The sequence below is a fragment of the Beta vulgaris genome, chromosome 8, assembly GCF_026745355.1.
Source record: "Beta vulgaris subsp. vulgaris cultivar EL10 chromosome 8, EL10.2, whole genome shotgun sequence".
Classification (NCBI taxonomy): Eukaryota; Viridiplantae; Streptophyta; class Magnoliopsida; order Caryophyllales; family Amaranthaceae; genus Beta; species Beta vulgaris.
The window spans coordinates 61,475,063-61,546,148 of NC_079209.1; the positions used below are offsets into that span (position 1 = coordinate 61,475,063).

The window sequence follows — 71,086 nt, forward strand, 5'->3', positions numbered from 1 at the left end:
ATTTGAAGCCGTGACATCTTGCTATTATAACATGACAAATTACCATCTCAACCAACTTTTAATCATGCTTTAAGTGTCCGCAATAAAAATTTAAATTACCATCTAGGAAAAGACGTAATACAATAAGAAGCCACCACAGAATCAACCCTCTTGGTAAAAATAAACCCGGAGCCATGAGCCATCACTTTGCATTACGAAAAAAGAAAACCTCACTTACAAAAATACAGAAGTGGAAGTAAGGAAGTGTAAATTAATAACATTAAAAAAATCTAAAAATCTATTTAGCATGAAAACTCTCATGAAGATGATGTTTCCCATTTCCAAAACTGGAGAGGATAAAATTTCTTTGAAAGACCAACGAGTTCCCGACCTCAATGATCTTTAGTCACAAAATGATATTTTCCCAAATAAACATCTCTTAGCTAACTCTATAGTCTATGCCGTATTATATACATCTTTTGTTCGTAATAAACAATACTACAACTGATTTCTATCCAACAATAGTTATTTAATCTTAAATTTTGGGTTTCACGAGAAACGAACAAATGGGGTGTTCAAAGGTTTTTTCGAGAAAACACAAATGTGCCAAGCACCCGTGCAATATTACAAGTCACATCGGCTTTCCTAGGAATGTTTCGGGAGAAAATATGATCAGGCCCGAAGAAGTCCAAAAATGTCCCAAAAACAGCCAAAATTGAAGGTTATAATACACGCTTTGGACTTTTCCGGGGCCCGAACTCCGAACGCCAAGGGATACCTCCTATGGCCATGGGAGATCATTGGAAAGGAGTCATCTGGCTCGGAACGAATATATGGATGCCTTTCCATTCATTTCGAGGCAATTTTAGGTTTCGCGAGAAATGAACAAATGTTGTTTTTAAAGGCTTTTCGAGGCAACACAAATGGTGCCAAGCACCCGCACAACAATACAAGTCACGTCGGCTTTCCTAGGAATGTTTCGGGAGAAAAAATGACTAGGCACGAAGAAGTCCAAAAATGTCCAAAAAATTGCCAAAATTGAAGGTTATAATACAAGCTTTCGGACTTTCCTGGGGCCCGAGCTCCGAATGTCACGAGATGTCTCCTAAGGTAATGGGATGACATTGGAAAGGAGTCATGTGGCTCGGAACGAATATATGGATGCCTTTACGTTCATTTCGAGGCAATTTTGGGTTTCGCGAGAAATAAACAAATGTGGTGTTCAAAGACTTTTCAAGGCTATGCAAATAATGCCAAGCACCTGCGCAACAATACAAGTCACGTCGGCTTTCCTAGGAATGTTTCGGGAGAAAATATGACCAGGCCCGAAGATGTCCAAAAATGTCCCAAAAAGAACCAAAATTGAAGGTAATAATACACGCTTTCGGACTTTTCCGGGGCCCGAGCTCCGAACGCCACGGGATGCCTCCTAGGGCCATGGGATGTCATTGGAAAGGAGTCATGTGGTTCGGAACGAATATATGGATGCCTTTACGTTCATTTCGAGGCAATTTTGGGTTTCGCGAGAAATGAACAAATGTTGTTTTTAAAGGCTTTTCGAGGCAACACAAATGGTATCAAGCACCCGCGCAATAATACAATTCACATCGACTTTCCTAGGAATGTGTCAGGAGAAAATATGACCAGGCCCGGAGAAGTCCAAAAATGTCCCAAAAATTGCCAAAATTGAAGGTTATAATACACGCTTTCGGCCTTTCCTGGGGCCCGAGCTCTTAATGCCACGAGATGCCTCCTAGGGTCATGGGATGTCATTAGACAGGATTCATGTGGCTCGGAATGAATATGTGGATGCCTTTACGTTCATTCCGAGACAGTTTTAGGTTTCACGAGAAACGAACAAATATTGTTTTCAGAGGCTTTTCAAGGCAACACAAATGGTGTTAAGCACCCGTGCAATAATACAAGTCACGTCAACTTTCCTAAGAATGTTTTGGGAGAAAATATGGCCAGGCCCGGAGAAGACCAAAAATGTCGCAAAAATTGTCAAAATTGAAGGTTATAATACACGCTTTCGGACTTTTTCCGGGCCCGAGCTCCGAACGCCACGGGATGCCTCCTAAGGTCATGGGATGTCATTGGAAATGAGTCATGTGGCTCAGAAGGAATATGTGGATGCCTTTACGTTCATTTCAAGAATTTGGTCCCTGTGGAAGGAACGAAACACAAGAATTTCAATAATTCTTCTTCCTCCCCTCGTGAATTGCATGATATGATTTTACTTAGATTGTGCTGGTGGCTAAAGGCTAGGGATGATGATTTCCCGATTTCCCCTATTCATCATCCGAAGTTCTCCAAAACCCATTGTGTCTAAGATGGATGAAAGTTGCGCCCCTCCTCTCGCCATCTCATCTTGCAGCCCCACAGGTTTGGTCTCCCCTTCCATGTGATCATCTCAAGTGGAACGTTGATCCAAAATGTGATCATGCTGCGGTTGGTGGAGTACTGCGCAATGCCCTAGGCAATTTTGTTTGCTTCTTCTGTAGTCCCATCCCGCTTCTTAAAATCAACTCTGCCGAGGTTTATGCTATCTTTAGGGCCATTCAGATCTCTATTAGCTCGTAAGTAATCAAGGGTCATTCTCTCACTATTGTTTCGGACTCATCTAATGGTGCAATATGGATTGGGGTGGTCCATGGAATCTCAATTTCTTGCTCAACTATATCCGTAATGCTCGCAAGTCTTGGCTACCCCTCTCAATAATTCACAAAGGAAGAAGCACTAATGGGGTGGCAGATTCCTTAGCTAAACAAGGCTAATCAAAGAAGGATGAATTTCTTGCGTGGTGCTAACTCACGCTAGTTGGGTTTAGTTTGTTTTTATGACCAGTTACTTTGTCAAGATTGTATGATTGGCTTGATCTTGTATTTTGATTTTATGCTACTATGGTCTTTGGAGCCTTAATAAAACTGAACCAAAATTTATCAAAAAACAAAAGGTGGAGATTAATACAGCAATAACATCACCATGTCAGATAATTGTTCACAAAATTATTACCAGTACTATATATTTCATACATACATAAAACTAGATGTCATAAAATGGAGTAATTTATAGGAGTATCCATTTATACATAACCTGAAATAAGCTAAAAGTGAATCCAATAACAGGAGCTAGGAAAAAGCCAAGATACTGAATCATGTGTCCTAGTTACAAAAAAACAGACAAAACACAAAAATGTCAGCAATTATAATTCATCAGCTTCCAGTCAAAGTTGATATTGTCAGTCTTACCAAATTATAATTCAAACTTTGAAAGCAAAATTTAACCTCATTCACCTGTTCTTATCCTCACATGAACAAAAACTAAACCAATCTGCAACTGTCTCAGTTTTTACTTCCTTCCAATTTCTGCACTGATTCCCTCACATCTCTACTAATTTCATTCTATGCCAAAAATTGGTGTCTGTAAAACTGTAACATTTTGTTTGGGGCTTTGCAATGAATGCAAATTTGGTGTAACAATCCAACTATTACTAACAGTAACACCCCTATCATTGCTATTGTTTTCATTGTTACCACTTACTTCATACCCATTATAGCCTTCGCTCGTGTCGTTATTACCATTACCATTACCATTACTATTACTATAAGGTTGTTGTTGGACATACCCAAAACTCGCATACCCAAGTGCCTCATTGTTGTCACCTGGCTCGAGGGCGGGCCAGTTGTAATTTTGTGATGACGAGTCTGATTTTATGGGTATCCCCATGAAGTCGTGGTTCATGGTGGTTGATGACTGATGAGGGGAAACGATTAGTGGCAACTCCGGCTTAATGTGTTCTATTGTTTTGATTTCTTCGTGATCTGATATTGATTTTGATTTATTCGACATTCCACCCACCGGAAGGTTGCTCGAAATTATGCTCTTTACGTCGTAACGACTAATGTCGAAATTTGTCACGGCATTTAGACCACGGAATTTTATTGCTGCTATGTCATAGGCTTCTGCAGCTTCTTCTTGAGTACCTATGAATGATAAATCTTAAAATTAATTACATTGATAACATGTGTTATGTATATCAGTTTTTAATTATGCATGTACACACTATAGTTTAGTGGTACTATAAACTCTTTGATTTTCCTGTAGGAAGTACAACAAAAAGGGGCTAGAGAAAGGGAGATCAAAAGAATATAGGGTCATTTCAAGATTGGAAAGAGTTAGATAGATACAATGTGTAATCTACCACCTAAAGATAAACATCAACAAGAAGCGAAATCCAACCCAACAATATAAAATTTTCTTCAATCTACTTCTAATAAATTACTTATTACTAGTTTCGGAATGCATAGAGGCGTGAAAAGCACTGATGTAAAGAGGATTTGATCTTAGCTCTTAACATTATATAAACGTATATATTTCCTTTTAGGAGCGACCAATAAGTTAGATAAAAGCTTGACCCACACCAAGGTTATCGTGAATTGATGCATACTTTTGAGTAAGTTGTTTTTATTCGTAAAGTTCGTACTTTAATGCTTTGAGCTACCCGTTTTTCAAATGGTAACCCTAAACTCTAAGTCGTTTCTAAGTAATATGGTCAATACGGTTATTTAATAACATAAAAAGGTAATTTAAACCTTGTTTACAACAAACATGCATTTTGTGAACCAGATATTATACTCCTTCCGCTTCAAAATATAAAGCACGCGTAATGTTCAAGATCAAACTTTGACCTTTAATTGCTCTCAATATATGTTGATAGAAAATTTTAAAAAATAATGTTATTATAATACTTTTCAAGACGAATCCAATGATATAATTTTTATTTATCATATCATGAGAAATATTTATGGTCAAAGTGAATTTTCGTAAAGCGTGAATGCTTTATATTTTGAAACGGAGAGCGTATTTCTTAATTAAATAACCAATAAGAAACTAGGTATTCCAAAAGAGGTTTTAAAGAAGTGTGATCTTACTGAAAGTTCCAAGGTACAAGTCTTTGTTTCCGGCTACCCTTCCGATCCTTGCTTGCCATCTTCCATGCTGATGATGCCTAATCATGTTACATGGAAGTAAATATAAATAATCTAATGCAACAACTTGTTGTTTATGTAACTGCCTTATTTTATTTTTCAACAATATGTTCACATATAAACCATATTATAATCCATGTATAGTAACGTAAAATAGCCTAATAGTCAACCAAAAAATGCGGTAAAAGTCTTACCTTGTGACACCTCTGTACATTGATGCTCCTCTAGAGAACCCACTACTTTTCCTGTAGAACACACCATCATCAAGTCAATTTTAAAATAATATTTATCAGTTTTCAAATGATAGAGCTGGTCACGAGCCGGGTCGGACTATACAAACCTAAGAAAAACCAATTATGGTCCGACGCTTTGACCGGGCCACAATTGGACCAAAATTTTGCTCGAAACCGATCAAAGACAGGTCGGGCTCACTTGATCAGCTCTATCGGATAACTGAATTAGTAGTAAAGTGTAAAATAAAAATGACTTAAAAGTAAAACCTTCTAAGTGAAGCCACAAATTCCTGCCTGCTCATATTCTGCATTTCTTCAAGCTCTTTCTCATAGTCAGATATCTAATTTTAATATTTTGTTAAAAAAAGTAACAAAAACAATAAATAATTATTAATGTAAAATTGATATATCACAAGAAAAATATATGAGAACAATGAAATATAGTATAGTTGTAGCCTAATACAACCAAAAAAGGTGCATACTGAAAAATTTGTGGTAGTAGTTGGACCCCAATATTTAAGAGCAGCTAAATCATAAGCTCTTGCAGCTTTTTCTTCCTTATCATATCCACCTAAATTATTAAGATAAGAGATAATGCAAAATAAGTTGTTAGGATCATATATATATATATCCATTAAAATATGGGAGCTCATAAAGTTCTTCTGCCACCTCTTTTGCAGGAAGAACACGTAAAGATTGGATCCATGCAAAAATAGAAACAATATAATTAATTATTTGTGACATTATGAAAAATGATTAATGAATTATTCTCAAACCAAATAATTGAGATATATGAAATATATACAACATGTGTGGCTTGACATGAAAGTTTAAGCCATTAAGGAAGAGAATACTAAATTACCAAGTACTACTATACAAGAATACAAAAGAAAAAAAAAGCAAACCCTAAATTAATTTTTGTTTATTTTTAAGAAAAAAACTAAACTCGAACAAACCAATTAATTCATATTAATTCTCTCTCGGACAATCCATAGCGAGATTATTTGTACATAGGTAAGTGCGTGTAGTTTATGATTCTCATGATTTAGGCTTGTTTGGTAAAATTAGCGATTGTAGACTGTAATAGTTATATCTAGGTGTAGTAGTTGTAGTATCTGTTAGCGATTTGAGTAGTTGTGTTAGCTACCAACGAGTAATAATTAGTGATTAGCGTTAAAAGTAGTAGTTGAAATTGAAAAAGATAAATATATTAACCGATATTATATGCTACTTTTAATTTTTTTTATATAGATATTCAATAATTATAGTCATAGATGACACATTCTTTGTATGTAAGGTAAGTAAAATAAAAAAGATTCCAACCAACATGCATGCTAGCTACCTCATTATTTTGTATATGTAATCAAAACCACCATAATATACCTAATAATTAATTTGAGGGTGACAAAAAAACATACGAAAAATGAGAACTCGATCTACCATTAAGTTCTCAGTGCTGATCGATTAGTCATTTATACAAACTAATGTAATCTATAAATCTATCAGCTAATAAACAATTCCTCAACGTTTACCTCTTAGAATAATTTCATGTCAAGTAAACTATCTCCAAATAGTTAAAACTTTATTATGCATCATAATTTAGAGACAAAACATTTAACAAATCTCAAAGTTGGAAACTCACCCAAGTACACTGTAGTAGGAAGAAATGAAGAAACATGTTCGCCCATATCAGCAATCATTTGGCACGTAAACCACGGCCCCCAATAAAGAAGCAACCAACAAGAAAAGCATATCAGAAACACAAATCTAAAGATCTTTAAAGACATTTAATTCACATTTATACTGATGCATGTATAGCAATATAGCATAGCCACTTGCTAGTCATTAGGTACCACAAGCCTGAAATAGCAAAAAGATGAAGATTCCTCTAAAGTTTCATACCAAAAAAAAAAAAAACTATGTGCACAAAATTAGATATCAAGAAAAAAAATAGTAATAATATTGTTAAAGGTGAATCGACAACAAGTTCAGATAGCACGTGATATAGCAAAATCTGTACTCAAACTTGTTCCTCCCAGCTAGTCTAGACAATATTACTCGTATGTCACCTATATATGATCGATCGCATTGTCAAAAAAATAAAATAACCTATGATCGACGTCAGTTTACTAAGAGAATTACTTCTTTTGTTTTACTCATAAGTCCTAGATTGGCACACAAAATTTAAAAGTGGAAAGAGAAGTATGCGGAGAGAAAAAATTTGTATGAATGGCTTTGTTGCAAGTATTGTAACGCTTTTTATTTAAAGTGAGTATTGCGAATATTTGGAAACTAATAAAGTGGTTTATAAATCATCATGGTAATAGAGACGTATATTAATTAGACTATGTAAACTATATGTGTAAACAAAAGAGTATATCTATTTAGTATTCTCCTTGATGACTTAAGGAAGAAAATGTATGGCTATTAGCTAGTTTCAGTGTTACTCCGACACCAATATTTACCTCAAAAACGGGGTGTCGGTCATGTCCGACATGACACTTTACTTGAATACTTCATTTTAAACTAAAAACTTGACTTTTTTCTACGAAATAGCCGAGTCGAACACTTGAATAACACTCGTTTCCGAGTAGACACTCAATCCGTGTCTGAGTAACATAGGCTAGCTTGATAGCTTTCCTAACTTGATTGAATATCTAAATATAGTAAATGGATAGTCAAGACTAACATAGCCTTAAAACAACATGGTCAAAAAAGTACATGTAGAAGCAAAAACCGCTTTATGTAACACAAGTTTCCGACACATGGACATAGATTCGGGTTGATTGAGAACCTGGAAACTACATGCTCCTCGTTTTGATTTCTTTTCCGTTCTTGTTAATGTGTTGGACACCTTATCTTATCATTTTCTAAAGATAAGAGTAAAATTATGATAGTTCCATTATTTCATAATTGATGCAATACTTGAATTTTGAGGTTAAACTTCACAAATTTTAACCATCAATTATCACCATTATATAGGAGAAAAGGCAACCGTGTAATATTTGCATAAACTCACCCCGACGCGTACTTTTGAAATGTCAAATTGTCGTAAATTTTATTGAATACCGTGAAAAATGCAAGTGTTGTATTAATTTTGCAATGAAAGAAGTATCTCTAATCCTTTGATTTTTAGTTGCAACATTTTAATTTTTAACATTATTTATATATCATTATTACGAATGCTACAAAGTGTATAATTATGACATGTTGAAGGTGTAAAAGTGATGAAATTAGGTACCTTGACGGCCTTTCCTGCTCTGGCCTTCCCTTCGGCAGCTATTGTCCCACAAATGTGCTTCATATCTCCCTGTCCATCTATGCCTATTACAAAAAATTCCAAGAATTATCCCAATTCAATAAAACATTAATCAGAAAAAAAAATCCATAAGTTACCATTTTGTTTAGTATGTTGGTATTGTAAATTACTCATTTTAAATTCTAACATCATTATCATATTGAGCACAAGCATAAAGCTAAGCAAACATTTGTGCACAAAGACTAACTTGTTTTCAACAAAGAAAAAAAAAAGGCTAACTTGACCAAAGACCAACAAAAAAAACCACCCATTTTATTTTTTTGTGTAATCTCATCAAGTAAGAACAAATATATACTATTAAAGGCAAAATTCCCATGTACCAATTTTACCCACTTAGAGAAATAGTTTTGCAGGAAAACATTTTTTAACATAAACTTTAAAATACTCTTCTTTTTGTTCTTTCTACTTTGACTTTTATGATCAAATTTTAAATATGAGCTTTAACATCTAATAATTTAAAACAGTTATTAATGAAGTTTTTATTTTTAGAGACCGCGAGGAAAAAAAAAATAGGAACAACAAACGAAAACGGAAGTAATCTACCTAGTAACACCACGGTAAATTGATGTTCTTTGGCCAAAACCCTCAACAACTTTCCTATTGTTGGAAGAAGCAGCAACCACCGCAAGTTGTTTGTTGTTAACATCAACTACAGCTTCTTGCACTTGCTGGTGTTGATGTTCACCATTATTTGTGATAAACCCTTCTAACAAGTTTCCTGTCGCCGCCGCTTTCGGCTCATACACTCCTCCACCACCACCACCACCACTGCTTGCCACAGTTACCGCTTCCGGTGTCGGAAACAAGCCCACCTGTAGCAACTCGCCACCAGCGCCGAGGAAGGATAATTCATGGTGATGATGATTTGTAGTACAATTATTGCTTGCACCATCATCATCAACTTAAGTTGAAAGAAAATTAATTAGTCAAATGTATTGGAAATGTACAAGGAACAACATCTTACGTGCTAGTATTAGCATATTAGAGTAACATCACGTGAATATTGTAAATTTGTAACAAACTAACAATTGGTATCACGTTCAAAACAACAATATAACCCCCGTGGGGTAAAGAGTTGCATCAAGCCTGAACTTCGGATTGCTCAACTTAGCTCGTAACACTCTTACTCGAACTTAAATTTTCAAGTTAAATTTACCTTTAAACAACTTTGAAGAAAAATTACTATACGATAAAATTGTTATACTGGTACATCTTATGAGCTTCTCACTAAAATTATTCTCATTTTACCTATTACTAAACTACTCTAGTTAAATTCTATGATACGTATACTAGAATATTTATATAAAGTTCTCAAATTTTTAATCTAGTTAGACTCAAGTTGTGCTCTATAACTCATGAAAATCTTAAGACGAGCTTGAAAATTTCATTCTAGTTAGGCTTATTAGTATTATTTAGTACCCCTACCTTACACCATGCTTCCCCTATATTTTGTTTGTTGCACCATTTTATTTTGGACACTATGCTATTGATCAACAAACTTACAAGTATTCTCTCGCCATTATATAAGAAAACACATAGTCAACTAATATCTTATTAAATTTACCTCAACGCAAGAATTCCAAATAGCAACATTATTTTATAATTTTTACTTGCACGCAATTTTAAAGATATTAGTGTTCAAAGGAGCGTATTGGTACGTGAAAAAGCAAATGGCGCAACTAAAAAACACAGAGATGGTAGACAACACTTATGAGAAGTACTGACCAGGTGGTGGATGAGGAGAGGGAATAAACAGATGAGGATGTTGTTGGAAAAGGGAAAAATGATGTTGTTGTTGTTGTTGTTGTTGAGATGGTGTTGTTGTAGTTGTTGGAGGAGGAGGATAATATTGGTTGGAAAGAGAGAAAGCAAGCCAGCTATGATCTGGGGATGGGGAGGCAGAAGAATCCATTTCAATTGTTTTTATGATTTTTTGGTGGATTTAGAAGCGTGTGCACTTCTAAATCTAAATAAAATTTCTAGTACTTGAGGGATTTTATTTATAAGTAAAAGAGTTGTTTTTTATTTTTGGATTTTGAACAACAAAAAAAAGGTTTCTTGGGAAATGGAAGTTGAAAATGAAGAGAGATAAAAGGGGTGAGTTAAGACTAAAGATGGATGAGAACACAGATATTGAGGCGGTGGACTGGGAAGAGAAGAAGACTGGAAGAGCCAAGAGTAGAAGACTAAAGACTAAAGGCTAAAGAGGGTTTTGTAATGTAAACACTAAACAGCCTTTGCTATCTTAGCTCTACCTTCGAGGTTTTATCTGCCCTTCTTTTGTTTTCTTGCTAGTGCCATATGTTAGTTGCTAATAGGCTATCAAATACCAATGAGAGAGTTGGTTCAAAGGGTAAGTAGTTTGATGTCGCTTAATAGAGGTCTCGAGTTCGAACCTTACTGTATGCAGAAACTCTTGTTGGGAGACTCATCCATAGGGGTGTAAGTTATTTGGTTAAAAATCGAAAACCAAACCAAACCAAACCGAATTAGTAATTTGGTTTGGTTTTTTTTGAAATTCGTTTTGGTTTGGATTCAAAAAAATTATTTTTTCGGTTTGGATTGGTTTTGGTTTTGGAAAACCGAAAAAAAACCGAATTATTGTCACTTAACATACGAATTTTGTCTATTATTTTTTTGTTTTTTTTTTAATATTAATTACAAAAATACAAAAATATTGTCACTTGAAATACAAATTATCAAAAAATTTGGTTTAAATTCGGTTTGGTTTTTATCTTGGTTTGATTTAATTTCATTTCGGTTTGGTTTGGATTTTGGAATATGAAAAAAAATTAGTTTGTTTTGGTTTGGATTTTGAAAGATAAAAAAAATCCGGTTTGGTTTGGTTTAGTTTGGTTTTTGATTTCATATTTTGGTTTGGTTTGGTTTGGATTGAGTCGAATTTCGGTTTGGATTTGGTTTGGAAATTTCAAAACCGAATTTATTTTGGTTTGGTTTGGTTTTGACCTTAAACCAAACCAAAAACCGAACTTACACCCCTACAGTCATCCACCAAAGTCATGTGTGCGACCCGAGTCGGATTCGGATGTAGTCGAAGCAAAGCTCTGGTGAACCGGATGGGCAACCAAAGAAAAAAAAAAGGCTATCAAATAACAATGCACAAACATATTTTGAAGTAATAGAACAAATAGTAGAGCAATGCTATTATGAAGTACTCATTTCTATCTCATCCATGGTGTCAAAACAAGGTTGTGTTGCACCGTGTCGTAAAGATTTTTCTAATCTATCAAAACTATACTACCTGCACCTTAAAGGTGTAAAAAAAAGTCGTATTTTAGGCAAGTACAAGGGATACCTCATGGTGTGAGTCGGTATTTGACAGTTATATCATGGGCTGAGTCGGTATTTGGCGGTTATCTCATCGTATGAGTCTGCAATTCGCGGTACAACAATCGCATCATCCCCATTCCTATTCCTACATCGCCATGACCGTTATCACAATTGTGACCTAAATAACATTTTCGAACTATGACCTCATCTCAAATATTTGCTTAGTATTCATTATATCTTTTGATTAACAAAATTGGCTTGAGTTGTTTGAAGTATTATGGTGGGTATAGTTGTAAATTGAGTGGCTCTCATGTGGAGGTTTATTTGTTAATGATATCACAAGTCATCGGTTTATCTAAAATAGTCTTGTTTAGCAGTACAGTTCCTACAAATGATGAGAAAGTATAAGAAGATTGTTCATGATTGATTTCGAGTTCAAATTCTATAATGATGATAGTGCATTGTTCATTATTGATCTCGTGTCAAAATCCTTAAAATAATAATTTATAATAGTATGAGAGCTTTTCCCCTATTTGAGTTTGGAATCTAAGGGTGCATTTTCTTATATTATGATCTGAAAAGCTCATAAGCTATAAACAACTAATTCCAATGACAAAATAGTGTAGGAAAGTGTTAAGGTATTGAAATCTTGTTAAAGAGTACTAAACCCTATTGATGAGACAAGAAAATTTATTACAAACAGTTGTAATTTCTCCCATTGAAACCTCAATTGGAAAAACGTGATGTCCATTTCTATCATAACATAATTCAAAATATTTCTAAGGAGATCTAGGTGGTTACAACATTTCTTCATGAACTTGAGGTTTCGAATTTGAAATAAACTAGATATTCTACTTTAGATTATGGCTATACTTCACCACAGATAATATAATAACAAAATGAAATTTATTTAATATTTCAACACTCATTCTAGATAATCATTTGGTGTCACATGCTTCAGTTTTAAAGCTAGATTGCTAGCTAAGATTAAATTATTTTCATATCATAACTTAATTTATTATATATTTGACTGATTTTATGGTATATTATTTTACTGTACATCTGACATTTTTGGTCATTATTATTTTACTAAATGCACTTTTTCAATATTCATAACAAAATATGACAAGAAGTTTTATTTCCTAGTTATCCAAAGTTGTATAAATAAGTAGACACTTTCTGGTCAAATGCTCAAAAGAAACATACACCACTTGAAAGTTGAAACCTTTGCGCTCTTTGGGTGTATTATTATTCGTGTGCACATGAATTATGTTACAACCATGCGATTTAGCGGCTAAAATTTTCGACGGGTGTATAACTTATTTGATAATATTGATAAGAACTGATGGAGGACCGACTAATCATCGTGTTCCTTCGTCACTTATTATGCCCCTATAATCTTAAAAGTTAGTAACTCGCCCGCGTTATCTAATCAATTGGGATTGATATGAGTGGTTAATGACCTCTCGTTTCTTAATCAAGATTTCGAATACGAGCTTTGGGTAAGGAAAAAATTCCAGCCAGAAGAAATGTTGTCCTTTGAGGTACCCATGCAAACTCTCGCGAAACATTAATCCACTCACCAAAGGCGTGGGAAGTTCTTTGTAGTAGGACAAAAAAAAAAGTTACATAACCCATATTATGTGTGAGTGGTAACAATTATTGTGATAAAGTTATGTGTTCATAACTTAGTGGAAGTATATCATCACAATTACTTCTTCACATTTGTTTTTTTAATTAACATTATTCTTAGTTAGCAAGAACATAATTGTCTTTTTCTTTACATCTCAAGAGAGGCTTTTGTGTAATCAGTGCTCAAAGATAGGGTCAGAATACTTCTTTTAAGAAACTGATATCACGGCTAGAAAATTCATTGAACATCGTATTCATCTTTGTAACCCTTATTCTACTGTAATTTCCTAACAATACATACGTCAATCAGTATTATTAATGCTTAGTTTTTGCTTTTTATAAATAATTTACCTATTTTGTTGCCAAGTTGCAACTCCTAATTCCATAAACCAAACTTTTGAATCAACTGTTCAAAAAAAAAAAATTAAGAAAGGAAAACCAAGGATGTCTTGGCCTAGTGATTAAAGAATTAAGTGTCGTAAATGATAAATCACAGGTTCAAATCTCCCCTCCCTTTCTTTGTACTTTATACTGCCTTCGTAATTCATATGGATAAAAAAAGTTATAAGCACTCTCTTGGTCAAAAAAACAGAATGGAATTAAAGATAAAGGGTGAGGAATTAAGGGGGAAGAATTGGAATTGCATGTGGGTGTAGTTACTTCCAAATTCCAACAACTCGTACTAATAATGAAGATGCTCCCATGCATATAACACCTACGATAGTGGTCGAATACAGCGGTGGCATGCTTCATTGCACGTGACGCCCACAATGCATTCATATCACACGTGTGCTTTCTGCAATTTTCTCTAACTATAATTCTTTCAAACATACTACACTCAAAATCCACCATCCTTAAGCTAAGCAGCTGAATTCTTCTAGGTTTATTTGCCACATCAGGCTATGTAAATGTAACTGAATCAATGAACATTTCCTTGACCTCTCATAACTAAGAACATGACATACCCATTTTTTATAAAACAAAATATTTATAAATATGTAACTAAATTATAGAAAATATTATATATAGACACTATTCTATTTAACTTATTTTCAATCCTTATAAGAAAACATAAGTACGAATCAATTTTCAAAGTTCAATTAAGTTCTAAACGTTCAGATAAGTTCATACAAGTTCAAATTAGTATGTGACAACTAATAACTGATAAGTGATCTCAAGCAGAGGGTGATTCAAAAATAATTTCAAGCAATATATAACTTTATGTTTCTAACAGCAAGGCACAACCTTGACTATTGATGGCTACATTTGGTTAATAGATTTTTTTTGATTCATATGAGCCATGAAGGCAATACAAAGTACAAAGTAGGGGAGGGAAGATCCGAACATATGACCTATCGTTCACAACACTCAACACCTCAAATCTTAACTAATAGGCCAAGACATACTTGATTAGCATTTGGTTAATAGATGATTTGGAACAAAACCTAGATTTTGACACACTTTATAGGATTGACTAGAGGCTTTTGTTTTGGTGGAAAAAGAAACTACAATGTCAATTTTGCACATCCATCACCAAGTAAACTACACAAGGTATCAACATTCAGGAAACATCCTTGTTAAAGCGGTCAATAATTGCAATAATATACGCAAATGAGTAAATTAACAAACTATCTCATCATAATAAAAAGCTCAACCAAGTCCTCTTTTCCTATTTCCATTTTAGTAACCTTGAACTAGCTTCTGTTAAAAGATTTCACTAACCAACCATAAAGACAGAAATTTACAAGACATGCAGAGGATCGAAAGTAAAGCCTTAATACTGCTTTAAAACCTATCAGTCTGGACATACTGAAATCAACCGTTGCCAGTTGATTTGTAGTGATCGTCATCAATTGTTGAGTAGGCGTAACCTTCAACCTCAAGAGTCTTAATTGAAGCCCTGACAGTTTCCCATGAAGCAAGACATAGATGTTAGAAAATTGTAAGGGAGCAATCTTATGAGGGCGCAAACCACAAATGCTGTATGTCACAAGCAACAAAATTATAAAGGCAAAGGAAAAGAGAAAATTATACATGATCTTATCACGTGGAATACCAAGTCGCTGCACAATCTCGTTAACATGCACCCCCGTGTCGCTTGCCCTGAAAAGAGAAAGTAATAATCGGTCAGACGTAGAAGAATGCTCATAAAAATTCGACATGGCAGTATACAAGAAAGATGAATCATATGTTGCCATAGCCAGCTAAAAGGGGGGAGAAAAGACCCTACATACTCCACTGCCAGAAGACAAAACCAAAAACCTGCAGTTCGGACAAGAGTCCGGCTATTTGGAGAAAAGCCGCAAAAGAACAAGCTCATATATTGTCAAATGTATGATGTACTCTTGCTTAGAAATTGAAAAGTTAGGTTTGCCCTTTAACGGACATTGCTTAGTCAAGTTAAGTGAGTAAGGGTAGAACATATATTGCATTATCTTATTCTCCAAGTATCAAATAGCAAGATGTTCTTACACCATCTAAGAATGTTACCAATCAAAGACTAATTTAAACAAGTTCAATTCCTCTCTAAAAAAGGGCAACTTCAACTCAGCCAAACCTTTCAGAAGAAAAGACGACCTTGAAAGTCACTTTTAATACCACATTCAAGCTTCTGCCATGCCAATGATTTTCAAACAGGCCATATTGTGCAGAAGGACCACATTCTGTGAATGAGAAAGTGTTCCTTCTGAATTGCTTCCCCTGTATGGGTCCACATTACAGATTAAGCACTGCTAAATATTCTGTGAGCATTCAGTACCTAGTAGGCTAGTAGCTGCTTAAAACCAAGACCTTTTAAAGATCTATTTGTAGCCATCTTGCACCTATACAATAGAATGTTTGGTTGGTATCCAGAACACCTCCTTGATGGCATAAATCACGATGAAATTAATGATCTAGTTCAGTAGCTGAGAAGTTACGGAGGTACAGCATTGTTGCTAGAATCATGCCTTGAAAGTGTTAATAGTGAAGTGTGGCTGGAAACGAAGAAAATGGTCTTCAGGGCAGTGTATGTATGCAGAGTAAATGGTCAAAGCAACATTTTCTGTGCAGCAACTTTCAGCAAAGGCTTCAGGAAATTACACTGATGCAGTTCTTGCTGTAAGAGACCTATATTCTGTCATACATCCACCTAGGCCACCAATACTGTTTACTTATTCTAGAAGGAATCTGAAGAATAGGGGTAATTCCGGGGTTTTACCAACAGGAGAAGAGGAGAGGAATGATGAGGTGGAAAAAGAATGAGGAGAAGGCTGACGTGGAGAATAACGTTGGGGACTAGAGGATTTTCTGTTAGGGGAACCAGAGAATGGCAGAAGGGCAGGAGAGGTGGCAGTACTTTTGGGCAGGAAGAATAGTACTATTGGGCAGTAGAAAGATCTAGTGATTCTATAAATAAGAGGGAGGGAAATCTCATTAGTTTTATCCAGAAATTCAGTAATTATCTTGTAGCCCTAAGGAGTTCATCCAGTGACTGGAATACTGTGATTTTCCATAGTTCTAAGTAATAGAAAAGTTGGTGTTTTTATCTGTTATCTCTCTCTCTATAGTCTATACTTGTTGTTTACCTTGTGTTAGCAATGGGTTAACAGTAACCAGTGAGTCTATAACATATTCTTAGCTTGACTGTCACTGAAATGGGTGTGTTTGGGTTATTGGTTGATCAGTGAAGGATTGTTCATAGATTTGTACTCAAGACCTCCTTCCTGGGCTGGAAAGTCAGTCTCCCCAACATTATAAACCTATTTCACTGGGCATGCAAAAGAATACTTTTAACTGTATACGGCTCATTATAATAGATGCTCTCTGTCCAGACTGCATTCATAAATTCATTACTATTACCATTTACCATACACATAACACTTCAATTAATTACCAAAAAAATACATATCGCTTCTTTTACTAGAGAACTTTTCACATACTCCTATTTGATAATCAGATGCTGAGTCAGGCCATTCTTCCCCTTCCAGTCACCCAATGCTTACACACATTATAATTGATTTTAGCAAAAAGTGCAGCAAGTAGAAAACAGAAAGATAAATTAGGCAATGGGCAGATACAGATAGGCTAAACAAATTCCAAGAACTCACAGATAAGCAGGTTGCTGCAGAAAGTCCATCACTATTTTGTCAAGATCCTTCAAGTCAGACAACGGTCCCGCGAACTGCAGCACGACAAAGAGAAAAAAACTTAAATGTAAGCAGAAGGGGGGTTGGGGGGACACGATTATCAGATTCTCTAGAAATCCTGAAATATACTTGGTTTTGCTGGGTACCCTGGTATCCTCTGAAAGGGGTACCATTTACTGAAGACGTCATTTGAGCATCAGAAGGAACACTGGCTGCCTGCAATAAGGATACAGAATTGAGCAAAAAAAAAGTCCAACAGTGTACTCATAAAACCTTAGGAAAAGGGTAATTGTTTGTCCCATTACCTTTAATTTGGTATTGTACATGTGAACATACATGCACTCCAGAAAGTGGTATGAAAGTTCGTTGAAGTCAGTCAAAGGTCTGGAAATCCACAAACAACATTAATATTGGCCCAATCTAGGATTCAGAGAGCATGATGAGATCATGTATCAATCACAAAGCACTAGATGAAGGATAAAGAAGTTTATTAGCACATAACAAGTCCACAAAAACTCCACTTAAACCTGGTAGAGTTGATGCACCTCTAAACATCCAGAGTGAAGACCACAATTTACCCACTCACTCCCCAATCCCCGCCAAATAGAAAACAAAGAGGACATAGAAGAACTAAACAAAACAGTAGGCATAGAGATAAGCAACATGTTCACGCGTAAGCATATACATGGGTTGTGAACTAATTTAAAGTTAAAAAAAGTTCCAATGTTACGTTAAGTGCAAAGATATACAGCACCACCAATTCTTCACCCAACTGGGAAGGAAGGTATTTATTCAAAAATAACGAACAGCACAAAGGCTAGAGGGATAAAAAGGAAATATAGAAGGTAACTAGCTATGCAGTGCAAAAGAGGAAATGGAAAAGGGAAAAAAAAAGAGCAATCACTTGGGGGGAAAAAAGGTAAATGGAAGGTACAGATTTTCTTAATGTTTTCCAATGTGTTCATAAAACATTGGTAAATGGAAGGTACAGATTTTCAATGTTTTCCAATGTGTTCATAAAACATTCTACATTCACTTTTAGTTTTTGAAACAAAGCAAACTCTTTAATCTTCTTATAATGAAATCAAAAGTTCAGTTATATAGATAAGAATCACAGTTTTTCATCTCAAAAGAGGTGACCCAACATCCAAGTTATTTGCATTTTCTTTTCTCCTACTTTGCATTTTCTGCAGGATGGTGGCACAAGAGGATTTGGACAGTCTCCGAGTATGCTTGTGGAGCCGCCCTGTTAGCCTTCCTCTACACGGGGTTAAAGAAGTTTATGGATGGTAAGAAAATGGGGTTAGATGGAAACTTCTGGGGTTTCTTGGTGAGATAACATTTTTTTACTTTATTTTAACTTTGTTTCTGGAACCCTTTTTCACTATATTTTTTCTTGTGTTGCAGCCTTTTTTCTTTATTTGTTCCAAAATTATGCAAATGGAGCTGGTCCAGGCTCACAGACTGACGCCCCATCGTTTTTATACTAGGCTATCCATAAGCTGCAACAATTCCATGCACCACAAGGGCGCGGTGCATCATAAAGCCCCATGCAAGCATCAAGCATCAAGCAACAATAATAGAAAAGAATCAAAAGCAATCAACACACACGAATTATACGTGGAAAACCCATTCAATGTGAAGAGTAAAACCAAGGGACCGTTTGAGGAGTCTATTCAGCCCTAGGTTGCTTCAATTTGTCCTCTCCTCCTCCCATATCCCTTAAAATTCACTATATAAGGGGAAAAGAGGCTTCCCATAAGTTATATTGAAATTGACTAAGTCCCTTGACATATTTTCAGAAGTGGTTGTGTGAGTGGTGCGCTAGGTGCAACTTAATGCGCTTGGCGTCCCACATTGAAAGAATAGAAGGGAAAAGTAAGGTTTATAACTATTACTATTCCTCTAACCATTTCTCACAACCCTAACAAAATTCAATAAGAAATCCATACGAGCATACCTGACAGCAAAAGCAATCAATTGCCTTTTACCTTGGAAACCTTTTAAATTAGCATAAACACGTACATACATCCCATCCCTGTTAGCAAAAGGAAAATGGTAGCTTCAGAAACGCATTGTATCACACCAACAAATGACATTATCACATTATAGGAAAGCAAACATCTATGAGTAAGCCACATCCTCGGACAACTCTTATAAAAAAAGCTGTTCATGTCCCTCAAAATCAGTAATACATCACCTTAATCCCAAAAGGATTCCAATCAGCTTTGATAGCACTTTGACAAATGGAGATTTCTTTGTCTACCATATACCCATGGACATATATAGACACTTGTGCATCATGCATTCATGCTAGATTAAGTTTAACCATATTTCATGACAGCCAGAATTATAAAGTTCCCCCAAAATTTTAAAGGAAAGGGGGAGTACTATGCAAAGTACATTCAATACATACATGTCTACTAAACCATACATTACTTTAATTATCTAGAATTTCTAGCTAAAATCACACTGAAAGAATAAAACAACGAAGTAACTCACTTAATGGTTGCCATTTCATTGGAGTCGAAAGGCTCGTGAACCCTGTAGAGCCACAAAACAAATTTGAAACTTCAAAAACATATTTCCACACACAACACTTCTCAAATCTATAAAGCACGTAAATTCAAACTCCTCACCATCTGTGAACATCAACCCTCCCAGTTCCATCATCAAGGACGAAACCGACGTCAGTAACCCTTTCAACCTTGTTACATACCAGCCCGACAATCGTCACCTAAATCCACAAAAATCCCCACCTTCACTCTCATTCTTTAGCTCAAAAACGCAACAACATATCAAAACACTCCTAAATTATAAAACAACAATCAAAAAGTTAAAAAACATACATTATTGACATCAACACCATCAACAACAAAATTCGCATTCTCACTCGTTGCTAAAAGAGCTTCATTTATCTGTTTCACTGTTAACGGCACTAATGCTTGAGCATCACGATTCTGTAACAACGAAATTGATTGATTCAAACACCAGAAAAACATGAAAAACCCTAATCAGTTAAAATGCTCAATTTCATACTGTCTAATACCAAAATTAAAACCGAAAATTATCATCGAATTCAAATTTGATTATATAAAGAAAAAGAGATGAATTACTTTTGCATGAGAAAATGAAGGATCTGCAGACTGAGTAGCTTGAGAGGGCATAAATCCACCGCCGGAGAAGGCGGCGTTGCCGTCAAATTGGCTCGAATGCATTTCGATTGTTCTTCAAAATTGAATTCTGCAACAATAATTGATGCGAAAATTCGAAACCCTAGAAATTAATTTTGATCGAATGAGAAAAGAGCAAAAGTTATTTTTTTCAGTTGTGTGTTAGTGGCCTAGTATTTCGGAATTGTGGAGCATTTTCCCGCCCTCTTACAAGTTACAAGAGGAGGGAAGTTTTGGGCCTGTTTTTATCTTGTAAAACACGAAATGCCTAATCCAATGTCAAAATACTATACAACCAAGCTTGCGTGGTGTAGGTGGTGGCGAATTCAATTTGTGACAAAAAGTTTGAGCCCCACTATCTACTTATGTTTATGAATAGGGATTCCCTTAATCCCTTTTACTTTTAAGCGTTGACTTGTGTAGCTGGTTCAATAGGATCCTTCATTTTACAAAGGGATTCTCGGTGCGAGCCAGAAAAAAAAAATCTCAAACTACTATATGTGATTTAACTTTTCCACTATTTAGGAATGTGAAATCTCTCGAGGCTTTAATTATACTTTGTTTTGCCTTATGTTTTCACCGATCATTTTTATTAGTGTTGTGTTAGGAGACCATATGCACGAGGGGAGCTCCAATCTTATTGTTTACAAAAATAGAATGAAGAGAAGAGTGAGTACAATTATTTATATTAAACTGAGAATCAACTAAATGTCCAACATTGACGATCCAATCTACTGCTTTTTTTGTTTCTCAATCCATGAAGTCAAAGACCCAAGTAGAACTTGGATATCTTGAATGATCGTTAGTGCCTTATTAGTTTCCTATACTAAATTAACTCCATAAGAGTTTTGATTAAATACATGTGCCTTTTTTATTATAAATTTGAAACCCTCAACTATTCCAAGTCTTTGAAATATACCACGAGAAAACAAGAAAATCGATTTTCGACTTGATAGACGATATGTAAAGGTTTTCCATACATTTTGACAATATTGTGTAATTATGTAATTCTTAGTAAAATTGTAACCCGAACCATATTCTATACAGCTTACAAATTCTTTTTTCAAGAAAAAAACCTTACATATATCGATTCATAGAAACACTCCACTTATGTTGCATTACATAATCCTCCCTCATATCAATTAGCACTATAAGAGTTCTGTTTATATTTTTATTAGTGTTATGATGTAATGGCCGGTCTTCAAATCTTTTTATTAGTGCCCTATACTCAATTAACACTATAAGAATTTTAATTAAATACATGCACCTTTTCTATATTATTAATCTGATGAGTTATCCATAAATTTAAACCCTCAACTATTCCAAGTTTTTGAAAAATACCACGAGAAAACAAGAAAAACGATTCCAACTTAGTAGATGACATATGTAAAGATTTTCCGTACATTTTGACAGTATTGTGTAATTATGTTGCTCTTAGTAAAACTGTAATCAAATCCTATTTTCTAACCTTATATTTAATATTTTTTAGGAAAATACCTTAGATATATTGATTTATGGAAACACCTCGCTCAAGGTGAATTACATAATCCTCCCTAATATCAATATTGTTTTTTTATTTATAGAAGAGCTTCCCTATATTCTCCTATCCTCAGTCATCTAATACTTAATATAGTATTCACTTCGATTTTTATTAGTTTACCCGTATTCATTTTTTGGATCTCCTTTACTAGTTTAATACTCCCTCTGTTTCAAATTATAAGGCATTTAAGCTAAAAAATTTTGTTTCACAATATAAGGCGTTTTACATTACCAATGTAAAATTAAAATCAATTTTATACTATCAAGATAAGATTATAGGTTATTTTCTATTATCAACACAATATTTAATGTCAATTCTTATTACCTATGCAAATCTAACTAAAACTAACTAAATTATTAATATGCGTAAAAGTGGTTTACATGCCTTATAATTTGAAACGGAGGGAGTAGTTTATTATGTTTTGTTTTTGAAATTGGTCCACTAACTTTTCAAGACACTCAGATTCAATGTTAATATAAATTAATTTTTTTACTTTCTTTTAGTGTCACACAACATTTTTTCTCCTAAAACTCTGTGCAAAAGAAACGGGTAAATTAATAAAAACCAAATAGAGTATACGATAAGACCATCCATATATATCACATTCAATGAGTTGAGGTATATATTATGAACATGATTGCTTGTTTACTTAACTAATGTTTTGTTAATCAAAGAAGTAGTATAGCAACATCATAGAGTATACATGATACTACTATCTCACCGGCCACTATATATTACTCTAGACTAGATTACTTATCTTAGAAAAAGAATATACTTCTCCTTAAGCATTCAAAAAAATTAACAGTTGACTTTATTAGACACGCTTCTTAGTTCTTCCTTTGGCTTGGGTAGGTGATTGAACAACACTTTTTAGTCGTTTAGTCAACCCAAAATAACATACAGTGTATGCAAAGGAAAGCTAATCTTTGTCTTAGAGCTATGGCATTGGCATAGTGGATGTTGCACATGCCCCACCATAAATTATCCTTGCATATAAGATATTAGTACATGACTAGTAATTCCTCCTTAATTAAGGATGTCTTGATCTAATGATTAAGATTGAGCTGTTGTAATTTGTGAATAATAGGTCACAACGCACAAGTTCGAATCCCCCCTCCCCTTCTTTGTACTTTATACATGTGATTGTGCGAGATTGTGTTAGGTTGTTAATAGTGTTGTGAATTTGTGATTATATTATATTGAAGACGTTGTAAAGAGCAAATGAAAGCTCATTCAAAGGGCGTTTGGTCATATACTGGTATAGGGTTGGAATCAAGAATGAAACTAATGTGGTATAGGTTTGGAACGTGATACTTGATATCATGTGTTTGGTATTTATTTGGGTATTAAGTTTTTTCTTCTATTTGATAACTAGAGGTATTGGTATCAGCCATACTCACCTCCCACCTTGGATTTCTAACCCCATACCTTATGGGTTTGAGGTATTCGTTTTAAATCTATTAATTTATTAAACAAACACTAGTTATGAGTTTCGCTCATTTTAAACTCATACCTCATACCAGAATCATATGAACCAAACACCTAAGGGATCAAGGGAGCCCCTCAAAAAAAAATCAAGGAAGTAAATCAAAATCTTAGATATATAAAGTTAAATTTCATCTATAATTCTATATTCCTATTTTCCTTGCTTCAACACACAAAAAAGTAAACACATCTTATTCATAATTAAGTAAAGAAAATCAAGAGTAAATTGCACTTTACAAGAATATTCATACCACCAATACTATAATAAAATCCATAAAATCTATTGAACGCAATCTTTGGAAAGAATGCTATAGCACCACACCACCATGTGCTCATATTTTTCAACATTTAACCTTCAATCTTAACTTTCCATATATCTTAAAGCAAACACATTTTCTCTCTTTATATACACATATACTTACACTTTACATACATCTTATATTTCCTAGTTACATATTTTTGATAAAGAAAACAAAATGGATTATGAATTTAACAAGATAAACAAACAACGTTCAATTTTGCAACAAAATAATGAGTTATTTTCTAGCAAAATTTTGACAAGGCAATCAACTTTAGGTTCATGCTCGTCGAGGTTTTTCTTTGGAGCCTCAGACGGTGTGCCCTTCCAATGGGAGACGCAGCCAGGGAAGCCTATTAAACCGCCGTCGGACGACATCCTACCGCCCCTTAGTCCACCACCAGCGGTGCTAGCAATGAACCTACCTATGCCATGTATGGACATCCTTGATGAGCCTAAGGCAAGGAAGTGGTCTAGGGCATGGCTAGCAAAAAAAATCAAGACAACATTAGCAAGTCATCATAAAATTCTAGGACATCCTAGAAAAATGTTGTTCTCTAGAGGGTTACAACAAGAAGAAGAACAACGACGACGACAACAACAACAACAAGAATTAGAGTCTGAAAGGTATGATCATAGTGTATCAGCTCGTTATTCGATATCTTCGTTTAAATCAACATCAACATCAACATCTTCATCTACTAATTCTTTTAGGGATGAGAAAACTTCAAGGAATGTTCATAGTAAAGCTTTGTTGCAAGGAAGGCCTTTTAATTGTAATCCTAGAGGGTTGAGTGACATAATTGTATATTTTGTGAAAAGGGGTTGAATGTTGATGTTGTTCTCATATGTGTTGCTTGTATGTACTCTTTTTATTAACTTATAAACTTGTGTTTTTTGAGATGTTTATTAACTTGTGATTATATGTATGTTGTTCTTTATGTGATCCTTGTGTGTTTGCTTCCTTTATTCATGTTCGTGTAATTTGGGATTATCAGATTGATTTTCTAGAATATTTGTTGGCAAATTCTTGGAGGATGGTATGAGTACTTTACATTTATGCTTTATCTACTATACTATGCTTCCGCTACGCACTCACGATCCTAACAGGTGGTATGAGTACTTTACATTGAATTTTGTCTATATTTCTATTTTCTAAGTTCCTACACGCCAACAGAAAGAATATTGATTTCGATGCGATTATAGTAACAATATATATTAGACCTATTCAGCAGCAATTTTCAATAAAAAAAACGTTTTATCTTCTTACAAATTAGCTAGTTAGATCAATTACTTACAATAATAATATACGATTATGCAACAACTTTTCAAGCAATTATTAGAGGTTTGACCAAGTCGGAATTTTACTAAAAGTGAAAAGTAATATTTAATGAAGTATCATTGATTCGTAGTTTTTATGTTGTTGAGGTAGGAAACAACCTCTCCTATATTTCCTGGCCAAACTACCTCATGACCGTTGCCATAAGATCAACAGAATTTCAAAAAATTCAAACGTACTAATCTTAACCTTGAACAAACTACGTACTCTAATATATATATTTTGAAAGGAATAACTTTTTTCAATATATATAAATTTTATACGGTCATATGTTCGAAAAAATATTTTGAACCAAAAACAGAATCAAAAATCAAAAGTTTGCAAATTAGCTAGTTAGATCAATTACAATGCAAAGCAATAAGAAGAAGCAACCAAGCTCAAAACTAAAATCCTTTTACATCTCATGTCGTAGCCATTTATCATGTTCAAATTCCTCATCAACGTCTACTAAACTAGTTGTAAGTCCATTTCCTATCTCCAAAAAAAAGCTATCAATACCTTGTACTCATCATAAAAGATCATCTGCGAAATTTCCTTCTTCTATCACAATTGATCATCGGAATGAAACTTTTGAAATGCATTGGAAACGAGTGCACGAATTGGAGACAGAATTAATGAAGGTCGAGGAATGGATTTGCTCTGAATTAGCGCGATTAAAGAGCCATTTACGTAATAATAACACCATTTATAAAGAACCATGTTGTTTTAAAGTTGATGGTGAACAAAGGGAAGTGATTAAGTTTGAAAGATTAGATGGTAATGGTGGTTATCTTTACTCTTTGAATGGTAAGAATGTTCTTCATGGGGTATGTCAAGATTTGGTTGTGCAAATTTCTTCTCCATCACTAGTGCCACCTGACATTGGATCCAATACTTCTAAGGTAACGAAGATGAACTTAAGGGCTTGTTCGACATCATTGTCTGTATTAGATCGATAGTAAACATTGTTTTAGTCTTTTAGATAGTTATCTTTAAGAGTCATGCTAATCATGTTGATTCCGGAAATGAAAACTCGAAACTAGAAATCACTATCTCTGTTTTCCAAAAAAGAAAGAAAATTTTAAATAGAAAACTTGAAAAGATACTAAAAAAACCCTGGTACAAAAATACTTATCTAGTACCATAGTAGGTAAGCTTGAAGCGGAAAGAGATATTACTTTAAGCTTTGTTGATAACTCTAGCAAATTAGATACTCTCTCGGTTCTGTTTTAATGGTTACTTAGAGTGGTTTGACTGAGTAAGATGATCAACTGATAGTTTACGCTATAATGAAGTCTTATATAATCTACGCCAAGAATATCAACCATTAATAATCCGCATGTTTTTTGAGGTGATCATGGATAAATAATATCTTGATGGATAGAATTAGTTTTCTTAAAGCAATTAGATGAACTAAATAAGGGTATGTTCTCCCCGACTTATTTTCAGTTCAGATCAATTCAGTTCAGTTCAGCTCTGGACAATATTTTTACTCTCACATATCACTATTCATTTCAGTTCAGTTCAATTCAATTCAGTTCAACTGTTTTATGCCCAACAGAACAGGCCTAAGCTTACTTGAACTTTTTTTACAGGTACTAAATCAAATGGCAGCAATGGGAAAAGAGAATCTGATCACCTGGTTGTTACAATCAATGCCAATGACCGACATTTCAACGAATAAAACACACAAATTAACCAGAAGTCCATTCAAAACTCCAAATGGTTTATTAGAAGCTATTCTCTTGAATGCAGTTAAAAGACTAGGAAAACTTGTGATTGAAGGACTCAGAATTCAAATGGGTGTTAAAGAAGTAATAAAGAAGCAGCAAGTTATGGGTCGACGAAGAAGCGAAAATGGTGAAGAAAAGATTGAGGATCATACAAATGGTGGCGCAGTGATTATTATGGCAATGCTTATTCAACCAAGAGATCCTGAAAAAGGGTATGAACCAATGAATGAGATGATGATTGGTTTTGTTGAGGCAGTAAAAAATGAAGATGATGAAGAAACTGGGTTTATAGTTAAAGGAGTTCATGTTGCTGGATTGGTTGCTAGAAAAAGAGATGGGCAAGTTATTCACAATTGTTTGTGGTATGTGTCTGCTTGATAAAAGGGTTTTTTCAACTTTTGATACTGCCTTGACAATAATGTTGAACATGATCAGAAGATCTTGATTATATAGGTTAAATTTTCTAATTATACGACAAAATATTGGTAGGATGTTAAGGGATTTCGCTATTTAGTACTACCAATATATGAGTTATTTTGCTATTTAGAGTTATTTTACAACTCTAAAGGATCCAAACATCCAATATATATGTTGCGTTCTAATGTGGTCTGTATTCATTTGGAGTTTTTCGTTCAGCCTTGAGAGATAGACAGATAGTTATCTTAATTCATGTTGTGTATCACTTCATCTCTTTTTAAAACTAAGTAAAAAATGAGTTTACATAATTGTTAGTTGAATCATATATTCATATGCAATGTGTAGTATGAAAATTGAAAAACATAAAAGATATATTACTTTTTGAAGTGGATATTAGGAGTATTCTTGTTGAAAAACATAGGTAGTATGGCATTTCAGTTGGGGGGATGTGGATGTGCACATAAACATATGTTTTAATATTAATGTCATATATGTCTGGATACAGCATAGTCAGCTGAATACTGATCATGTTACATTTAAGATCTTGATAATGAATAGAATCTAATCAACCTCAGCTGGAAGCTAATCATATTCATGCCAATAGTTGGACACAAATCATATAAACAGCATGTTAACCTACACTAAGCTAATGGCCTACTAGAATACTACGATATCGATTAGTAACAGGATATTACATACATTCTACAATAACGCCTCTTTGCCCGAGTCGGTTGCAAATATGGCCGAAGGTTGAGTTAGATGATTCTTCATACAACCAGAATTCCGATGGCAAGTACACGACCATATCATTCAATAGCTTGAACTGGATGTCCTTGATTACTGCGGGGGAAATCGGGGGAGGGGGTAACACTCTTTAATAATTAAACCATGAAACAAAGAAGTTTATACAGTATTTGAGATCAAACCTGAAGCATTTACATATGATTTACCTCTGGTGTTGAATAGAGTGAATCCCTGGAAACATACAAATGGGTTTTATTAGGACCGCTGCATCGATTTTACCAAGTGATCAAGGAATATACAAAAGTTGAGGTTGATTATAGCTTACCTACGCCTCTCCGACTTGGAAAGATGTTTGGACATTATGGAAGCCTGCCAGAAGTGCAAAGACCATACATTCAGCATTTAAAAACAAGTAAAAAGCGAGACTGTTATCATAGATATTATCTTTATATTACAGGGTAGATAATATATGTTTTTTAAGTTAATTGGGATCATATAAGAAGCTCAATCGACCAACATACAACAATAGAGAGTTCATAACTATTAGAATTAGGATTTCCAAATCCTGCCACAACAGGAGTATAATTCATAAGCAATAAGAGTCCTGCAGGACTCCTGAAGAAAAAAAACTGAGATATTCACTAAAGTACATAATTAACCCATAAAAAAGTTCTGAAAAGAAAAAGAAAAAAAAGCAGTGGTTTTGGCACCAACGCCATCTTGCACTGTGGAGAATAGCTAAATCTAGTTTCCTGAAAATGATTGGTATGAATCATTTTGTAGGAAATTACGAAACCATGCAAACTATATGTCCCACAACCCCTACCCCACCTCTTACTCGACTACTCGAGAGAACAAGAGACTACACAGAAACACGAGAGCTAATATGTATCTTTAGCAGATATCATTTTGTAAAGGGATAAAAGCTACAATACCTGCTCCTGAATTATGCTTCTTGCCTCCACAAGTTGCGCTTCAAGTTCAAGCTCCCTATCAGTAACTTCAGAGCTAACATCAGCTCCTTTTTGCTCATCTTGTAGCTGACATAAGCGCTCCTTCAAAGTCCAATTTTGGAGCCAACAATGACAAACATGTCAGACACAGCAATGTCAGAAGAATATCTCCAAAATGATGGGGGGAAAGGATAAGCGACATCAATATAACCTTTATTGAAGCCATCTTTGCACGAAGATTCTCCTCGATTTGACCCCTGCCCATGTGAAACGGTAGGTCAAAGACATCCTGCAATAAGACAACAGCAATAATTAATTTCAGTTTTTACTGTGAAAACAACCCATCCCTTCTGAATTCGTTAACTAGCAATACCGTCTTTCCGCCAAAAGGAGATTGTGAAAGGTCATTATCAAGTTTCTCGTTGGTGGTCAGAGGTTGCTTGGATGAGCCATTTAGGAAACCACGCATATCCTCCTGTCATCATGACAAGTCCATTTTTCAAAAACATTATCAATTTCAGAATTACATTTGCTATCTGAGCATACACACTGAAATGAAAAAATATAAGTTGAGCTAGATATAGCCATGCATTGCTATCTACCAATAGCAGTACACGGGAACCAAAACTTCTGATGCACAACAATAAGTCGGATCCCATGGAAATTCAGCAAACCAAGATGCTACCTCTGAAAAAAAAATTCCCCTTGTGCATATATAACCAAGGATAAGTGGATAACGATCAAGAAAAAAATAAATATCTGGGAACGTTGAGCTCCATCTATTTGAGCATGTCTCTTCCTCTCTGTTTCACGGAGAATCTTGCCTTATGAGGCATCTCTGCATTATCATTACTCGTATCACAAACAGATGTTTTTCAATAAACCACTTGATTCCTACATGATCATAGGCACAGGCTTTATTTGATGTAAATTACATAAATAGCCTTACTGATCATTTGCCGGTAAAACATGGTGGTAACGGCAATGAATTTATAGCTAAGTTGGTAAAGATAGACCTATCCCAATGCCCATGATCTATACTCCATACTCAAATACCTCTTTTTCGTCATAAATTTCATAATCATAAATTAACACTTTAGAGGTGGTATTGAGTGGATATGGAAATTTGTGAAGAAAAATAAATGTTCGGGGATACAATTCCATTACTATGGGAACTCATTACTCACATGCGACTTTTCTAATTCAAAATTACATATAAATTTATTACCATAAACATCATTGTTCAACGGCTACCAAATAGGGGAGAAATGCTTGAAGAGAAATTGAGGGTAGTAACCATCTTTTGCATAAGATAGAAACTCCATATTTGATTAATATGCACCCTTTTCTAATTGCAAAAGGTGCATATTCACCTTGGTTTAGACTCCTTTTAACCTACAAGAGATGTGTAGTTGTAAATTTGACTCACCCATATTGACTCTCTTACCAAGTTACCAGTAAGTAACAGTCTAAGATTGTAAATGGATTTTTTTAGAAATTTAGCCAACAATGTAGAACCAAGAAATTGGCATTATATGTCTGTTGAAAACTATTTGAAATTTATAAAAAGCTAATGTATCTCATCAAGCTCCCGCTAGTAGGATATATAATCAAATCAATGTATTTGCATTCTGAAATAAAGTAATAGGTAAAAAATAATGATGCCTAGAATAAGACGGCATAGATTCAGTCTAGCAGCTACCTGCGTTGATTTCAACATAGCCCTCAAATTGTTATTCTCTTGCATCAGTTCTTGATTTTTGGCCTCATAAGCATCAACCTGCAAACATACATGATTTAAGTTAGGCTTAGCCCTTTTGTTCTTCTCCCCAAAAGTCAGCATGTGAGCATTAACGAATCCTAAAATTGATCGACAAAACTAATCATTCTACATACAATCTTTTTATAGAAGTCATTGTCTGTCTTCTTTCCGTTCCACGTGCCGCGCTGCCTCCCTTCTTTCTGCTTACAATGTCATGAAAATTAGAATGAACAGAGAAATTTAAAATGAAAACAAAAATAAGTTTATCCATCATCAAACTATCTAAACTTACCTGCAACAAATTCATTATCTCCATGCCAGATCTAGATTCTTTCTTCTTCTCATTCACAACTTGGTTAAGTCTTTCCTGCAGATACCAAGAACTTAAAAATCATATCAAATATTTTTCACAAGGTCTAGTAGCCTGCAACTCCGATTCCTATGTATAAAAGTGATATAGCATATAACTTTAGACTTTCCAAAAGAAACGATACCTGCAGTTTTACGTAGTCTTTCTCTCTTTTCTTCATTTCATGCAATTGTTGAGTTCTCACTTGCTATTGGTCAGCACAAACAACAAAATCCGAAGTGTCAGTATAAGGGTCTTAATTGGCGGGGGAGAGAATCCTCCTGCGATTATTCCAGGAATTAAATTCTGACCTGATTGCCAATAACCATTTTCTGAAATTCATCTCTCTCCTGCTGCAATTTCTCAATTTGTCCTTTAAAAGCAGCTCTAGCTTTAGCTTCCTAAACATATGAAAAGCAGAAGCAAACACAATCACAAACAAACGTTGGCAGAGAGTATCTTTTCAACATGATAGTTAGATAAAATATACATGCAAGCATATGCTAGCAAGTTGAGTTAAACTGCATCCTTGAATTCGCAATCTTACAGCTTATAGTAGCATCCATGATCCTATCATACTTACAGCCTTCCCTTCAAATACAAGTACAGGAAGATTTTCTGTTCTTTTAGTAAAAGTTATCCATCCATTATTATGATACATGGATACACCATTTCAAACAGACAGGATTCCAAATGCAGGTTTATAGACTTGGAATGCTATATTGCTAAGTGCTAGCAGTTGATACTCCGACTAGTCTGGTTGACACCATACGTCCATACCCTTTAAGGCTTTAGCCCAATCTAACTTTACATACAATCCTGCCAACAATTAGGACTTTGGAAGAAGCGATGCGACTCCTAGGCATCTTTACTCCACGGAGCATCACACTTACAGAAATTCTGAGGTCTATAATTTTGTCAGCTTAACAAGAAATTCATAAAATTGAGCATCAAGAAATCAGGGCTTTTCTTTAAGAGAGTAAGGCAGGTTGATCGATGACTTGTCTATTGCCCACCAACTGTCAATACATCAATACATCAAAACCTTCTAGAACAATAATTGTGCATTGTATTCTTTGTTTCTTTTTGCTTTTGTGCTAGGGAAGAGGCTGCATTACTCATTATTTTCTTTACTAGTAAGGTTGTACGCCTGCACTGCTAGAGTCTTCCCCTTTTTCATGGGAATAGAAATTTCATAGGACTATCAATTAGTTCAGCTCTCAATATCTTGTAGTTTATATAATGTCAAGCAAAAAATTAATACATTTACATCCCAAAGTTTGTAACTCAGAGATTGAATATTCTAGAGCATACTCATATCACGTGTGTAACAAATCTGAGTCATAATGTATAAAGCATAAAACACTTATCAACAATTGGAATCATAATAATCAATAAGCAATATAGCTCTCTGTACCGTTCGAGTAATGGTTGCTATCTCCTTATCTTTTGCCGCCAACTGTGATTCAAGCCTCTCGATCTTGGCCTCCAACCTTGATATGTCTGAGTTAAGCCTACAATAGAGTCCAGAAAACCGAATAAACATGTGCCTATGATATAGCTAATTATCACATTACACTATCAATTAGGCAAGCACATACCTTGATACTAGAATGTGCATAAGAGGAAGCTATTGAATAAAATCAACATATACAGACCAAGTTCACATGACTAGTTTGGAGGACAGCATTCATAAGAGAGAAGAGGTCAAACTTACGAGCTACCAATTTTCCAGATCTGCTCTAGTACCAAATCTAACAAAGTAGATGATATTTGACTCAAGCAAAAAGTGTATATATATATATATATATATATATATATATATATATATATATATATATATATATATATATACTGATAGGAGCGGAAATCATCTTGATGAAGGTGTTCAGTACTGAGCACGGGGATCGTCAAAACTTCGTGAGTGTTCAAAGTGACAGACTAAAAAAAATAGGTGAGTAGTCTATCTTCACAGCTGGAAGTGCTCTCCTCAAGGGCATTGACTTCTATTACTATGCAAGTCGGTGTCGATAACACTCCATCCTCCATCTTTTTCTTCTACAATGGGAAAGTGATCCTTATTTGGAGAGTTGTGAGTGAAGTTGAATTGAAAAAATATTATGAAATAATTGTGCTAGGAGAGGTATAAATATGAAAATGTTTGATTTCAACTTCAAAAATTATTAGTTTTATTATAATATTGTAATTGTATTTGTTATCCCATGTTTGTCACCATCTCTCATTCATCACCATTCACCACTTTCTGAGTTTTGCAGCATTTCCAAATGAATATGTACACCCCCTACAAGCTTTCACTATTGAAGAAACAAAAACAAACACAACCAATACAAAGATATTGGCTAAGAGGGCATGCAAGATTGGGAAACTTTTCGTTTGGGCTGATCTTGTTGGGGTTATTGAAGATTGAAATAAGCTTTAGCAAGAACTGGTGACATAGTGTATAGGCACGTGAGCATGTTTGAGTGATCAAGGGTTTCGTGCAGCAATGTGCATCTTGTATGCTGATAAGGTAAAGAGTTTTACTTAATAGAAAAAGTAACGTCAAAATTAGTGCAAAAGTCCAAGTGGTGCAATAAAAGAGGGATGAAGGAAGTATCATTATTCCTCTACTGAAGCTATCTTGTTATTACCTCGTTGCATTGCAAACTTGACACTCCAACATACATATGGGCCTCTAACACTTCAGTTTCAATCAAAAAATGCAGGTTTCTGACACCCCTAAAGCTCTTGTAGCAAAGTTTAAGTAGCATAGCCATTTTTTTAGTAAGCTTTCATTGTATGGCAATGACACAAGCTGTTCTGTCTGCAATATGGATGTTCATGCAGCATAACTTATTCTATCATCTGAGTTCAGGGACCGCTTAGCCAGCACCAAAGATGGTTTCATTAAGATTCCACACCTCTACATGTCATTCTTAATAAAGCCTAACAAGCTGTAGTTTACATATGGCATTCATCACGTGCTAATCACCAGTTAAATATCTTCTATAAGCTTGCAGTTGTCTTAGATGTTTATTACTACAAAGAAACTCCCACAGAGTAACTGACAGAAAAATATATAAGAATGGTGAAATTATTTGCAAGATCAATATAGCTATGCCAAGATGTGCAAGGCAAAAGCATAAAAGCGATCATACTATAAGAAGTTATCTAATAAATATGAGGTGAGCTGCCAGCAAGTTAAGATGCTAAAGACATCTAACTATTAGCAGGCTGCTCAAAATAGCTTGCTGGAAGCTTAGGGTATATTTGTTTCGATGGAAAACATACAATGGAAAATATCCCTGGTGGAAAACACAAATGAATATTAGTTTTCTTTTGTTCGGTTTGATGAAATACTATTAAGCTAAGAACGGGAAAATGGAGATGTTGGGAATGAGAAAGTGGAGGAAAATAGTTTTCCTTCAAATTTAGGAAGAAAATGTTTACAACGGGATGGACAACTCTATTCCACCTTAATTTTCCTCTTCACATCACTTGTCCAACCAAACAACAGAAAATGGGGAAAATCGTTTTCCTCCAAAATAAACGGAACCTAAGTGGAACTTCAGTATGTAAAATATGAAAATGGTCAGTTTTCAATCAAAACACACATTCGATAAACAAACAACACAAGCCATCACTTTCAACAAACCCACTTATGATAATTATAGTAAAAAAAATCAGACACAAGATCATCAAAATCAAGATGACAAGTAAATCTAATTCAAACCATAGATCATCAATTTGAATCTCTAAAGATTTAACTACCAAATATAGACAAACCATTAAACCAAAATAAAACTGCAAATTCACAACATTGAACAAATCATACCGCTGTCTTTGCTCATTAGCAGATTCTCGGAAATCGATATCGCGTTGTCTCTGCTGCAACAAAGAGTACATACAGTTGCAAGTACGAGCAACAGAAACCTACCAAAAACAAAACAATTCTCACAAAAATCACTCACATTATCCAAATTAAATACAAAATCAAACAAAAAATCACTCACATTATCCAAATTGAACACAAAATCAAACAACAAATTGAAAAAAAGAAGAGAAATTAACCGGATCATTGGCAAATAGATCAAGCGATGCAGAAAAGCCAAATGTAACAAGAGTCTGATTAAGATACTTGATACAATGCTCCAGATTGTTAACATCCGCGAAATTCAACTCACTGTTTCCAGAATTTCAAACAAAAAATCAAAAATTCAAAAATGATAAACCCTAAGTTGTCTTTCAAATTAAATGTAAGAGTGAAGAAATTGACCTCATTGCGAAACCCGAGGAAGTTGGAGACTGCAAAAAAAACGAAGAGTTAGAGAGAGAGAGAATGTGTGGAATTTAGAGGAGAGAGAAAGCACGTACAGGAGGAATGGCGAAGTCAGTGTCAGACGACGGCATTATTGTTGTATAAATAGTTATTTGTTTGACAGCTTCAAAACAGCGAATGTAGGAAGATGGCGACACAGAAGAGAGAGAAAGAGAGAGATTTGGAGTTTTGTAGAGGATGGATCGAACGAATGAATGAAGCTATGAGAGAGAGAAAAATTTGAAAACGAAATTTCTGGGAGTGGTGGTTTTGGTGGAAAACTCAAAATAAAGGGATGAGTAATGGATGATTATTGTTTTTGAAAATATGGATGATTATTGCTAATGCAACGTTCATCTATAATAAATTGTAACTAATATCCCCTTTCCGACTTTCCCCTTGTTTGTACTCTGTACTGTCTTTGTGGCTCATATGAATCAAAAAAAAAATTGTAACTAATGACCATCACGAACAACCAGCGGTTTTAGAAATTGAATTACGTATGTTCGGGATCGTTTTTACTTTCGAGTTTAGGCATATTAGTAAGTTTATATATACTTTCTCCGTTTTTTTACATGTTATATTTTTCTTAAATGGAATGGTGCAAAATATATGTTATATTTTTTTTCGTTCCCGAAAATAGAAAATTTTATGCTACAAAATTACCAATTTACCTTTACTTATAACAATTAACCAAAATTAAACCTAATTAATTTAACCTTATCAGTTACCTTATTAGTTCTAACACCTAATTAGATCAGCTACCTTATTAATTCTAACACCTTATCAGTTTCATCTTTACCTTTTTCTTCCCTTTACTTTTCTTCCTTCTATTTGGTAAAACTAATTTTGTTAAATAACTTTATTTGATCTAAGATCTGAACTAATCATCTTCCTTCTATTTGTTTTGGGGAGTAATCACAATTTATTTTTAATTAGTATTGACAAACATATTCAACCACGTACTTCCTGCGTTTCAAAATAGTTGTTACACTTTTATTTTTCACGCATGTCAATACAAAATTTTGAGTTGTATTTGTAAAAACTACATAAGACGTAGCTATTTAAAAAATACATATTAAGACGAACCTAATAAGATCTCACATAACTATATCTTTATTCACGTATAAATCATAAACGATAGTAAAAGTAAATGAGTTTTTTACGGAGATATACCAGAGTAACATGGCATTTTGTAAGAATATATCTCACAAACTTTTTTTTGTGGGGATAAACCAACCTAAATTTAAGTTTTGTTAAAAGGTAAAAAAAAAAAAAATCTATTTTCAGCGAGAAAGTCAATTTTTTTTGCTTAATTACTCTTTGTATAGTGTGTGATATTCAATTGCTTCTATTACATTAATTTTTCTCCAAATTCTTCACAATCACTTTGTTGCTCACTCACGAGTGCCTACCAAGTCAAAGGCCGAAAATTTGACTTTTTCGTCAAAAATAATATCTTGGTACCTTTTAACAAGTTCCACGAAAAAATTTAGTGAAATATATTCCCTACAAAATGTCCTATCACCTTGATATATTCTCGCAAAAAACTCAAAGTAATACTCCTATGTGTGAATAATGGAAAATGTTCATATTTAATTTGAAATAGAGAAAGTATAAATAATGTAAAATGTCAAATTGGTAAATTTAACAAATCAAATAGAAAGAAGAAAAGGAAAGGTAAGAAGAACATTAGATCAGATCTTCTCATCAACTGATCAAAAACCCCCAATTACAATCTCAATCATCATAATTTGCCATTGTTGAATTTAGAGATCTTGAAAAAAAATGTCGTGTTTAGCTCTCTCTCTCCAACCCGTAAATGGGCCCGACATCTTGCTCCAAACCCGAGAATGGTTTCCTCCATCTCGCGCACTCGTCGCAGTTTCCGCCTTTCGAAACACCCGTCTCGCATTCTCTTCCGCCGCCGCCGCCGCATCTTCTCTCTCCTCCAAACACCACAACGACGACGTTTCCAGTGACCCCACAATCGTCGGCGATGACCCACTTGCTGCATCTAGTGGTCAGGTAATTGTGGGTGTTGAATCTCGTTATCGTGTTGTTTATCGTTTGGTAAATTCAATTTATGTTTTGGGTGTTACAACTGTTGATGATGATGATGATAATAGTACTAGTACTAATAATGTTTTTGAGTGTATTAGTATTGTTAATCAAGCTGTTAGTGTTGTGGTTACTGCTTGTAGAGGTGTTGATGTTACCCCAGAAAAATTGGGGAAGAAATATGCTGAGATTTATATGGCTCTAGATATTGTTTTGAGGGGTGTTAGTAATATTAGGTTAGCTGCTATGTTGGGTTCGATGCACGGTGAGAGTATTGCTAAGATGGTGCATTCTGCTATTGATACTGAGAATAAGGTTAGAGGGGCGGATAATTGGGCGTCGGCTGAAGGTTTGGCGGTGGAACATGAGGCGGGTGTTGAGTCGTTTTCGAGTTTGAGGTTTGAGTTGCCTAGTGAGACTCTTACGGCGGGTGATGAGGTGGCGGTTAGTATTGCTCCTGTGGGGGTGGGGGGTTTGAGTGAGCAGGATGGTGGGCAGAAGTTGGAGGATGATAAGGATGTGAAGGATCCGTTTGCGGCTAGTGATGCGATGAGTAAGCCGGAGGAGTCGTTGGCTGGGGAGTTTAAGAAGGATAAGGATGTGGGTTCTGATTTGAGTTTGGCGTTGGTGGGGCTTGAGGTGACTCCGTTGCCTCCTGCTGAGGCTGCTCAGCCTACTCGCATTGCGGTGGAAGGGTTTGAAGGGGATTATGGTGGGATTGAGTTTGGGAATGAGGAGGCTTCACTTAGAGAGACTTTTGAAGGGTTTAGTGACGCGTTTGGTGGTGGGTTGGATGTGTCTGAGTTTGTGGGTACTACGAAAGCTGTAAAGAGGGAGGGTCTTGGTGGGCTTGAGTTGTTACAGACTGGGCCTGATGGGGCTCCTGCTGCTGCCGCTGGTGCAGCAGGTACTCCACTTGAGAATTTATTGGTGCAGAAGACAGAGATGAAAGGCCCTGAGATGTATATTGTTGAGGAGATCAGTGCGGAGTTCAGGGAGTCTTTGCTTACTAGAGTAGGATTGATGGGTGTGATTTATTTGAAAACACTACCTCCAAAGACGGCAGGTGATAAAGAAACTGAATTCTCGTTCAGGATTGACGGTACAAATGCTGTTAAAAGAACTGTTGTGCAAAACTCTCGCGTTAGCAGCCTTGGCAATGGGATGTTTCATGTGCGAACACCAGCCTCTGAAGAGCCTTTACCTGTTCTTAAGTACAGTTTGATGCCTCAGATGACCCCCGTTCCTTTGCGAGTGAGGCTTGTTAAACGCCATGTTGGGACCTTACTCTCTGTCATGATACAGTATGTTTCGAACCCTGATTTGCTGGCTCCTCTTAGTGATGTAACATTTACTCTCAAACTACCAGTCGATCCTACACTACTGAAGGTCTCTCCTAAGGCTGTATTGAATAGATCTGAGAAAGAATTGAAATGGCACGTGCAAGAGATCCCATTGAAGGGTACTCCTGGGAAGCTTAAGGCGCGGATGCCAGTTGATATAAACGAAGAGGATACTGAAGAAGAAATTGATGTCGTATGTTATGTTAAGTTTTCTGTTAAAGGGGCTAAGACGCTCTCTGGTGTTTCACTTTGGCCTGCTTCCGAAGCTACAACAGAATTTTATGTGGTAGATCACAAGTTTGAAAGTGGAAATTACATGTGCAATTGACCTTTATGACCTGGTACGATCCTCACTGCCAGTTGATTGTATTCCCTCAATTCACTCCATAAATGGTTAGTCTTGTAAAAGGTTTTGTATTATTTGCCTGAATTAAAGCATGTAGCTGTTGATTTGTTATTTTTTTTACACTGATTTGGAAGGTGTGTGTGCTTGCGGCTGTGATATTGTTTTCTTTTCATTTTGTAATTGATGGTACTTATCATAGAGTTCACTGAAAATTCTTCTGTTGAAATTGTACATTGTATTCATCCAAGAAACATTTATTCTGAACTGTTGAGATTGAGCTGAATCACTTATTTTACTCATGTTGCAAATTAGCTTTCAAGATTCATTTTTCTTGATGAAGTGTGAACTAGATCAATTATTTTTCACATTTGTAACTACATTAGTACGACAAATTGTGGGAAAAGACTGTAACAAGATTAATGAATATATGAAACTCAACTTTTGTTAATGAAGATTCGATATGTACAGTTTGTTTCCTGTGCTAAGGGAAGAAATATTTTCTGCGGGAGTAGAATGAAGATCAGAGCAGACCAATTTAATGGAGTTCTCTTTGTTTTTTTGGTCTGTCGCATTATAATATGCGTGAGCAATGGTGATGTTTCATCAAATCCAAGAAGTTCATAACGTGATAAAGGTAAGGATTGATGGGTGGAAAAGGGAAATTTAGTTTCATCAAAAATCACATGACGAGAGATGGTGATTTTATTAGTAGCAAGATCAAGACACCTATACGGCTATACCCACGGTGGTTACGAGGATACCCCAAAAAGACACATTGTGTGAAGCAAGGGGCAAGTTTATTTTTAGCGGTAGTTGTGAGGTTGGAAAAACAAGGACAACCAAATATGCGGAGATGATCATAAGAGAGGATGATGAAAAATAATGCCTCAATCGGGGTTTTGTTCTTGAGAGTTTTGGTGGGCAAGATGTTGAGAAGATATGTAGTAGTCTCTAAAGCATAAACCTAATATATATAAGGATGGGGTGGAAGCATGGAATAGGAGTTTGCAGATTACATTGTTAATCATGTGAAGCATACGTTCAACTTTGCCATTTTAAGATAAGGTATGGGGACATGAATAGCTAAATATAATACCATGTTGCATCCAAATAATTTAAAAGGATCGATATCAAATTCCCGGCCATAATCACATTGAAAGGTTTTGATAGGGTGTTCAAATTGAGTCATAGCATTTTGAAAGTTGACAAAGACTTTGTACGTATATTTCAAATTTATATTTGAAAGATTAGTCCACACATACTCTGATATGGAAATAGTAATAATTATATAGAATTCTAGTTCTGTTAGGATTCTATGTAAATTAGGAATTTAATTTCAGTTTATTTTAATTAAGTGTTTAAGTCGATAAAGGAATCCTATTATATTTAGGAGTCTAATTCCTTATCAAAGTCTTATTAGGTATTTAATAGGCGTGTGATAGGTTTAATTAGGATAATTATTTATCTTGATCCTTAAGATAAAGATAATAATATTAGGTTTATCTTTTAAGCTTTACTAGTCAGAATAGGTTTAGGAAAACTTGTACTATATATATGAGTTTTCTACCATCAATAAGAAGAGAGAATGATTTTGAGTTTGAGTTAACTATTGTTTTAGGAGAGAATCCACAATCCTTGTTTTTACAAGTGAATCCAAAAACCCCCCAGTTGAACTGTGAGATGAAATACACCTGAGTTCTTCATATCCAATATATTTAGTTGAACCGTGAGCTGAAATACACCTGGGTTCATCATATCTTGTTACTTTATAAAATAAAACAACAAAAAAATACAAACTTTAATTGTCAAATCCACTAAACTACTTCAAGAGCCCAAACTTAGTGAAATCTTCAACAAGATTCACATCATACTCCGAGTTGGAGAAGTCCATAAATCAGCAAATGAATAATATGAAAAACACTATATGTAACAATATGAGAAGTGGCAAAAGGAACTCTAGCATATTTCCAATGGAGTAATTGTTACAAAATTTGGAGGTGGGCTCCTTATTATATTATATATAATTGTTACTCCTAATATAGCTTGAATTGGTTGCCATGTCTCAGACGATTGTGCCATGTTGTTTGGGGAAGGGTCGTGAGGGCGGTTGCAAGGCAAGTAGTTGGTGATGATGTGGTGACACTGTGATAGGATAAAGATTCCTCAAACTATTGCATCTCGTTAGCATATTATCGGAGAGTCATAACATTGTTAGCGATTTTTGTAGGGGTGATCTTGAAGAGAGAAAGTTAAAAATAAGTTAGAAAGTTGTCTTGAAGAGCTATGTTGATGTTGGTGCTATAATGAAAAGAAAACTTGACTTAAATCATTCATAAGGAAAAAAATTCCCATTAAAGCAAAACTATTTTTATTTTGTGCTACATGCAAAAATTATTGTAGAATACTCTACTATAATTTTATTTGCTTGCTAGAAGTGTAGAAGTTCACTTCATTTCCATCACCTCTTCTACTCTTCCTCTGCAATAAGATGGTTCAATATTTCTCTTTCCATAATCCTTTTATCATCGCTTTAAAAACAACAACAAAATTAGATAGAGAGAGCAAAACCCCACAATTTATAAACATGTCAATTAACCTAATTGAATTAAACCCATAATTTATAAACCTCTCAATTAAGCCAAGAAAATCAAACCCCAAATTTATTTCCTGCATCGAGGAAACTTCACACGCTAGTAATGTTTCAGTTGACAGAATAAACTTTTCTTTCTTTTCAAGAATCAGGTAAGCACTAAAATTATTTGCATTTTTCGTGTTCTTATACTCTTGTTCTGAGAAATGAGTGTGAAATTTCCAATCTTTCTTTTTATTTTTTGAAATTTTGCTAAGCTTGATTCTAATGAAGAAAGATGGATTTATAATAGAGGTGATCATGGGCCGGGTCGCGGCCAAAAAAATTTTGCCCATTGGTCGGGCCGGGCCTAAATTCGGGCCGAATTTTTGTGTCCAAAGCCCGCTATTTCGGGCCGGGCTTAGCGGGCTTTTGCGGGCCAAAAAATAGACTAAACAGTCGTTTTTAGCTTGCCCAAAGCCCGCCCAAAGACCAAAAAAACGACCGGGCCGGGCCGGGCCGCGGGCCGAAAAATTCTGCCCAAAATCCGGCCCAAAAACGGGCCGGGCCAAAATGATCACCTCTAATTTATAATCTGATGATAGAAAAACATGAACCCAATAAATCTCAATTGATACTCAATCTCATACAATATCTTTGTGCAATTCTTTTAAGTGAAAGTATTGGGTTAGACCGTCTGACCCAATACTTTCCGTCGGACGGGCTAAGCAATCGCAAGAAAGAAGACGAAGAAGATGCAAGGACTTCACCATCAACAGTAGCAACTCGCATCTCTTATCTCCGTTGCTCTCGCCAAATATGACTCTTCATCTTCTTCTTCAATCACCACCTCTTCTTCCTCCATTCACACTGTCGCCACGTTATCATCTTCCTCAATGAGTCAAGAATCGGACGAGTCAAATCGTCTTTCTGCCCATTAACTGATATGATTTTCCAATTTCATTCGAATCGTCTTCTTCCTTACGGTTGCTCAGTCCGTCCGAAAGAAATTGGTGTGTTTTTTTTGCAATTTTTGGAAGGATGAGAGAGAGAATGAGTAATCATAAGAAGATAATGCTTTCCTTCCTGTGATATGATTTTTCTTTCATTTGGTCTTCTGTGTTCTTTCAGTTGGTGTATAAATTCTTTCAGCTTGTGTTGTTATCATGTCATTTGGTCTTCTGTGTTCTTTTAGTTTGTGTGTAAATTCTTTCAACTTGTGTTGTTTTTCTTTCATTTGGTCTTCTGAATAAAAATTGAAATCAATTGAAAAAAATTTGAAACCAACTGAAAAAAATTTGAAACCAACTGAAAGTCGTTCGACCAAATATTATGATCAGACGCGTCTGACGCAATACCTTCTCCTCTTTTAATTGACTTCTATTTAGATCCTTAATTTGTTGTTTTATTATCAAAATTATGACTTGTGTTTTTGTTTTTTTGTAATCGTGATCTTCCATGTACTTTCCACTGCTAGAATTGCTACATTTTCTTCAACTTCGGTTGTCTAATTGTAAGCATTACGGAGGCTCTGTACAACGACTATCAATAAATGGAGCCCTAATCGGTGAACATGAACTATTATTTAATAACAACTAATTTTTAGGCTTGCCCAGGTAATTATAATGTTCATAAATATAACACCAAATATTACTTGGTTTACTAGTTAAAGCGTTAGTGTATAAGCTTTATGGATTAAATTTTATAAGATGCATTTTCTATTTTTTTTATTATATGCCAACAATACAACAATTACAACAATACTAGTTAAAGCGTTAGTGTATAAGCCTATTCTGAAGCTACGCTTGAAGAAAAGTGGGCTAGGATTATGATTTGTAAAGAGTTTTCTTAAAAGAGAGATTTTTTTTTTTCGATGTAGATAGTGATACAAGGAATTTTAACACTAACAAAAATATGCAACAATTAGACATTTAACTCAAAAAATTCTTTTCTTGTGTATTGACAATCTAACCAAATTAAAAACATAGCCCATATATAGTATACCTACTTCATTTGCTGCAATAAATACATAGGAATTTTTACTCCCTTTGTGAAGTAGACTCTAGAAAACAGACAATTTCCTCATCATACTTACCACTTGCCACCACAAAAAAAATTGTCATTATAATTGAAAGTACTGTGTATCCCCTACGTCAGCATCATCACTTTGTTTTTTCGACAGGACGTCAGCATCAACATATCGTTAAATCTTTAATCTGGTTCGTAATTTAAATTGTTCTTTATTAAAGAGATAGCGAAAGAGAGAGAAAGCCATTATCTATTTATGTCAACCAACGCATCCCCCGTGATGATCATTCAATCTCACGTCGTCGTTCTACATGCACATACAATAACCATTAAATTAAAGGCAAGATGAAGTATGTATAGGAATTATACTATGTTTTCTAATACTCTCTTCGTCTTTCTTTATACTTATTCTTGTGCAACTCTTACTCTTGTTTGAAGATTTGAATTTTCGACGTTTTCCCACTAATCTATAAAACAACTAGCTTCTATACACACGATACGTGCGACAATAATTTTTTTGATCGGACTTTCGTATTTTTTGATAACTAACTTTATGTACGTGTAATAATATATGTGCGGCGAAAATTTTTTATAATGATGTAAATTGACAACTGTTTTTCAATATGTAAACAAAGTATGCACTTACAATTAATATCTCGATCATTTTAAAAAATGAACATAAGAATACCTTGTATTTTAATTTGTTAAGTTTGAATTTTACTTTTTTTATTTCATAATTCTTACAACACTTATTCATTGAAGATCAAATTTTATAAACTTTGATCATGAATTTTCACCATTATATATATAGAAGAAGTCGAACAATGCAATTGTTATAGTGTTCATTAGTGTTTATTAATTAAATTTTTTGAAATGGGCTTTTCACTATATATCTTCGAGTTTTTAGAAAATTCATCGTATATTCTCAATCTCTTGAGAACACACCATATACCCTTAAGTTTTGCATGAATACATCTATTACCGTTCGTCAACTGGAAAAAAGTAAAATTACATTGCAACAAGATTTGAACACGTGACCTCTTGCAGTTTTACATGACGTAATGATGTCCACATTATTATATATATATTTGTACCTTTTAAATGTTGAGTTTTCCTTAATATATTTTAATGGAAATGAGAAAAAATGCATATCAAATTTGTAAAACAGTACCAATCTAAAGCAACATCCGGATCCAAATACTAGTTATATATTATAATATAAATGAGTAATGACTAGCTAGTTCCTCATTTTGACAAACTAGTTGTTGCCTCTTTCTTTCCTCTCTCTATATTAAATGCAACACCTTTGATAGAATTCTAGAAGTTCTTAGCCTCATTTGTGATATTTTTGCTTTGCCCATCAATTCAAATGACTCAAAACAATCTCCTCACCCTATCAATATATCAGCATAAATAAGAGCCACAAATAAATTATGCACATGTAAGAGAAGATTTTCTATCTAGATACTACAACATAATTGGTCTTTTAATTTGTAGCACTTAACTTATACCCATTAGATATTGATTACAGCTTACAACAAGCACATTGCATCCGTGATAAACTATATTTAAGCCTTAAGGGTAGCCAGTTGCACTTGATTTATGGCCATTAGATTTTATATAGACTTTCTCTTCCTTTAAAATTGTCACATGTATTTTTTTTTAAAATTTCAATATACTGACAATTAACTTTAGCTTAGTAGATCCTAATTTTTTTAGACCTCCACTGGGATCGATGAATAGCCCTGCCAGATGGACAACTCTCGCATGTTTAATAGATCATAATGTTTAGATAGTTTTTGCTGGACCATATTCTACCATAGTGCACCACTACTATGACTTATGAATATGATAACTCATGTTTTTTAACTTTGTAGTAGTATGAGTTATAATAACTTGAATAATAATCAATATCAACAAAGAAATTAATACTAGTTACACCTCAAACTTTTACACCTCAAACTTTATAAGCAATAATTAATTAACTTCTTGTAGTTGTAGTAACTTAAACTCCTAAATTAATCAACATAAACATCATAAAAAAGGCAAAAAAAAAAAGCTACTTTTACCAAGTGATGAAAATAATACTTCACAATGAATAATAAACATAATAATTGCCTTAAATTTAGCATGATCTTACAAAACCTCCACTATCCACCACTACTATACACTACCTTCTTCCTCACACTTGTTACACTCAAACACACTCTCATCATGCTTCTAATTTCCATTTTTATTTTCACTTTAAAAACAAAATTCTCACACCAAGGAATTACGAAAAGGTGCCTTGTTCGACACGTCAACGGTAGCATGACTTTTGCAGCTCAATACACTGAGTAATCTCCATGAAGCAGAAGAAGAACAAGAATTATTCCGATCATCGGAAAATAATCTCCGGCGAAATTGCCGGTTTCTGATGTCTTTAAGCTCCATTTCCGCCGGAATTTTTACCGGTAAACCGAAAGCAATCAAATACCACGGCAATTTCGCCGGAATTATTTTCTCTGAATTATTATTATTATTATTATCGATGTATCCGCTGTTATTTTTCGACGGATTACTGTTATGACGAAGTTTCTTCTTCTCATTCTTCTGTTTATGTTTCCGGTGAAGTTTCCGGTAATTCAACGATCGACTCGGTCGAATCGCAGGAGGCGACGACGACTCAGTGAGTTGAGAGCGAGTCAAGCGAGCTGCGACGGAGGAGAGAGAAAGAGAGCGACGAGGTGGAGGAGGAGTAAAAGGAAGTAATCTACCATGGAAGATGACGTCATCGGCGGAAGAAGTGATGAGGTCATCGTCATGGTTGATGAGGAACTCGAAGAAGAAATCGGAGGTAGGATCGGAACATGATGAAGATGATGATCGACGACGACTGTGATTGATTTTGGCGGATTGTTGTTGACGAAGTGGAGGATGAGAATCATCAGCAGATGTTAATGGAAGATCACGCAGAGAAAGAGATTCAAGGTGTTGATGATCATCATCTTGAAGAAGATGAAGATGATGATCTTCATGGAGTTGAGATGGTTTTGGGATGAAGGGAGAATTTATGGTGGTTTGCATTTTTGTTGTTGTGACTTGTGAGAGGGAGTTTTAACTCTTTTAAGAGTGGGGGGAAATGGTATTTATAGTAGGGGGAAAGAGGGATAAAATTTTGGAGTTTTTTGGAAAATAAAAGATGGAGTGAATTTAAAGAGTAGTTGATGTAGGAGAATGATTTCTTTGTCCTTATATCATCTAGAAGCGTGAGAAAAGAAGTGGGAGTATTTATGTAGAGAAAAAAAGAGGTGGGGAGTTTTTTAATTGGTAAGGAGAAGTGTTTTATTGGATTGTAGGTTGTATATGGTAATTCGGCCGACTTTGTTATATATGTAATTTAAGACGGTTTAGACGTTGGTATTTTTAGTGTCATTATTGTGTTAACCTTGGTATGAAAGTTATGCATGAACTTAATGCTCATAACATCCCTCTAGACTTAGTTGTTATTGAAGCTCCATTTACAAATTGAATAAATTTCATTTTTAGTTTAGGCTATGTTCAGTTCACCTTATTTTTGCTTATTTCAGATCTAATCAGATCAGATCAGATCAGATCAGAAAAAATAAGTTCAGATCAGATCAGATCAGATCAGATCAGATCAGATCAGATCAGATCAGATCAGATCAGATCAGACCAGATCAGATCAGATCAGATAGTTCAGATATATAGCTTATATTTAAAAACTCATTATTATTAAATATCTTTCACTACATATTAATAAAAATTATAATAATTGAATATTAATAAAGTACTCATTGAGACGAATCAAACAAGACCCCACATGACTATATTTTTTCTTATATATTGAGAAAAATCTAAAAGATTATCTCTAATTGTGAATAGTGTCAAGATTCTAAGTGAGAAAGATAAAAAAATACAAAGGGAGTATTATTATTTACTAGTACATTTGTTCAAAAGAATTATTATTGTTGTTGTTGTTGTACTTATTAATTATTAATATTGGTAATTATTATTAATCTTGTTGTTACCATTATAAATGTCATTGTTATTATTATATTAAGTTATTTTGTTGTTATTAAATAATAGAAAATTAAAAGCCACGTGTTAAGAACATAAGATTGACGCAAAAATAAGAAATATATAAAATATGATATCTCAAATTCATGACAACGAAACTACTAAGTTCGGATTACATTTCAAAATAAGCTAAGTGTGAGATACAAATTATAAATTTAGATTCGGTATACCTCTTCCTACCGAATTCCAAATCTCTCTAGCTATTTGAAGTTGCACGATATTTATTTATTTTTTGCTCAAGTCATAGTTGTTTGTATATCTTATCTATTTTATATGGAAAAAAAGAGTTGAGTTTGCCGACTTCTCAAGTGTGAAACTTTTTTTAAGGGAAAGTGTGAAACATTGTATAAGTGCTCTTATAAAATATATGACTTGAGTTATATAATTATTTTTAGTAATAATAATAATTATGATTATAATTATTATTGTTGTGCTTATAATAATGATAATAATAATAATTATTATTAATAATAAAAGTTGTAATAGAAATAAAATGATAATAATAGTAATACTATAAAGAAGATCTTATAATGTATTGCATAATAATGATTTACAAAGTAATAATATAATAGTAATAATATATTTTACATAAGATAAGATCTTGTAAATCAGATCAGTTCAGATCAGATCAGATCAGTTCAGATCAGATCAGATCAGATCAGAAAAAATAAGTTCAGATCAGATCAGATCAGAAAAAATAAGTTCAGATCAGATCAGATCAGATAAGTTCAGATCAGAAAATTTCAGGTGAACTGAACATAGCCTTAGTGCGTGTATACGAGTTGATGGGAAAAGGTAAGGGAATTACACCCCCACCCTACCCCCAAGGCTAAAGTGCCTATAATCGAGTTTGATTTCACAACTCAAGATTATATTATGAGGTACAAACTTTGCTACTAGATTACTAAATACTACCCCTTCCATCTTTTATTCATTTACCCACTTTGACTTATAACACTATTTATCATTGTTACTTTGACAATTATTTATGCTTTATAGGTAAGGAAAAAGATAATCATGCAGAATATCGTTTGATTTGTCTCAATATGTAGTTTGAGAATATCAATTTTTTATAATTTTTACAAATACATAATTAAATATTATTACTCAAAGTTTTACATTGATAAATATGGAAAGTCAAAACGGGTAGCTAATAAAGGACAGATTTCGTAAAAGATTTAAAAAAAGTTGAAATTGGATTTACTGATATATAATGTACTATAGGACAAGAGATTAATTAGTACTCCCTCCGTTTTTTTTTAGATGTAACATGTTGACTTTGGACACTATTCATCCAATACACTTTGACCATTAATTGTTATTTATACATAAGAAAAAATATAGTCATGTGTGATCTTGTTTGATTCGTCACGGTATACACTTTACAAATATATATTTTTTATAATTTTTACTTTTATACAACTAGAAATATTATCGGTCAAAGTTGTGTCTCGACAAATGTGAAAAGTCCAATGTTACATCTAAAAAAACGGAGGGAGTATAACTGTATAAGGTATGATAATTAATGCATTCTTTGAAATAATTGGTAATCATTTTAATGGTAAAAATGGTACTATTATCTATTAGTCCAGGCCCAGGGATGACTAGCGTCATGCAAACATTTTTTCCAAATAATAAGTCTTAGGCTTTGATTAAAAATGTTTTATCTATTAAATATTGAGCGACTTTTTCTAAAAAAAAAAAGAAAAAAATTGTATATCATGTAAATGTTTGCCTTTTCAAAAACCAAACTTAATAAGCTTTGACCCCGAAGGTCTAGTTATATATGAGAAAAATAATAATATACTCCCTCTGTTTCATTTTAATTTACACACTTTTAACATGTGACCTACAGTTCACAACATCTCAATTTTAACTACTAAATCAAGACATCCTTAATGTAATGTATAAATAATATAGAAGTACTTAATCATAAACTTTAGGCATAATTATAGCATATATGGTCCAAATTAAGCCCGCAAATAGACTAAATTCTTGCACATATGCTTTCATAGATTTAGAAAGAACTAGACTCATACTCAAATAACTAGGTGTTTGGATCCTCTAGAGTTGTAAAATAACTCTACAACATAGAGTTTGAGCAATATCAACCATTGAATTAAAAATCAATGGCTCATATATTCTCTTTTCAAAAATCTCCTATTTTATCTCATCAAAATCCACCCTTAAATCTTTCCCTTCCATCAATATGAATCCTTGATTTTAAAATGTATGGCTCAGATACAACTCTACCTTGTAGAGTTTTACTAAAACTCTATAGGATCCGAACTCAATAACTAGAGGCAAATACATAATACTTAAAACTGTCTCGAGTGCACAAGATTTTAGATTTACCTCAAAAATAAATATTGTGTGTTTAATTTTAATACTTCATAGTTCATATTACATTATTTGTTATATTACAAAGAAACATTGAAAGGGGACCAAATTTCAGATACCATATGTCTAATTTCTGCTACTCCCTCTGTTTCAAAATATAAGTCATTTACGCTTTACGAAAATTTGCTTTGACCACAAATATCTCTCAAATACGATAAGTAAAAATTGTAAAAATTATACCGTTGGATTCGTCTTGAAAAATACTATAATAATATTATTTTTTAAAATTTTATATCAACATAAATTGAGAGTAATTAATGGTCAAAGTTCGACCTCGAATATCGTGCGTGTCTTATATTGTGAAACGGAGGGAGTAGTTTGTTATAAGGTTTGGGAAACCGTGGTAATAACTAATAAGTAGGGGAGGTTTTGGGAAGAATGTAATAAGTTAAGGTATTACTTAGGCCTGTTCTCCCTCAATTTATTTTTAGTTCAGTTCAATTAAGTATAATTTTATTTAGTTTAGTTCAATTCAGTTCTTGACATTTTCTTATTTTCACATATCACTATTCATTTCAATTCGGTTCGATTCGATTTAATTTAGGTGTTTTATGCCGAAGATAATAGTCCCTTAAACTAATAAAGAATCTTGAATATTGTCGGTCAAATAGTAGTGGACGTTCTTTAAAAAAGAAAAAAAGAAGAAGTAGTGGACGTAAGATAATAGAGTTCTCCTTCGACACATTAAAGAGACGTCCACATACTTGTCAAACTAGTAACTATTTATGGCAATACCATTTTGCCATAGGATTTCTTGGTCTCTGCCTTGTTGGGCTTTACTTGAAAATTCTGGAGATTTCTGAATTAGACTGATGAAAGGCCCATTATTCACCACGCTCGTTATCTCTTAAACGTCCAAATTGAACGCAAATTATTAATTTAGGCAGTTTAATTTTAACATAATATTACACAAATATAAACTTATTTCTTCTAACAAATTCATTTTAAAAGATGATGTCCTCTTACGAAAGCAACTACAAGTTAAATTATATTTCCACCGCTTCATATACTAGGACGAATCAAATTTGTCTCTTCTACTGGTCATTTATGGGGGTCGATCTTATCGAATGTGATGCTAATACTGTGATGCTATCACTTACTACTTGTATAAGTATACATATGTGACACTAATATGATTGGTGTTTGAAGTAGCAAATAGTGCAAGCCAGAAGGGGAAAAAAAACTTTGCGAAGTTTATGCTTTCTATTAAAAATAAAAACATTATTAATATTAATATATATATATATATATATTATATAATATATAATATATATATATATATATATATATATATATATATTATTAAAACGTGTGAGTATAATCAGTATATATGTCACTCATGTAACATCTTCCAATAGCATTTTGTCCACATCATTTTCATATACATATTTTATAATCCAAACTTTGTTAATGTGAAGTTTAGAACTTGCAGCCTAAGTTCTAGAGAAAGAGATCTTACCATCTCTCTAAGACACTCTTTTATTATTATTATTATTAATTGACATTAGTGATAATATCATTGGTTTTAATGAAAATCAAGAGTTAAAATACAATATTTTGAATATGTAAAAATGACTTGTAATAAAGTGATCCTCAATAATATGACAAGTATATTTGATTTTCCATGTTATTCTAAAAACATATAAATTATTTGCAACATATATAAAAAAGTCAAAGTTCTTTAAGATTGATATTTTTTGAAGGGGAGTTTGATCACTTAAATAGTAGTAGTAACTAGTAGTAAATAAGTAAATTAAATGAGCGAATGGAGTCAATTTTTAAATTGACTTGTTTTTTTTTTAAGAATACACTACTTTTTATATGCATGCTATGTGTGTGAAATCGAATGACGAGTAGTAACTATTTTGTAATCTGTTATATCAATTTTTTCAGTTTTCTTTTTATTTTTAAATTAACAGAGCGATAGGAGTTGTAATTTTCCTTTTTAGTTATATATCGGTCAAAAAAATAGATACTTCCTTCGTTTCTTTTTAAATGTAACAAATGAACATTTTATATCTCTCAAATAATATCCCTTTGTTGCATTTAAAATGAAATAAAGGAAGTACTTTTAAAGTTTGCACAAGTTTCGATATATATAATAGAGATTCATGTTAGAGCTGATCATTTTGGCCCGACCCGTTTTTGGACAGATTTTTTTGGCCCTCGGTGGCCCGAATTTTTTTTGACTTTGGGCAAGCCAAAAATGACTTTTTAATCTATTTTTGGCTCGTAAAAGCCCGCTAATTTAGGCACGAAATAGCGGGCTTTGGGCTCAAAAATTCGACCCGAATTTAGGCTCGGCCTGACCAATGAAATTTTTTTTGCCGCGACCAGCCCGAACCCAAACCAGCCCGACCCATAATCACCTCTAATTCATGCTATGCTAAACCCACAAAAAGCATATTTAGAAGACAGAAATAGTCTCTGATGCTCAATTGGACCATGATAGTATAATTCTTCATCTTTTCACAATTCACAGCATCAACTGGCCCTACAACACCCGATTCTGATTCGTTAATTCTCCAGATTTATGCTTATAATTCTTGAAATAGAATAGAACACCTAGAAAGAAAAAAAAGATATAAACAGGGAAAAATTAGTATTCGTTAGTTTGCCCAGAAAACTGAAAAGTGCAATCTTTGGTGAAGTAGTAGAGTGTAAGGTCTAGCATTATTTGCTATAGCACACATCAACAATGGCGGATTCCATATCTTCAATTCCAACAAAACCCACAATTACTCATGTATTATTCGATATGGATGGTCTTTTACTAGGTAACATTTGTATTTTAATCTTCTTTACTTCTTATTATGGATGCATTTATTGGGTTTTTAAAAAAAAATTGAATTCTTGCTGTGAAATGTGTGATTTTGATTGGTTTGATTGCTAAGCCAGTAAGAACATTTCTGGGTAAAAATGGAACAAAGGAACTGTAGTGAGAAATTAGAATTTTTTTTTTGGAAATTGGAAAAAGAGATCTTATTGTGACAAAGTGTTGTAACTATTTACAGTAATTGAGTACTGTAAATTTTTTTTACAACATTTCTGAAAATATATGAAATAAATGTGTTGTTTTGCTTGTTAAGTTACTTAATGATGAATTGGTTTTGATGGGGAAAAGTGATTGTGACTTGTAGATGAACTTGATTCTAATGGAGTGTGTGAATAATTTGTTGTAGGCTTGTAGCTTAAATTTAGTTTGAGGTAGCCTGAAAATGGTTGAAATTCATAGCTCTATCTAGATTATTTGGACATCGAAACGAGTTTTTCGAAGCTTTCATGTCTTTGGGCTGGTAGTTGCTTTGGTGAATGAAAGATATACACATTCTATGATCATCAAAGGCAACTGTCTTGAATGGCATTTGTTACATGAAATTCTTATACCGATTGATTTAAGTGCACGTTAGATGAGACTTAGATCCTCAATAGATTGAATGCATTCAACTCTTGCTGTAGAATCTCGTAATATCACAGTTGTGTAGAGTTGGATATCAAAACTCTTTTCTTTGCTTCATCACATATGGCAAATGGGATATGGTTCATTAGTGAGTTTGTCATTGTTATGTTACTAAGGCTGAACTGAGCTGTTTTTCCAATCTTGTAAGTTTCTTCTGCAATTGTGGCAGTATGTCTTGTGAATTCCTCGTCATGGGATTCTTAACTTGCTTAATTCATATTTTTATTGCATTCTTTTTCTGTGTGAGTGCCTCTCTTTCTTCGCTGGAGTGCCTTTTGCTGTATGGGATTTCTGTCATCTGCACTTGTTATCAACTTTAACACGAAATTGAAGAGATAAGAGTTCTATAGTGCAAAGGTTGAATTCGAGATTTCCACCAAAGTCATTGAAGAAAGTCCATGTAATTGAAGCTTGGATGATTTAACTGACAGCATATACAATGTCTCCCTTTTCTGGTTTACAACTTACACTTCATTCAATATTTTCCCATCGAGTCCCCTTTCTGCTATGTAAGTGACATTGAATTCCACTTTTGAGATGCTCAGTTTGTCTGGAGATCAATGCAATGATCCTATCTTTATCCCTATCCATTATCTGTCCATTCGTCCACGTACTGATGCAAGACACAGGATTGTAAATTTTGGAGAATATTTCCAAGAATCACAGCTGTCTGAAGAGATTCCATCTTAGAGCAGGGAGCCCTTGCAGTGGCTACTCATAGTTTCTTAGGGTGTCCACTCTCCTTCTGATCAAACCAGAAGTAGTTGCTTCTTCTCATTCTCTCTCTCTTACAGGAAAGAAAGATCTTGATATCTGAGTACAAGGTCAATAAAAGACTGTTTTCTTGCTACAGGTCACTTCATATACTTCATTATTCTCGGTGTTGGTGTTGAACTCTTCATCTTCCACATTGGCTACTTTTTCCGAAAACAACACATTGAATTTCCAAGAATCACAGGCTGATCTCCCTCTCTGTTATGGTGAGTAGTTGAGGCTGTTCCTGGGTTACCTGGTGTTTGGAAAAAAGATGGTTGATCCTTTCTCTCTTTTGTCATGAACTCATGATCATCAATAGAGCTAAATGTATCACTGTAGATTGGTGTTCATGTGATCTTACAATGTCCAATTCTTTCCTGAGGCAAGTCCTCCCAACTATTTCTATAGAGAATATCCCTTTCTTTTCTATCCTGCTACATTGTGCTGACTAGCCAGAACTCCTATTACTATGTGCTATAACAATGTGGGAGCATACGAACCATGCTTTAGCACCATATGTGTGTGTGTGTGCACGTGCGCGCGTGTGTGTAAGTGTGCACGTGTGTGCGTGTGTGTGTATGTCCTAAAATTGCCATGTATTTGCGTTTATAAAACAAGGAACGATTCTAATATAATGCTATGCTATTATTCGGGATCTACCTCAAGTATCTATGTTTGGTCTTCGACACTCCGACATGGGTATGGAAATTTTGAAGTTTCATTTTGGGCAAAACAAGAAAAATGTTCGTAATATGCTGAGCCAAACATTTGGACATGTACTTGTGACTTATTATTTCTTGAGTAGTAACACAGATGCTATGCGTGAAGCTATAATATGCTGATATCCCCTGCAGATACTGAGAAGTTTTACACTGAAGTTCAAGAACAAATACTGGCTAGATACAATAAAACCTTCGATTGGTCTCTCAAAGCAAAAATGATGGGGAGAAAAGCCATTGAAGCTGCTAGAATCTTTGTGGAAGAGACTGGAATTAGTGACTCTCTTTCAGCTGAGGACTTCCTTGTAGAAAGGGAGGCAATGCTGCAGAGCTTGTTTCCGACAAGTGAGCTAATGCCAGGTATGCTTCCCCATATACTATATTTTATTTTTTGTAATTTTTCTTCTCTTCTTCAAAACATTGACCATTCTCTTGTATCCTCTCAAAGTTTTTTCATCCATGCAACTATGCAAGTATAGCTGAGTCCTTCGTCTTTGGGGGAAACGAACTACATTATTGCAGAAACTGCAGAGCAAAACGAGGTTCTAGTGCTACTGAATTGGGGGGGGGGGGGGGTTATTTATTTGATGATTTCTGTATGTGTCGGAAAATTGCCTACAGAGTTTCTCTAAGAGATTTACAGATGAAGCGGTAATAGGCTTGTTCTTCTGTATGGTAACTTAAACTGCAGGTCCATGATGTAGGTTTTAGTGTATATCTTCTCTCCATAATCAAGGGCGCTAGTGAGTACATATGTAGATGTCAATCAGCTGTACTTCTCCATAATTTGCTTGCATAAGAAAAGTAGGCAGGACTAATCCATCTGGAGATTTTGTCTGATTGCAATACCGAGAATCTGAGATTGTTTATGGAACAATATTTCCCTCTCACCTTAAAACAAAAACTGAAGCTGTTGAACTATCCAACTCTTTGTTTTTTCCCCATTCTCCTTTTCTCTTGCCGTTGGCCTGTTTCCCTTTCTTTTATGAACCTAATAGATTGATTTCATGTGTTGGATACAGGAGCCAGCAGGTTGATCAAACATTTGCATGCACATGGAGTACCAATCTGCGTAGCGACTGGGTAAACTTCTTTTGTTGACCTTTTTTTCTGTGTTTTTGTGCTTGGGGATCAGATAATAACGTAGTATCAGGGGATCACTTGTCGAGAACTTTTTGTCTTGTGGTTTGAATAATATAGTGTTGGTTTCTTGGACTTTTCTGAAACTTCTGATAGATATTGTACATAGTTTTGATTGGACCTCCTTGTACCTTTACCAATAGCTGGAGGAGTAATTGTTGAATGAAGATAACATCAACTTCTGATAATTTATATGTTGATCAATTCTGTGTAATTGTAGCTCACATAAACGGCATTTTATGCTGAAGACTCAAAGACATGGAGAATTATTTGCTTTAATGCATCATATTGTTCTTGGAGATGACCCAGAAGTTAAGCAAGGAAAACCATCTCCTGATGGATTTCTAGCAGCTGCCAGAAGATTTGAGGTGAATATATGATATATCTTATCAAATGTCTTGAGCCCATCCTTTGATTTAACAAACAATTAACCCCTTGTGAGCAGGATGGACCTGTAGATCCAAAAAAATGTCTTGTATTTGAAGATGCACCATCAGGAGTTCAAGCTGGTAAAAATGCTGGAATGTAAGTGTGCTTCTACCTCTGAATATTAACTGCAAAGTCATATCTGCTAAATAGTTAGCAACACAGAATATATTGTGCTTACAATGAGATGCACAATAAAGCTAGCAAAGGCGTGAAAACTCTCCATGCTGATATTCCTAGACATGATGGTAAGGCGCTTGATGATGCCAAATCTTTATCGGCTGTTAAGTGACGTTTATAATTTTCTTGCAATCCTAGCTAACTTAGTAAGAAACTAGGAATGGCAATGGATTGGGTCTAGTAAGACATGGAACCAGACTTGGTTTTTCAAAGTGGACCTAGACCTAGGTCTGAAAAATTTCAGACCCTTACCCATATCCACCATGTCTGGTAGGTTCACGGTAGAAAGTTTATTTCATAAGGCTGGATAATCTTCGCAATTTATAATATTCCTTTCATAAAATTGCAAGCTACTTCACCGTGTCATCTAGTCCTGAAAGAGTTTATTTCTTATGTAGAGGGACGAGGCCCTTTGAACCTGCATACTTGGGATCTATGTGTATTCTTTTACTGTCTTTCTGACTGAATCAGCTTGCAGGTCTGTGGTTATGGTTCCTGACCCAAGGCTGGACAGCTCTTTTCACGGAGTTGCTGATCAAGTTCTGGAATCCTTAATGAACTTCAATCCTGCTGAGTGGGGCTTGCCTCCTTTCGAATGCTAAGCTTAACAATCAATGTCGATCATTGATGTTACCCCACATTTAATCTCTGCACAAGCTGTAGGAATGGCATATACTGATGCTAATTGGAGTTCAGGATATATAGACCAGTTTCAGCTGGTGTTAATATCTTTAGCTTTCATTTGCGATTTTCTTACTAAATACTATTATAAAAACTATTTCCAGGGATATTTGTCTCCATAATTTATGGAAGGTTGAAATTTGGACAGATGATCTGCTGATCTACACTTTATTTGCCAGTTTCCAACACATTGGATGACTCCAAGATTGCTCCTTTTTATGTTTTGTAAGCAGTAATAAACATATTTTACCTGAGGGTGTAGTTCTCAAAATTCACTGATTTTGAGCAGAGATGTCAACTTTTATTATTTGTCCTACCTATAGTAAATTAAACATAATATTCTAAGCATTTATAAGAAACATCTGTAGTTCTTCTGAAGTACTCCCTCTGTTTTTTTTATCATTCTCACTTTCCTGTGCGCGTCTTCCAATGCACGTTTTAAAACTTAAATATCTTTCATTATATATTAGTAAAAATTATGACGATTGAATATTAATAAAGTAGTAATTGATACGAATCAAACAAGATCCCACATAACTATGTTTTTTCTTATAAATTGAGAGCATTTGAGAAGATTCTCTCTAAGCATGAATAGTGTCAAGATTCCAAGTGAGAAAGATAAAAAAAAAACAGAGGGAGTATTGTCTTATCATATTTGGGAAAGGTAATTATAAACTTTCTATGTTTTTCTTTGGTGAAAGATGGAATCTCAAAGTTAATAAAACTCTAATTATCTACATTTCTGGGATACTTTGACAAATTTTTGATAGTGCAGAGTAGCAACATTAAACTGGATCTCATCTTTCTAGTATTTTGAGACATGATCAAATAGACTAGTACCCAGTAATCTGATCTAATTATAAGATTCTTCGTAGAAATTCTTTCATCAAACACCTCATCTTTTGTGTGACAACATGTCACACACTCAAATGATGGTACGACATTAAGAGGCACACACTCAAATGATGGTACGACATTAAGAGTAATCCTTAGCTTCTATATGCATTTTCTGTATCCCCGATTGTTTGTGTCGTATTACACCAGATATACATTAACAATAATTTCATTACATACAACATTAATATAAACTCTTACTAATAAGCTCATATATGCATCATCAGTAAGTAGTAACCTCATGTACGCTAATCATTAACCTTTATAGCACTGTATATGCCACTATCAACTAATGGTGTACCGCATCGCATATAAGAATTTGTAATCATCATTATACCAATATGATTTAACTAATTAACCCATATATTACTTGAATATGTTTAATGTTTGAACAATATCAACCAAATTGAATCTGGCGACCTCTAAGTTTTACTATAAGACTGTTTCATTGATTTCATAGAGTAGGCCACATTTTTTAGTGTGAAAGGTTGAAGCAACTAGAATTAGCCATAGGAGTAGATGACAAAACTTAAAGAATGTGATGTATATGTGGGAATATTTTAGCTATAATATAGAGATGTAAGTCTCCATCTAATGATAATGTTAATCATGGAAGTTAGAAAGTGGTAGTAGAAAAGTGGGGTGATTCTTCTGTGAGAAAATAAAGTAGTATAATCAACAAACTACATTAAATTATATTCTTAAGTATTGATTATATGTATGACTAATCATTTTTAAAGAAGGTGGAATGACCTCTGCTACAATTGTTATCCCCAGTTGGTAATATAGAATCTTGTGGTACAAGGTCTTCCAACCATGAACCAGCTTCTCCCTATTAAACAAATAGATAAAATATATATAATATTAACAACTTGAAATAGGAAAAAATCTTTAAAATTTGTAAACTAATTTGCAGATCTAGATTTTGATTAATTAATAAGAAGCATAAATCATACTATTAATTATCGTCAGATTTCGTAGTTTGTTTTGTACATTGCGTGATTAATAGGATCATATAAAGTTCGAAACAAATATCTATCATCAAAATGTCATTTCACAATGAAAAAGTTTTAAGGGTGAGATTGTATTCGAAATACATTTTTTTAAAGATATGGTTAACCATCCTATCCCCTACAGATTATGAATACATTTTAATTTATAAGAGTACGAAAGACATTATACTTGAATAAAAAAAACCATTGATGAAATAGTTTGAAAGAGCAAGCTTTTGCTGAAATGAGAACAAGTTACATGACATTTTTTTCTTAGCTAAATTAAACAATGTTTGAGCTAAGGAGGATTGACATATTTTTAAAATATTTTCATAAAAATAGGAATAAATCCAAACGAAAAGTAAAAAATTGCACTAATAGTAATATTGTCAGAGTGACTTCAAAAAATAGTTGTAGTAATAGTAAAAATTAGTGGTAATGATAATATTAATAATTAAGATAATAATAACAATACATATACTTGATCTATTTTCATATCAACGTGAACTTAAAAAATCTAAAAGTTGAACTTGAACCTATAACAAATTGATCAACATCGATGTGACAATCTCTTGATCCGAAATTGACTTGACGACCTTACATGAAACTGATTCAATTAGCCTACATTCGAAAATAACCCGATTTCAATCCGAATCCAACGACTCAATTGCTAGGTCCAATTTGACGGGAATGACTATTGGCAATTGTAATTGTTGACTACCCATCAAAATTTTACCTAATTGTCATCTCTACTTGAGCATATCATCATATAAAAAGTGACATACATCAATCAATATGGTGGTTTGAGGTGCCCTTGGCTTTGTGGGTAGAGGCGATACATTGGATCAAACAAAGTAATGAGGAATAAGAAAGGAGCAACACAATGGTGGTTGGATTTATATCTTACAGAATCTAACATCACTTTTTTTTTTTTGTATACCATGTAAATTTGTAAAAAAATTTGGAATTCTTTATACATTTTCCAATCATAAGAATAGTCTAATAATACAATACTTTTTGTGTTTCTTTTAAAGTGAAATATTTTGAACTTTGCAATATTCACACACCTCATCTTGATCGCATAAGAAAAACAAACATGATCATATAAGACAGTGTTGGATTTGTATGAATGAATATTTTTATAATATCAATTTTTTTATATCTTTTACAAAAACATAATTCGAGATAATGATGGTCAAATTTGTACGTTAGCAACCGTACATCATACATCATGATATATACTCATGGGCTTATCTTATGGCATTAGTAAAAACGACTTGGATGGACTGGGTTTACAATTTTTTTGTACAACAAAACTAACTTTATCACACAAAATGTGATTATATTAGGAAAAAAAAGTCCGACGATATCATGCGAGAACTGATTATATAAGAAAATTTACTATATCATACAAAAAGTAAAAAATTGACAATATAAAAAGTGACTATATCATACGAAAGCTGACTACATCATTACAAAATACAAAGAAGGGAAGGAGAATTTGAACACGTGACCAATCGTTCACGCCAAAACATCCTTGGTAAAATTGACTTTATATATCATTTTTTTATTAGGAGAGAAAAACCAGGCTAGTCCCTAACATAAGACCAACCGATAAGGAGTCCGAAGCAAGTGATCCTTGTAAGCCAGAAATCCGTCGCTTGGTTTGCTTCGGACTTTATATCATATGATTTCTCAAAAACAATAAGTTATTGTCTACCCGGTCTACTCCAGTTTTATTTTTTCTTAAAAGAAAAAAATTTGAGAAAAGCGGAAAATAAAGAGGATCGCCAGAAATAATCCGAACGTTAAAATCGGTTTCTCTCTCTCCTTGTTTTCTCTCTCCTCTCTTTTTACCCTCCAAATTTTCTCTCGCCTCTCACCCATTTCTTTCCGAGCCCAATTCCAAAAACACCAAATTCACAACCTTTATAATCCTAAACAACTCCAATTTTTCTCAAAAAAACTTCTCAAATTTCATAAAGAAAGAAAGAAAGTAATCTCAATTGAAATTTTCTGGGTTTTCATACTGAAGAACAAAAGCAAGAAGAAGACAACGAAGAAGAAGAAAGTGAATAACAAAAAGCAAAGATTTGTTTGTTAAATTATATATATGGCGGCCATGGCTCCAGAAAGATCTAGAACTCTCCATAACTTCTCTCTTCCACCTCGCTTAAACTGGGGAACTCAAAAACTTCTTCGTTGCGCAAAACTCAACAACAACGAAAACAACAACAATAATCCTACTTCTTCCTCAAACGACACCGTTTCGATAAAACGACGAACTAGTACTCATCAAAACGCGGCGTTTCGATCTCCACAACCACCACAACAGCAACCACCACCACCGCCGTCGTCGTCGTCGATTCGAGATGAGAATAATGAAATTGAAGTCATTACAGAGAAGCTTATGTTTGATTTTCGCTCACAAGTAGATAAGTTTCGCGCCACTTTTCGTAATAATTCCGATTTTGCCCCTCCGCCATTGCCGGAATCTCGACCGTGGAATCTACGTACTCGTCGTTCTCCGGCGACTGTTGAAATTCCGTCGCCGGAAGTTGGATTTTCCGGTGGCGAAAGATCGAAGTTTTCGGTTTCGATTTCGAGGCAAGAGGTTGAAGATGATTTTATTGAGATGATTGGGAGAAGACCTCCTAGAAAACCTAAGAAACGTCCTCGTTATATTCAGAAACAATTGGATGTTAGTTTTTTTTTTTTTTGCGGGAAATTTGAATTTGTTTCCTTTTTTTTGGATGAATTGATTGCTTATGTTATTTTGAATGTTTGATTTTTGCAGACACTTTTTCCGGGGTTATGGTTGTCGGAGATTACAGCTGATATGTACAAAGTTAATAACAATTCAGAACCTTCTAAGGTTAGTTTTTGATTCATCTTATGAATTTTTATGATTTTTAGTAACTAATCATTGATTTATAGTAAAGATTGTTTATTTGATTTTGTTTTTGATTTGAATCAATCAAATTTTGAATCTGTGCAACATACTTCCTCTGTTTGGATTTGTTCTTCTTATTTAGAATCTTTTTCGAGGACAAATAGGAACGGAGGGAGTAATAATAGAACATGAATTTTCGCGAAATTGTGGAATTGTTTTGGTGTAATGCTGTGATTTGTATTGATTATGAGTAAATGTGATTGGTAAAGATTTGTTTTTTTTGAATATGGTGTTGCAGTGAAAATGAAGAGAAGGTGTTGTGAAGTTTTGAAGGTTACTACTGTTCATTGACATTGGTAAATTAGGGTACTCAGTAGATAAATTACTTCTGTTCTGGAATATATAGTATAGTAGTGTTTGTGAATCATGGGTTTCAGGGAGAAAGTGTTAGTAATGTTCTTGCATAGTTTGGAGTGAGTGTAATTAGAATTGCAACATAATATATTTTAGTTTCTTTGCATTTTCTTATTGTTGATCAATCAATACAATTGATATTGCTTCTCACTTTTGGAATCATGTGTTGTTCTCAATATTGATTGGAAGTCTGCGCTGAAACTGATTGCGAAACAGAGATTGAGGGGAGATATCATGAAACAAAATCTTATAGTTTCTTGTGTAACTTGGAGTGGCTATGATTCGTGTTGGATCTGATTTACCAAACTTCATATCTGGTCTACCTCCGTAGTCTTTGTACTCGAGTTTTGATCATGCAAACATATACAACTATTCGATTGTAAAGTCCGGGATTTGAGTCAGACTTTTCCTCAGCTTCATCTTATAGTGGACTAGAAATTAGGATCAGTTTCTATTCTTCATTTAAGATCGGATTAGGATCAGATTACCCTATCTTATGAAGGTTAGAATCTTAACTTTGTTTTCTAATTCATCCACATTCTGCTGTGCTACTGCTGCCACCTTGATGGTGGCCTGACTTTTGCTCACTGGCTGTGTTTCAATTGCTGAACGATGATCGAGTGAGTTGTGGAGAGTGGAGACCACCTTTGGAAAACAGGCCAAACACCAATCATTAAGCAAGTCACGGTCACATCAAAGTAGTTGGTTGTGGAAGTGTAGGTGTAAGTGTGGACAGGAGGAGGTTGTTTTGTTTCCAAAATTTGAATTCTCCTACTTTAGTGCTATGTTACTAAGACACTTGAGTGTCTACTCGGATACGGGTGTCCGACTCGGCTATTTTGTAGAAAAATTCAAGTTTTTAGTTTAAAATAAAGTATCCAAGTGAAAAGTCGTGTCGGACACGACACGACTCGGTGTCGGAGTAACAATGCTTTAGTGTGATTAATTACTGATTACCTTCATTAGTGCAAGCTATGCAATGTTGAATGTCCCCTGTACTATGCTTAAAAGAAAAGAGACCGTGAAAAATGAAAAGTTTGGTATTGTTGGGCTTTTTTCATATAAAGCGAAATCAATTTCGTTCTACAATTCTGGTTCTTCCCCTTTGGGCTCTCCCTCCCTGGCCCATATAGCCTGTTGGAAGTTGAGTTCCATTTTAGCCCGTTTTTACTTATTCTGTTCAGTGGTTCAAGAAAACCACAAAGAAAAACATTAGATTTTTTTTTTGAATAGTAAAATTAATTCATTAATAAAAAGTCATACGACATCTACATAAGCAATCGAATTAAACAAATACATAAGTTGAATCAAACAAAAATTTCCTTCATAAAAACTACGATCGTCAAACAAATCTTGCAATGTGGAACATCTCCCGCTTATATCGCTGGAAAATACAGCCTTGTTGGAGAGACAATCTAACGATCTCTTGTAGTCGTGAGGATGATTTCCGTCGGATTCATCTGACCGTATTCGAAAAATTGATAACCTTTGTGATCCCGCATAATTCTTCACCAACAAAATAATTTCACGGCAATCCATTAGATCTAGAATCCCGGATTGTAACCTTAGAAATTCCCCCTCTAAAAGAGGAGAAAAACCCTGTCTTTCGAAGGAGGTCGAAAAACCTTGTCTTTCGAAGGAGATCGAAAAACCTTTTCTTACGAAGGAGATCAAAAAACCTTTTCTTACGAAGGAGATCGAAAATCCTGCCTTTCGAGGGAGAAATCGTTATTGGAAACCTAAAAACAAATTAAAAAAGCAAAGGTGGGGGCTTTCCAACGGTAAAAATCGATGGAAGCCCCTTTAAAAATCAACAATGGAGGCTAGGGTTTTTGAAAGTAGAGAAGAAAAAAGAAAAACATTAGATAGAGTTTATCATTTGCGGGATGAGCGGCGACAAATCTTGATATTTTTTTATTCTTCCTCCGTTTCCTTTTTTACTTGCAACACTATTTTAAAAGGGAAATAATTAATTACTTACAATATTTTTTATTTTTGCTTTTCCTTTCTCTCTCTCTCTCCAATCACATGGGGCCCTCTTTTTTTTCCTCTCTATCTCTCTCCTATCCAAATTTTGTATTGGAGTTGATGAAAAAAAGAGTGTTGCAAGTAAAAAAAAAAAAAAAGAGGAAGTATAACAAGTTTATTGCGAAAGCCTAGCCCTTATTTCAAGCCAAAAAGTAGCTGGATTTAACTATGGTCGCTATGGTAATATAATGGGTCGGGTTGTCAGCACGCGGTAGGGCTGGCAAAAACTGACCTAACTCGATAATCGACCCGATCCTAACTCAGAATTTTCGGGTTCGGGTTTAGATTTTCGACTTGTAATAAAAGAATGGGTCGATCCAACCCGACCTAAAACCTTAACGGGTTATGTTCAAGTTGACGCTTTGAATCCGAAAATAACCCAAACAACATGTTTTAGAATTTGGATTAGGTTCGGATTGAGTCAACCTGAAATTAACCCGACATATATAACTTATGTCACATATCTCCTAATTATAAACATGTCTAGGACCAAGGCTATTTGTTAATTTGAAGTTGATGGCTAATTTATGGCTTTCAAGTTTGTATCTTTGATTTAGTGACAGTTCTTTTCGACATAAAACAACTAAATTGCTTGGAACTAAACTGATCCGAATCAAACTAAAATGATTACAACTGAACTGACTGAATTAAATTATAATCAATAGTAATGATAATAAATAAATTAGGAACTGAACTGAACTTATTGCAACTAAAATAAGATGGGGAGAACAATCCCTTGATTAGCATTTGAAGTTGGGATTTGCAATGCTATTAATTTTATAATGCATAAATATTGCAATTAAAAATATAAACCACGTCATATTAGGCTGGTTTCATGTCAACCCGAAACCTGGCGAGTCGGGTGTGAGTTATGGTTTTTGAACTGATACTAAAATCAGGTCGGGTTTGAATTAGGGACAACTGATTCAAAATAAAAATCAGGTCAATCTGAACCTGACCCAACCCGACCTGAATGCCACCCCTAGTTAGTAAGTTCGCATGCCTAGAATTGCTTCATCTTTTCCCCTTACAACTAATTGCTATGCGACCTCAGGGGGTCTTTTGGGGAGCAGTTTGAGCGACTGGTCAGGGTCCCGATTTTGAAGGGCTCCTATCCATGGAAAAAATGTTAGCCCATTAAATATTTGCAAGCCGATCTTAGACCCCCTCCAATTTTTGTCCAAACCCACTTTTTTAGTGGATCAAACGAGACAAGTTTAGCGGATCAATCAGTCCATGATCAGTTCTAAAGTGGACCCACTGAAACCCATTTCAATTATACAAGTACCCTTGATTGCTATGTCAAAATCAAAGACAAGTTTATAATAAGATGAAAAGAGTATTGATTTCTCCAGTTAGTTGCTTCTTCAATGAGAAGTTGTAACTAAATGGGGTCAGTGTCTGACAATAAGCCCTAATTTCTTTGCATTAAACTTGGGCCTACCCTTCTATTGGCTTAAATTCTAACATGTAACCTACTTAATTAACACCATACGTAATTGTACGCTAGCTACTGTTTGCAATAATTTACGTGGTACAAATCTAAAGACACATTACTCTGAAACAAAATACAATCTAATTAAAGACACAAAGAGAACCAATTAACTTTAATCTAGCTAGCATTACAAAGATAATGGGAGGGGAGGGGACGAGCGTGTCTATCATACACCCAATGTAAGTAGCTGGCCGGGACAATGTATGTCACTTTGTGATGCACGTATTGAACACATTTAGTGTGGAACGTCGTTAATTAAGTGTACATTCGGATATATGATAAAGGAGCTACGACTAAATTAAACTAGAAATATGGGGGGAATCATTTCTCTAGGAGGAAAGGACTGAAATATGAAGTATATTACTAGTGTTTTGTGCTCCTTTGCTTCCTTGAACTTGACTTCACCGGTAGTATCCTAATTCTTTTTGCCACTCGCACAAAATCCCTGCACCACGTCAATATGAAGGTCAATTTTAGGTCACATATGATATCCTTTGTTTCTGTGCATGTTAATTGTAGTATAGCAATTAAATAACATTGTTTTTCTTCTTTTTGGAGAATGTGACTTATGTGAGGGAGTAATAAGAAGGTTTTAAGGCTATGTTTAGTTCACCTGAAATTTTCTGATCTGATCTGATCTAATCTGAACTTATTTTTTCTAAACTGATCTGATTACAAGATCTTATCTTTTAGATTTCTCTCAATCTATAAGAAAAAATATAGTCATGTGGGGTCTTGTTTGATTCATCTCAATGAGTACTTTATTAATATTCAATTATTATAATTTTTACTAATATGTAATGAAAGATATTTAATAATAATAATGAGTTTTTAAAACTTGATCTGATCTGATCTGAACTTATTTTTTCTGATCTGATCTGATTAGATCTGAAATAAGCAAAAATAAGGTGAACTAAACATAGCCGCCTAAGTCAGGATATCCTTCCGCAAATTTCAGGTGTGGTGAGGACGACCTCTTACACGGTTACACCCCATAAGGCCGTAGTCATGTATGCATATATACTATATGCTTTAATATATAAACTTAAACAAAAGCTTAAAGTTATATATGTATAAATAAATGGGTGAAATCAGATTTAATCAAGTTCAGTTGGAGGTTCCAATCCATCAAGGCTAATCAGTTAAGATAAGTTTTAGGGAAGAGAACGCACCCTTATAAGAGACGAACGTAAACATAGTATATAATATGCTTTTTGAATTACTTGTAAGGCAAAAACACTTGGTGATTGTTGGATCTAAAAACAACAAATTAGGAGGACCAATGTTTGAAGTCTCGTCAAATTTTAATTTGTTCAAAAGTTAAATCCTTAATCACTAGGTTATAAGTTTTTATGTGTACATATTTCTAGAAAAAATTGACTTATATGATACCAACTATCTTTGGTTCAGGCAACATGACAAACTAAATCGAGTGAAATTCACAACATCAACTACAACGGATGCACTTAATGACATGTGACTCATCAAAAGACGTAGATTTTAATTTGATGGATATATAGAGAATATATATAGAGAATAAGAGAAAGACACTCCAAGTATGTAGAAATCTACCACCTTAATTGTGCAAGAATCCTCAACCATTGTAATATAGAAGTATATAGAACTCTTGGAATTGCAAGAGTCCTCATTCCTCAACCATAGTACGTGGAATTCTCGTGCAACAGTAACATGTCGTAGTAAGTTTAATTTATTTATGTAGTATATTGTCGTTTGCACAAACAAAAAAAGAATAGTATATTGTCGTTCCTTAAACACATGCATCCATAGAGCTAAGAAAAGATCTCGGAAAACCTCAAAGAGTACCTGGGAAGAGGAATAATGAAGCATAGAAAAAAGGCTTTATTGTAGGACAAGAATCATACTAAATTCAATTCTTCTTTGATCTAAAGAAACTATTAAGTCCATATATATATATAATGAGCCACTTGTGGATCTAGCAATTTGCACAAACTAGACTCATTACTTTCTAGCTAGCCAGCTTCATGGAGAAGCCAACACTAATAGGTTAGAGAATCATCTAAGTTTATATTTTAGTGCTTAGGAACATAATGTTAGTTTTATAAGATCTTCGTTTAAAATGATCGAGTCTATTAGTGATTCATCAAGTAATAGTAAAAGTTATATAATAAAGCCGATTCTTAATTATACGCTACGTATAAAAGTACTTTTTTCAGGATCCCACACTAAAACTACTTATTAATTAAAGGAAGAAAACTTAATTTACTTGTGCAACTTGAATACTGATCTAGTACATATGAGCTTGCGCACATCTTTATCTCTAAACAGAGACAGATCATAATGTATAATATCTAAATAATAAAAATTCTATAACCACCATTGATAAATAAAAAATCCGACTCTACCTTAAGGCCCAAAGATTTAAATGAGTGATTAATTATATATAGTGTGATAAGTTACACACACCTAACTGACGTAAATAATTCAGAGGCAGGGGGAGGTTGGATGTGAAATCACGTATGTATTATTAGGAGTTGCATAATGCACAATAACTACTAACTCTTGGTGCTCCAAAGCATGCTTCTTCACAGAGCATAGGACAAGTTTCGGGACCAGAATATATTGACATTTCTACAGACCACTTAATATATATGTTGGTGCACAGGCAAAATTTAAACATAACACATAAATACATGCATATGTTTTCAGTTTTATGCACATATTACATACATATTCTCCCACTAGTATATGTCTTTAATCTTTTGGTCCTATTGTTTTTTTTAACCCTGTGATGGAGTTTTAAATTAATTAAGAATCAGATATGTTTATTTGTGTTTGTGAAAAATTAGTTGAAATTGATACACGAGATCATAAGAGTCATATATATCATATCTATTATTATTAAAAGAGACGGTCTAATTTTAATATAAAAGTAGACCTAATCACTAAATGGATTAAACTAGTCATGCACCGAAAGAAATTAACCTAATTACTATTGGGCTTATCATTGTCTAATTTTAATTTAAAAGTAGACAGTAAAACTAACTCATATCATATATATGTACTTCTACAATATGATATAAACCCTAAAATTCGGTTTTAGCAAATTATGCATGCCATTGTAGTACAAAATGTTAAATGGTTGACGAAACTAATAAGATATTTGTATTACTTATTTATACAAGGTTTTCTAATATTATTCAATGGACATGGTATTGCATGTCTTTAATATTAAAACATATCTCCAATCATTTAAAACAAAATTTCAATCTTCTGGATATTTTCTATAAAAAAGAAATTCAGTAATAATATTAAAATACTAGCTAATTAAGATACTAAAGTTTCAAGTTATATGGTAATAATCTTAAACTTCACAATTCCTCTATGTGATATATATTATATATATATATATATAAAAGTTAAAATTGGTATTGCTGGATTCAAAATTTTCAATTCAGATTATTTTCATAGGATTATAATTTATAGCCAATTCTATAAATGTTAATTAGTTCATGATGTTTAACCAAATCCCCAAATCTTTATTTGACTTTACACAAAATGTCCAATTATAATAAAAAGAGGAGAGTATTCCTAAATGGATCTCTAAAGAAGCACATCATAAACAAAAGCAAAAAAAAATAATAATCATGGTCACTTATGTAGCTAGAAATAAAAAAGGGCTTAATGGGTAAAGTCTTGTGAAGATGATATTTTCGACCTGAATTAAATTTCGTCTATATAACTGCCTTTAGTCGCTCATTTACACACAAAAAAGTTTATAGAAATAAAAGGAGAGTTGAAAAAAAAGAAAAGAGACTTACTTCCAGTGAAGATCACCAGCAAGAAGAAGATCATTTTCCATATCTTCATAAGCAACAAGATAACCAGGAAGAGCATTAGATAAATCAAGTTGATGTGAACCATTATCACTTTCATCCTCATGATTTTGTTGAATATTTATCATATCCATAAACATTTGTCTTAAAGCCTTGGCTAAACTCTCATAGTTAGCATGTTGCTGCAAGTTCACACGTTGGCAGATCGACCGCCCTTCCAGCACCACCGTCACCGGCGGCACCACATTTTGGTACAGATCACCACCACCACCGCCGCCACCGCCGTCCAACCTTCCTGGTTGAAGGAAATGGGGTGGTTTTCCTATGATCAATGGTGAAGATGCCGCCGCCGCGGCCGCAACCGCAGCCGTGGGTGTAGGGTTTGTAGGTGGTTGTGGTGGTGCAGAAAGAAGTCTAGTATAGAAGCTGTCATGCCATCTTCTCTTCAATGATTCTTGCCTTTGAATATCAATCATAGTCTTATTGTTATTCATGTTGTTATACATACTATATATTATGATAAGTATATATGCTAATGAATAAATTTATTATCTTGTTAAACCTAAGAATAGTATGATCTGTGTTTCTGTTTAATGTTTTTGAAGAGAGAGAAAGATGGAAAGAAGGGAGAGAGAGAGAGAGTCGGTGGAAGAGGTAGTTAGTGTGAGTGATCAAGCAAGCTAGCTTTTTAGTGGTGTGCTTGG

General features: G+C 34.2%; 9 protein-coding genes across 11 annotated transcripts in view; 4 read left to right on the plus strand and 5 right to left on the minus strand.

Moving 5' to 3' along the window:
* Positions 1-2,975: 2,975 nt before the first annotated feature.
* Positions 2,976-10,750, minus strand: LOC104902404 (AP2-like ethylene-responsive transcription factor AIL5). Of its 2 annotated transcripts, XM_010690177.4 has the most exons (9): positions 10,248-10,750; positions 9,066-9,423; positions 8,445-8,527; positions 6,846-6,854; positions 5,686-5,774; positions 5,471-5,544; positions 5,165-5,215; positions 4,914-4,990; positions 2,976-3,965 (listed from the first exon to the last, which is right to left on the minus strand). In XM_010690177.4, exons 1-9 carry the CDS (start codon positions 10,432-10,434, stop codon positions 3,379-3,381), a joined length of 1,515 nt encoding a protein of 504 aa, XP_010688479.2. In that variant the 5' UTR covers positions 10,435-10,750; the 3' UTR covers positions 2,976-3,378. The 2 variants fall into 2 exon arrangements, with proteins under 2 accessions (XP_010688479.2, XP_057247071.1); XM_057391088.1 differs by lacking the exon at positions 6,846-6,854.
* A 4,311-nt stretch (positions 10,751-15,061) lies between these two features.
* LOC104902405 (replication protein A 32 kDa subunit B) lies at positions 15,062-20,977 on the minus strand. Its single transcript, XM_010690178.4, has 10 exons — positions 20,689-20,977; positions 20,422-20,532; positions 20,212-20,309; positions 20,075-20,116; positions 19,533-19,610; positions 17,878-17,956; positions 17,702-17,788; positions 17,534-17,607; positions 15,480-15,548; positions 15,062-15,345 (listed from the first exon to the last, which is right to left on the minus strand). The coding sequence occupies exons 1-10, from the start codon at positions 20,788-20,790 to the stop codon at positions 15,261-15,263; spliced, it is 825 nt and encodes a 274-aa protein (XP_010688480.1). The 5' UTR covers positions 20,791-20,977; the 3' UTR covers positions 15,062-15,260.
* A 2,960-nt stretch (positions 20,978-23,937) lies between these two features.
* On the plus strand, positions 23,938-25,089 carry LOC109135809 (uncharacterized). The gene has a single exon (XM_019251381.3). It carries the CDS (start codon positions 24,247-24,249, stop codon positions 24,895-24,897), a length of 651 nt encoding a protein of 216 aa, XP_019106926.2. The 5' UTR covers positions 23,938-24,246; the 3' UTR covers positions 24,898-25,089.
* A 2,902-nt stretch (positions 25,090-27,991) lies between these two features.
* LOC104902406 (uncharacterized) lies at positions 27,992-35,971 on the minus strand. Of its 2 annotated transcripts, none has more exons than XM_010690179.4 (16): positions 35,719-35,971; positions 35,621-35,649; positions 35,416-35,527; positions 35,180-35,277; positions 32,762-32,858; positions 31,656-31,745; positions 31,490-31,552; positions 31,288-31,362; positions 31,130-31,195; positions 30,936-31,013; positions 29,607-29,708; positions 29,445-29,522; positions 29,216-29,335; positions 28,606-28,649; positions 28,463-28,511; positions 27,992-28,376 (listed from the first exon to the last, which is right to left on the minus strand). In XM_010690179.4, exons 1-15 carry the CDS (start codon positions 35,752-35,754, stop codon positions 28,472-28,474), a joined length of 1,128 nt encoding a protein of 375 aa, XP_010688481.2. In that variant the 5' UTR covers positions 35,755-35,971; the 3' UTR covers positions 27,992-28,376; positions 28,463-28,471. The 2 variants fall into 2 exon arrangements, with proteins under 2 accessions (XP_010688481.2, XP_010688482.2); XM_010690180.4 differs by having other exon boundaries at positions 28,487-28,511; positions 35,719-35,970.
* A 1,333-nt stretch (positions 35,972-37,304) lies between these two features.
* LOC104902407 (hypothetical protein) lies at positions 37,305-39,707 on the plus strand. The gene has a single exon (XM_010690181.4). The coding sequence runs from the start codon at positions 37,451-37,453 to the stop codon at positions 39,392-39,394; it is 1,944 nt and encodes a 647-aa protein (XP_010688483.2). The 5' UTR covers positions 37,305-37,450; the 3' UTR covers positions 39,395-39,707.
* A 6,375-nt stretch (positions 39,708-46,082) lies between these two features.
* Positions 46,083-47,186, minus strand: LOC104902408 (hypothetical protein). The gene has a single exon (XM_010690183.4). It carries the CDS (start codon positions 47,073-47,075, stop codon positions 46,269-46,271), a length of 807 nt encoding a protein of 268 aa, XP_010688485.2. The 5' UTR covers positions 47,076-47,186; the 3' UTR covers positions 46,083-46,268.
* Positions 47,187-52,918: 5,732 nt separating this feature from the next.
* On the plus strand, positions 52,919-58,232 carry LOC104902409 ((DL)-glycerol-3-phosphatase 2). Its single transcript, XM_010690184.4, has 6 exons — positions 52,919-53,266; positions 55,560-55,784; positions 56,447-56,507; positions 56,785-56,932; positions 57,010-57,089; positions 57,649-58,232. Exons 1-6 carry the CDS (start codon positions 53,188-53,190, stop codon positions 57,770-57,772), a joined length of 717 nt encoding a protein of 238 aa, XP_010688486.2. The 5' UTR covers positions 52,919-53,187; the 3' UTR covers positions 57,773-58,232.
* A 3,309-nt stretch (positions 58,233-61,541) lies between these two features.
* Positions 61,542-63,194, plus strand: LOC104902410 (hypothetical protein). Its single transcript, XM_010690185.4, has 3 exons — positions 61,542-62,438; positions 62,535-62,612; positions 62,929-63,194. Exons 1-3 carry the CDS (start codon positions 61,851-61,853, stop codon positions 62,929-62,931), a joined length of 669 nt encoding a protein of 222 aa, XP_010688487.2. The 5' UTR covers positions 61,542-61,850; the 3' UTR covers positions 62,932-63,194.
* Positions 63,195-66,651: 3,457 nt separating this feature from the next.
* LOC104902411 (auxin-responsive protein IAA33) overlaps positions 66,652-71,086 on the minus strand; it is a 4,512-nt gene continuing 77 nt past the window's right edge. The window contains exons 1-2 of the mRNA XM_010690186.4: positions 70,368-71,086; positions 66,652-67,012 (exon numbers count right to left, since the gene is read on the minus strand). The exon at positions 70,368-71,086 is cut by the window's right edge and continues 77 nt beyond it. Coding sequence (XP_010688488.1) covers positions 66,931-67,012; positions 70,368-70,888 — 603 coding nt within the window. The 5' untranslated portion in view covers positions 70,889-71,086 and the 3' untranslated portion in view covers positions 66,652-66,930. The remainder of the gene's footprint in view (positions 67,013-70,367) is intronic.

Coding starts and splice junctions, on each gene's coding strand:
- LOC104902404 (XM_010690177.4), bottom strand. CDS start 10,434: ATGGATTCTTCTGCCTCCCCATCCCCAGATCATAGCTGGCTTGCTTTC. Junction 9,424..10,247: donor CTCTCCTCATCCACCACCTG/GTCAGTACTTCT, acceptor TTTCAACTTAAG/TTGATGATGATGGTGCAAGC. Junction 5,216..5,470: donor TTTGTGGCTTCACTTAGAAG/GTTTTACTTTTA, acceptor TGTGTTCTACAG/GAAAAGTAGTGGGTTCTCTA.
- LOC104902405 (XM_010690178.4), bottom strand. CDS start 20,790: ATGCATTCGAGCCAATTTGACGGCAACGCCGCCTTCTCCGGCGGTGGA. Junction 20,533..20,688: donor CTTCATTTTCTCATGCAAAA/GTAATTCATCTC, acceptor TCGTTGTTACAG/AATCGTGATGCTCAAGCATT. Junction 20,117..20,211: donor AGGGTTGATGTTCACAGATG/GTGAGGAGTTTG, acceptor GTGGCTCTACAG/GGTTCACGAGCCTTTCGACT.
- LOC109135809 (XM_019251381.3), top strand. CDS start 24,247: ATGGATTATGAATTTAACAAGATAAACAAACAACGTTCAATTTTGCAA.
- LOC104902406 (XM_010690179.4), bottom strand. CDS start 35,754: ATGCCGTCGTCTGACACTGACTTCGCCATTCCTCCT. Junction 31,553..31,655: donor AAATGGTTATTGGCAATCAG/GTCAGAATTTAA, acceptor GCTGACCAATAG/CAAGTGAGAACTCAACAATT. Junction 31,363..31,489: donor AAGACTACGTAAAACTGCAG/GTATCGTTTCTT, acceptor TGGTATCTGCAG/GAAAGACTTAACCAAGTTGT.
- LOC104902407 (XM_010690181.4), top strand. CDS start 37,451: ATGTCGTGTTTAGCTCTCTCTCTCCAACCCGTAAATGGGCCCGACATC.
- LOC104902408 (XM_010690183.4), bottom strand. CDS start 47,075: ATGCAAACCACCATAAATTCTCCCTTCATCCCAAAACCATCTCAACTC.
- LOC104902409 (XM_010690184.4), top strand. CDS start 53,188: ATGGCGGATTCCATATCTTCAATTCCAACAAAACCCACAATTACTCAT. Junction 53,267..55,559: donor TATGGATGGTCTTTTACTAG/GTAACATTTGTA, acceptor TATCCCCTGCAG/ATACTGAGAAGTTTTACACT. Junction 56,933..57,009: donor CAGCTGCCAGAAGATTTGAG/GTGAATATATGA, acceptor CCTTGTGAGCAG/GATGGACCTGTAGATCCAAA.
- LOC104902410 (XM_010690185.4), top strand. CDS start 61,851: ATGGCGGCCATGGCTCCAGAAAGATCTAGAACTCTCCATAACTTCTCT. Junction 62,439..62,534: donor ATATTCAGAAACAATTGGAT/GTTAGTTTTTTT, acceptor TGATTTTTGCAG/ACACTTTTTCCGGGGTTATG.